At 44.7% G+C, this 72089-nt stretch overlaps 1 protein-coding gene and 1 pseudogene across 1 annotated transcript; both read left to right on the top strand.

Annotated features, from left to right (window-relative positions):
* The first annotated feature begins 46210 nt into the window (after positions 1-46210).
* On the top strand, positions 46211-47795 carry LOC143788728 (protein kinase C delta type-like). The gene has a single exon (XM_077278584.1). The coding sequence runs from the start codon at positions 46317-46319 to the stop codon at positions 47730-47732; it is 1416 nt and encodes a 471-aa protein (XP_077134699.1). The 5' UTR covers positions 46211-46316; the 3' UTR covers positions 47733-47795.
* Positions 47796-68739: 20944 nt separating this feature from the next.
* On the top strand, positions 68740-70298 carry LOC143788808 (hsp90 co-chaperone Cdc37 pseudogene; annotated as a pseudogene).
* The last annotated feature ends 1791 nt before the right edge of the window (positions 70299-72089 follow it).

Here is a 72089-nt window from a genome sequence, read left to right as displayed (position 1 = left end):
CATTTCTATCCCATTGTGTGTGTGTGTTTGTGTCATGCCGTCTGCTGACCAACCCCCTGGTGGGATCGTGACACATATCATAGCTACGAGCAATTCATCTCAATTTTGTAGGTGATGGATAACAAGCTCTAGGTGTTAGAATTCCTCAGAAGCAATCTTGTTTATCCATTATCACAACTAAGGCCTTTGCTTGTATCAGATCTAAAGTGATAACAGAGGTCATCATGGTGACATCCTGCTTTCATTGTTATAAGGGTAATACAATGAATAATATTCCATAGATACTGCTAAATCCTGCTGTCAAATACCCAGTTCTCATTATTATAATGAAATGTCATGTATTCTCTCAAGAGCTTGATCAAAACCTTGCAGAATGCATTTGTATCTGCCCTACGACACTACAAGACAGAGCACAGACTTTTTACAGAGCCAATCTGAATGTCTTGGGTTATGTTTTTGACTTGGATTTTGGCACAGAGTCTTCTTCTTTCCAAAAAACATTTTGATCCTGCTTCAACATACTTCCTTTTCATTTAATCTGGGCAACTTACCTATGGGGCACAATATGGAGAAGGGTTAGCACGGTGAGGGGAAAGTGTGGGGATATAGAGAGTATAAGGGAAAACTAGAGGAGGGACAGCCATGGTACACGCCATGGTTCATAAGGGCAGATGATGTAGCTGTTATAGCTGATAATGGCACACAGTGTGGTGGGCGTAGCTCATACTATAGGAGGTTTATTTAAGTCATAGTTAGAGATGAGCGAATATTTCAATGTTTGGTTCTGATTACGATTGCCGATTTTGCAATAATCGCCTATTAATTAATCTAATATTCTTCGAACATAGCCAAACGCCATTAAAGTCAATGGAAGGCAAAAACAAATGCATACACAACACCTTCAAACGGGCCCAAAAGCTGCCAAACATATCAAATTAGGGGCAGACACCAGTAAAGTGGTCTCAATTCACCCACAGTACTGCTATTAACGCATGTGCCAACATGACATCGCGCTAGCACATATAGAGCTAGCAGATGCTCTATCTGCGCTAGCAGTGACGGACCCAGAAAAGCTGCAGCCCGCGTCCCAAGGTCCATCACTCAATGACGGCACATTGCTAGCGCACAGCCATTGTGGGCGTGCGCTAGCGATGTGTCCGACATTGGACTTAATGGCGGCGTTAATGGACTGCGTTACACCGCGTTATGCCGCGGTGTAACGTAGTCCGTCTAACAGACACCTAAAACGCAGTATGAACCCAGCCATAGCATCAGAAAAAAATAGTTTTTTTTACTCTGCAACAGCTGTGCAGAAAGATGAATTTCACCACCACTAAATGACAAGGTGAGATATGGCATACTGAATCACGTTAGTAACTAATCGCTCTGCGAATCTGCTTCCAGAGCTTATTTTAAATGTTAGAAGGCTTTAGCAGTGTGAGACATGTAGATCAGGAGAACAGACTGTCAGTCATTACATGTCTCACACTGATAATGTCAAGCAGATTATCAGGGAGATAATAGTTTAAATAATAAATGAAAAAATAATTTACATATTTAAAAAAAAAATTCAGATTTAGCTGGAATAAGACATCTGATCTCAGAAATCAAGGTATTCAGCTTTCTATGACCTGCAATCCCACATAGACAGTTTAAGAGGGTTGATCCTACCTTAAACTATCAGTGCCTCGTGAGAAAGTCTCCGATGGGAGCCGGTGACTTTGAACAGTGGCACAGCAGCATTTAAATGGTTAACAATAGCTGTAAGGACTCACGCCTTTTTGGCAGAGTTGATTCAAGCTGGTGTGGAAATTCTCAAAAGTCGCAAATTGAAAATGGACAGTTGTGCAAAAATGTGATGGCCTCTCAAAGATTTTATGACAGTTTTCTGGTGTTAAAGGTTTGATTAATAATCCCCATAGACTTTCACTTGAGACAGTACACCGATCTTCAGTGCACATTAGACAAGTATTTTTTAATGTCATTGTTTGGGTCTCAGGACTGATATGCATTTCTGTGTTCACATAGACTTAAAAAACAGTGTATTTACTATTTACAATGGTCAATGCTGTTTCAACAAACTTTACATAAATCATGTTTCTGTGACGCCCGTCAGGGCTGTGGGGTACTTGGTATCGGGTCCGGTTGTTATTAAAGGGGTGGTCATGGTGGCAGCTACCCAGTCCGTGGCCCTGGGTGCCCAAGTAAAAGGGACAGTCTTTAAAGGGATTTATAAAGAAATAAAAGTTTGTGACGCCACCTGTGGTACTTGGTCAGGGGTGACCGACGCTGCTTAAAGGCGTCCTCTGGGGGTGTTGGTGCTGCAGCAAAGATGGTGTTGCTTCCCACAGGTTTGGCCACAGTGGTGAGGTGCCAGAATAAAAAGAGGACACAGGATTACAGTCTCTTTACCTGGTTTACTTGTTGTAGTTAGCCACAGTCCAGGGTACCAGCAACAGGTGGTGATGTCCAGTCGGCCTGGAGGCAATGGTGGGTCCCTCTCCGAGGTGAGGTTTGTAAGCCTTCCTGCTCGCACTCTTATGCGAGGTCCTTGCTGCCTGTGGCTCCCTTGCAAAGTCCCCTCTCTCCTGTCCTGGGACAGTACCCCGTATGGTGGGCAATGCAAGCCTTTTTACAGGTTCTCTATCACGACCCGGGCTCTCTGTGTACTGCTGCACCTTCAGGTGTGGGTGCGGACAGATGACATACAATCTTCTGTCCTTCCGGTTCTGCTGTGAGACTTGAAGTACGAAACAGCCTCAGACTCCTGGTGCCCGGTTTCTGCGGTCTAACTTAGAGGATGCCTGGTCACATTTCCCCTCCAAGCTCCTTTCTTCTCCCTTGCTTCTCCCCTCACGTGGTACTATCACTGCAACCCTTCTGGTTCTCTTCCGTGCTGGAACTGCAGCTTCACACATGGCTGCACGGCCCCACTCTCTGCTCACACTCCTCTCTCCTCCAACTCTTCTCCAGACTAACTAACTCGTCCTCCAGACCAGAATACATATATCTGGGGAAGCTCCCCTGAATCCGGGTTCAGAGCTCCACCTTCTGGCCTGGATCCAGAATGTGTTGCATGTAGGTGTATTACCTGTTAAAGGGAGTCCTCCTTGCCTCCAGGCATGACATCACCCTCCCCGAAAGGAAGGCAATATCACTGTAACAACCGGTTACCTGGGGTGTTACATTTCAACTAATGATGTCACTTTTGCCTGAAACACATCATCAGTAAATGCTGTGCGCATACCTGCTATGGATTTTATGTCTTATTAAAGACTGACCATTGTTATGCATTGTGGAGCTGGATCAGACGTTTGAGTTTTCTGCACTGCATTGTCTCCCTGGACTGACCTGTACACGGTTTGTGGAGCTGAGCTGGCATCTTGTTATGTCTCACCTCGTCAGGTAGAGCCTCAAATCCCTCAGTCTAGTAGAGCAGTTGGTATGAAACACTGACTGATGATGTGGGGACAGTAGGGTGGTCTGCTTTGAACGTCAGAGGTTGAAAGACTGAAAGACAACAGGAAGAGTAGATCAGTAGTGGCAGAGCAAAGGACATCAGGAGGCTCCCTGAAGTAAAGAAGCAGAGTTCAGTGATGTAGTAGAGTTAAGTAGGTCAGATGATTTTGAGCAGTGATGTAGCAGAGTGAAGAGATGTAGCAGAGTTAAGTATATCAAGAGTAATGCTGTAGCAAGGTAGCAGAGCTGGGTAAGTCTGAACACACAAAGAGACAAAAAGCAGAGCCCAGCAACGTAGCAGATTTGGGTATATCTAAGGGCCCACAGTGTCAATGTAATTGATCCCCATGATGTAGCAGAGTTGAGTATGTCATGATACACACTGTGACAGCATATCAGAGCTTAATATGTCTGGAGGCACAATGTAACGGAATGGTGCGGTGTGACGGACGCCAACTATATGAATTCTCTGGCAATCCCTGACTTGAGGAGCAGAGACAGACGACGGCTGCCCAGCTACAAGCAAATATAGGAAACTTTGTAATAAATCTTAGAAATATGCTTCTTTCTCCAGAGCTGCCCCTCCATCCTGAGCCTGAAGAGTCCTCTTTACAAGACGATAATTTGCCTGAATGCTTCGTACGAACATTCCTTTCCTAGTATGGGACTTGTTATGGTCAATTTATGAATCCTTATAAAAGGACCATAACTGTGCTTCTAGAATACTTCATAGACAGAACGGATTATGCATGAAAAAAGATGATGAAATAATCTGTACAAGAGTACTTCAAACAGATAGAAAAGTCGATTATGTGTACTAAATAAAAATGTATTAGAACTTTCCGAAGTGAAGATAGCTTGTTATTTATAGGATGTAATCTTCCATATTGTTCAGAAGGGAAGAACACAATTATCCCGTGGGACAGTCACGCAGGGTCATACTGGCCCATCAGAGAACCGGAGGATTTTCCGGTGGGCCCAGGCACTGACACCTGCTGGCATGTTGGCCAGAAGCTACCTAGGGCCCCCACTGTTCCAGGGGCCTCCAGACAGTGGCTATGGGGCCCCTGAGTCAAGGGGGCCCGCCCTGTGCCAGAGGAACAGCAGCGGAGCAGCAGCGGGTGACAGGAAGCCACGCCTGTCCCCGCTGCTAAAGAGAAATGAATATTCACGCTTCCCCAAGGGCGTGGAGAGGAGTGAATACCATTTCACTTTAGTAGCAGGCAGCGTTAGCCACAGGGTGAGGCCAACGCTGCCCACATGTAAAGTCCCACCACCATCGCACCACACGCACCACACGCATACTCACACACACAGCACCGCACCACGTACACGCATGCAGGCAGACACACAGCATACTCATCTCTCCACAAGTTCACCACAGCATATCCTAGCATCCTGCTTCCTGCCCAACACTTCCTGTCTGAAACAGCCCAGCTGGATGACGTCGTAATTCAGCGCGCTGTTTCAAACAGAAAGCTGCGGCGAGGAAGAGGCTGGGATGTGCTGTGGTGAACTTGTTGAGGTGAGTATGCTGTGTGTCTGCCTGCGTGCGTGTACGTGGTGCGGTGCTGTGTGTGTGTGTGCGTGTGGTGCTGTGTGTGTATGTAATGCGGTGCTGTGTGTGAGAGAGTGGTGCGGTGCTGTGTGTGTGTATTGAGATTATCAATGATGTAGGTGTTAAAATAGGCAATGATGGAAGTGGTGAAATGAGCAGTAATGGGGGAGAAAGCTATGATGGTTGTGGTGTAAGGGACAATGATGATTGTGGTGGAAAGGACAATGATGGTGGTGGGAGGAGGCAATGATTGAGGTGGTGGAATGGGCAATGATGGGGGTTGTGGGGGAGAAGTGCAATGATGGAGGTGGTGATGAGGACAATGATGGAGTGGAGGGGGAGAACAATAATGGAGGTGGAGAGGGGTTGCATTAAACTTTATGAGGGGACTACATTATATTCTGTGGGGGACTGCATTATCTCAGGGGACTACATTATATTCTGGGGGCTACATCATACTATATGAGGGGGCTACAGTATACTCTATGGGGGGTCTGCATCATATTCTGTGGTGGGGCTGCATTATTCTCTCAGGGGACTACGTTATATTCTGGGGGGCTACATCATACTATATGAGGGGGGCAATCATTATGCCCTATGAGGGGGCTACAGTATACTCTATGGGGGCTGCATTATATTCTGTGGTGGGGCTGCATTATACTATATGAGGGGGGCTGCATTATGCCCTATGAGGGTGCTACATTATATTTTATGGTGGGGACTGCATTATACTCAATGAGGGTGTTGCATTATATTTGGTGGGGTGCTGCATTATATTCTATGAGGTGGGCTGCATTATATTCTATGAGAGTGGGCTGCATTTTATTCTATGAGAGGGGGCTGCATTATATTCTATGAGGGGGCTACATTGTTTTATGAGGTGGACTGCATTATATTCTATGACAGGGGGCTGCATTATATTCTTTGAGAGGGGGCTGCATTATATTCTATGAGGGGGCTACATTATTTTATGAGGTGGGCTGCATTATATTCTATGAGAGTGGGCTGCATTATATTCTATGAGGGGGCTACATTATATTCTATGAGGGAGGCTACATTATATTCTATGAGGGGGCTACATTATATTCTATGAGGGGGCTACCCCAACCCCTGCTACATAATTAAGACATGTACACCTTATATTATACCTTGATATTAGCGTGTTTTACCACACAGTTGGTGGTCTTGTATTTATTGCTATGTAGCTACATAGTGGGCCACAAGGATGATTTTCTCTGGTGGGCCCAAGGTGCTCCAGTCCGACGCTGCAGTCATATATAAGGTTATGTTCACGTGTCCAGCAGTGATCCATTAGAACGGATCAAGCTTCAATCTGTTGGCAAAAAAGTTGTGTAAACAGAACTTTTTAGTCCGTTTTTAACCCCTTTACCCCCAAGGGTGGTTTGCACATTAATGACCAGGCCAATTTTTACAATTCTTACCACTGTCACTTTATGAGGCAATAACTCTGGAACGCTTCAACAAATCCCGGTGAGTCTGAGAAGTTTTTTTCATGACATATTGTACTTCATGATAGTGGTAAAATTTCTTCAATATGACTTGCACTTATTTTTGCAAAAACGGAAATTTGGCGAAAAGCTGGAAAATGTTGCAGTTTTCCAACTTTGAATTTTCATGCCTTTAAATCACAGAGGTATGTCACACAAAATAGTTAATAAATAACATTTCTCACATTTCTACTTTGCATCAGCACAATTTTTGAACCAACATCTTTTTTATTAGGAAGTTGTAAGGGTTAAAAGTTGACCAGCGATTTTTCATTTTTCCAGCAAAATTTACAAAAACATTTTTTAGGGACCACATACACATTTGAAGTCACTTTGAGGGATCTACAGTTGTGCTCAAAAGTTTACATACCCCTGCAACATTTTTGCTTTCTTAGTCTTTTTTTTTAGAGAATATGAATGATAACACCAAAACTTTTTCTCCACTCATGGTTAGTGGTTGGGTGAAGGAATTTATTGTCAAACTACTGTGTTTTCTCTTTTTAAATCATAATGAAAACCCAAAATATCCAAATGACCCTGATCAAAAGTTCACTTACTCTGGTGATTTTGGTCTGATAACAAGCACAGAAATTGACACAAGTAGGTTTGAATGGCTACTAAGGTAACATCCTCACCTTTGACCTGTTTGCTTGTAATCAGTGTGTGTGCATAAAAGCTGAGTGAGTTAAAGGGATCCAGACAGTCTTTTGCATCTTTCATCCAGCCACTGATGTTTCTGGATGGTGAGTCATGGGGAAAGCAAAAGAACTGTCAACGGATCTATGGGAAAAGGTAGTTGAACTGTATAAAACAGGAAAGGGATACAAACCCTTATCAGTATCAGTTGCGTTAGGGATAATGATGATTGTGTGGAGCACAAGATCTGAGATCCCAGGTGTCATCGGCCGAAAGAAATTGAGTTGTTGTCTAGCCAAAAGATTTTCTGTGGCAAATCTGCTTTTTCTTTGGTATGCTTGGTGGTAAAGTGGTGCTTGAAATTTTGTGAAAATTTCAGAATTTTCCCTATTGCTGCATAAATTTGACCTAAAACTACAAAACATTTTCAGAGAAATCCTTAAAGTTCATATAGAGAACCAAATGTGACAAAATTTAGACTGTCATTTTTAAAATCAGTAAAATGATCCAATAACACGTCTGCAAGTGGCAAAAGTAAGTGAACCTTTGTTTTTACTGAGACCCCTATGTGTAACAAAAGCTGCATCTCAAAATTTCCAGTAACTGTTGATTAGTACACCCTATAAAACAGTTTCCACTCGGTTATGTTGGTGGATTCTCTTCCATAAACTGTTCATTTCAGGTCCTTCCACAACATTTCTATAGAATTAAGGTCAGTTCATTGACTTTACCATTTCAAGATTTAAAATTTAATTTTCTTTAACCAATTTTTTGTAGAATGACTTGTGTGCTTTGGGTCATTCACTTGCTGTATGACAGACGTTATCTTGAGATTCAGCTCATGGACAGATGTCACGACATTTTCCTTTAGAATTTACTGGTATAACTAAAATTTCATTGTTCTATTAAAATTGTCAGCCGTCCTATCCCAGATACAGAAAAAAGGTTCAAAACCATGATACTACCACCATTGTGTTTCACAGAAGGTATAAGGCTTTTATGCTGTAATGCAGTGTTTTTCATTTAAAAAAAACAAGTGGGTGTATATGTGCTCTCTGTATATACGTGTGTATGTATGCACTCTGTGTATGTACCGTCATGGCCTAAAGTGTTGCCATCCTTAAAATTGACCCAGAAAATGAAGTATTTCTCCCAGAAAATTATTGGAATTACACGTTTTGATATACACATTTATTTCCTTTGTGTGTATTGGAACAGCACAAAGAAACAGAGAAAAAAAGGCTAATTGGACATCATTACACACAAAACCCCAAATAAAGGCAGGACAAAATTGCTGTCACCTTTCCAAAATTGTGAGCAAACAGTTTTGTTTCAAGCATGTTTCTCTCTTTGAAACTCAACTGTGGCAAGTAACAAGTGTAATATGGCAATATGTGGCAATATGAGAATCACACCTAAAACCAAATTAAAAAAACAGATAAAAAGTGTCCGTCTGTGTGCGCCACATAAATCATGGAGAACAGAAAGAGAAGAGAACTGGCTGAGGACTAGAGAACCAAAATTTTTGAACAATATCAACAACATTTGAAGTTTACAAATTTATCTCCAGAGATATTGATGTTCCTTTGTTCATGGTGCGCAACATATTCAAGAAGTTTACAACCCATGGCACTGTAGCTAATGCCCCGGGCCTTGGATGGCAGAAAAAAATTGATGAAAGATTGCAATGCAGAATAGTCCGGATGGTGGTGTCATGACTCAGCTGTCTGGTGACCCAGGTCCAGGGGCTCCTTCCCTGTCCCTAACACTAGGGGGTGCGCTAGCTTGTCCTATTCCCCAGGACACTTCTGAAGGTGAAGATGCAGGGGCCATCACCCTTGCCTTATCTCCTGAGTTAGCCCTCCATTTGTTCTCTTCCCCCACCCAGGGAAGAGGGTTGCTACTGTGTACCGCAGTACACCAACCCGACAAACAAGGCTACACAAACAAGGGTAAACTGAAAACATCAGGCATACAAATATTCACTCACATATAACAGAGGAATGCACTGGGGAGTGGAGGATGGGGAAAAAACAAAGTAGAGGGGGAAGGGAATTACCACACTTACAACGCACAGAGCAGTCACAGATAATTCCTCCAAAACTCCTTCTCATATGAACACCTCACGTCCTAAGTCATGCAGGAAATGCTAGCTCTGACATGGATTTGAATCAGGACCCAGATTGTAAAGGGGATAGGAGTGGCTAATTGAGCTCAGCTGAGAGCTCAGAGTTTCTAACATGGCCGATAAACCCCTGTTCTGCCAAAAAAATAAACACCATTAAAATGAAGAAGTGCTTCTTCTCAGGGCAGGAGTAGGAGCAATCAGATGCTGAGGTCTTCTGGCTCTTCTCTGTTGCGGTAACCTCAAGACACAGCCCCAATCAAGTCCCAAAGAAATTCAAGCTGTCCTCTAGGCTTTATGTGCATCAGTGTCAGCGTGAACTATCTGTCGACATATGAATGCCATGAAATGCCATGGCAGGAGACCCAGGAGGACCTTACTGCTGACACAGACATTAAAAAGCTAGACTGCAGTTTGCCAAAATGTACGAGAGTAAGCCAAAATACTTGTGGGAAAGTGTCTTGTGGACATATGAGACCAAGACAGAGCTTTTTGGTAAAGCATATCATTCTACGGTTTAGCTGAAACAGAATGAGGCCTACAAAGAAAAGAACATAGTATCTATAATCAAATATGGCGGAGATTCAAAGATGTTTTGAGGTTGTTTTGCTGCCTCTGTCACTGGGTGCTCTGACTGTGTGCAAGGCATCATGAGATCGGAAGATTACCAAAGGATTTTGGGTCGCAATGCAGTGCCCAGTGTCAGAAAGCTGGGTTTGTGTCCTAGGTCATGGGTATTCCAGCAGGACAATGACCCAAACATACTTCTGGAAGAATCCAGACATGGATGGAAACAAAGTGCTGGAGAGTTTTGTAGTGGCCAGCAATGAGACTGAGTCTAAATCCCCTTGAACACCTGTGGAGAGATCTTAAAATTGCTGTTAGGAGAAGGCACCCTCCAAATATTAAAGACCTGGATCAGTTTACAAAAGAAGATTGGTCCAAAATTCCAATTGAGAGGTGTAAGAAGCTTGCTGATGATTGATTGCAGTTATTTATTCCAAAGGAAGTGCAACCAATTATTAATTTGACAGTGCCAACAGTTTTGTTTGGACCATTTTGGGGGTTTTGTGTGAAATTATGTCAAATTTTCCTTTTTTGTGTGTTGTTCCAATACACACAAAGGAAACAAACATGTGTATAACAAAACATGTGTACATGTGTAATTGCAATAATTTTCTGGGACAATTTCAAGGGTTCCAACACTGGAGAGACCTGAAAATGGCTGTGCACCAACGTTCACCATCCAACCTGACGGAACTGGAGAGGATCTGCAAGGAAGAATGGCAGACGGTCCCCAAATCCAGGTGTGAAAAACTTGTTGCATCATTCCCAAGAAGACTCAGGGCTGTACTAGCTAAAAAGGTGCTTCTACTCAATAATGGGCAAAGGGTCTGAATAATTATGACCATGTGATAATTCAGTTTTTCTTTTTTATTAAATTTGCAAAAATGTCTACATTTCTGATTTTTTCAGTCAAGATGGGGTGCAGAGTGTACATTAATGAGAAAAAAATGAACTTTTTGAATTTACCAAATGGCTGCATCGAAACAAAGAGTGAAAAACATATAGGGGTCTGAATACTTTCCGTACCCACTGTACCTTTGGTCATTGTTGCCAAGAGTTCTATTTTAACCTCATCATTCACAGGACTTGTTCCAAAATGCACCAGGCTTGTTTAGATGTTCTTTTGCATACTTTTGACACTGAATTGTATGGTGAAGATGCAGGAGAGGTTTTCTTCTGATGACTCTTCTATGAAGGCCATATTTGTGCATGTGACTTTGAACAGTAGAACATTGTACCACATCTCCAGAGTCTGCTAAATCTTTCTAAAGGTTTTTTGCAGTCGAGTGGGGGCTCCAGTTTGAATCTCTAGCAATCATACGAGCAGCTCTCACTGAAATTTTGCTTCGTCTTCCAGACCTTGTCTTGACCTCCACTGTTCCAGTTAACTGCCATTTCTAAATTACATTTTAAACTGAGGAAAGAGCAACTTAGAAACACTTTGCTATTTTCTTATAGCCTTCTCCTCCTTTGTGGGCCTCCACCATTTTGAGAGTACTAGGCAGCTGCTTAGAAGAACCAATGGCTGCTGTTTGACCATCTCAAGTATGATTATGTGAGTAAATCCTGAAGAAGAAGTGGCATGTACTTCGAAACACATTAAAAACCACATTTACACAAACTACTGGCTTTAGATCTCCAATCTACTTATCAGCAGCGCTGAAAAATCCATGTTTTTTCTCCCAAGTCTATTATACCGGTCAGATGACTTGTGGATTTGCAGCAGCTGGAGTTTTTTCAGACCATTACATTATTGTGTGATCACAACTCTATCAGGTTAGCAAAACTTATTATTTAACTTAGTTTTATTCTGGGTAAGACCCTATTATGCTTTTCTCCTTCCCAGCTCCTGTATATATATACAGTGTGTACAAAACCTATAAGGCTATGTGCACACGATGCGTTTTCACTGCGTTTTTTACTCGTGGAAATGCTCCAAAAAGGCAATGGAATACTAAAGCAAAATAATGCAATGACAATCCTGAAGTGTTGTGCACATGATCCGTAAATTTCCGTCCGTATTGGCAGCGTTTTATTTTCTGCAGCATGTCAATTCTTTTTGCGTTTCTGCAGCATTTTTGACTCATTGACTTCAATTGAGTCAGTCAAATCTGCACCAAAAACGCAGGTTTGCTTATTTGCTGCAGATTTGGCTGCCAAAAACGCTGCGATTTGTCAAAGGGAAATGATGTCAGAAGGAGGAAGAGTGTGTGGGCGGAGAATATGTCATGGGTCGTTCTAAACTGATCTATGTCAAAGAGCCGGCCTCCTGCTCTTTGAACCCAGTGACAGGCGCTAAAATCTCTAAATGGCTGTCTCTGGGCATAAAATGTGTCACGACTATGTTGTCAGGTGTCCTGGGACCAGGGGCGCCTTCCCTGTTGCTAACGCTACGGGGCACTCTACCTCAACCTGTTCCTCAGATTACTTATAATGGTGAAAATGCTGGGGCCACGTACCTTGCCTTTGTTCCTGAATCCGCCCTGTCTGTACCCTTCCCCCACCCAGGGAAGAGGAGAGTAGTAGTGTATCATAATACACCAACAAGACTAACAAGGTAATACGAACAGGGGTAATGAAAAATACTAAACATACAAATATACTCACACATGTAACAGAGGAATGCACCAGGGAGTGGAGGATGGAATTAAACCAAAGTAGGAGAAGAAAGGAAATTATCACACATTCAAAACCTACCAATAGTCACAGATAAATCCACCAAGTGCCCTGTCCAAAAATAACCACTAACAACGTCCAGCCATGCAGCATAAGCTAGTTCTGACAATGAGTGCTAGCCAGGACCCAGATTACATACAAGATGGGAGTGGCTAACAGTGCACAGCTTAGAGCCTTAACCCCTTCACCCCCGGAGCTTTTTTAGTTTTTTCGTTTTCGTTTTTCGCTCCCCTTATTTCCAGAGCCATTACTTTTTTATTTTTCCGTCAATATGGCCATGTGAGGTCGTATTTTTTGCAGCACGCGTTGTTCTTTTGAAAGATACCATTGGTTTTACCATGACGTGTAACAGAAAACGGGAAAAAAATTCCAAGTGCGATGAAATTGCAAAAAAAGTGCAATCTCACACTTGTTTTTTGTTTGGCTTTTTTGCTAGGTTCACTACATGCTAAAACTAACCTGCCATTATGATTCTCCAGGTCATTACGAGTTCATAGACACCAAACATGTCTAGGTTCCCTTTTATCTAAGTGGTAAAAAAAAATTCCAAAGTTTGCAAGGAAAAAAAAAACAAAATTGCGCAATTTTCCTATAACGGTAGCATCTCCAATTTTCGTGATCTGGGGTCGGGTGAGAGCTTTTTTTTGCGTGCCGAGCTGACGTTTTTAATGATACCATTTTGGTGCAGATACGTTCTTTTGATCGCCCGTTATTGCATTCTAATACAATGTTGTGGAGACCAAAAAAACACGTAATTTTGGCGTTTTTATTTTTTGCCCGCTACGCCATTTAGCGAACAGGTTAATCCTTTGTTTTTATTGATAGATCGGGCGATTCTGAACGCGGCGATACCGTTTTATTTTGATTGGGGCGAAAGGGGGGTGATTTGAACTTTATATATATATATTATATATATATATCTATATATATATATATATATATATATATATATATATATATATATATATATATATATATTATATTATATTTTTAAACTTTTTTTTTTTTTTTTGGCATGCTTCAATAGCCTAGAAGCATGCACAATTCGATCGCCTGCGCTACATAGATGTGAAGCACAGATCACCTCTATGTAGCAGAAATGCAGGGTTGCTTTGAACGCCGACCACAGGATGGCGCTCAAAGCAATAAAAGGAGACCTCTGGTTGTTATGGCAATGCACCGATGACCTCCGATCATGTGATGGGGGTCAGCGGTGCGAGCACCTCCGGCAGCGCGGCCGGCAGCGCTAGTTAAATGCCGCTGTCAGCATTTGACAGCGGCATTTAACTAGTTAATGGGTGCGGGCGGATCGCGATTCCGCTCACGCTCATTGCGCGCACATGTCAGCTGTACAAAACAGCTGACATGTCGCGGCTTTGAGGTGGGCTCACCCCCGGAGCCCACCTCAAAGCAGGGGTTCTGCCAGCTGACGTACTATTCCATCAGCTGGCAGAAAGGGGTTAATGCAGGAAAGCTTCCAGGAGCTCTTAACAGAGCAGATTAACTCCTGCACTGCCAAAAGAAATTTACACCATTTAATAAAAAGGTGAAGTGCTTCTAATTAGTGCAGGAGTAGGAGAAATCAGACGCTGTGCTCTTCAGGCCCCTCTCTATTGCGGCAAACCCATGAGAAAATGACACTGTTTGGTGCCTGAAACCCTGCCCACCTGAACTAAAACCTGCCCACTAATCGATTTTATTGGCCAGCTGCAAGCAGGAGGGGTCTTGGCTGTAGGTAAGAGGTAAACTAATTTTAATTGAGAGTTCACCTGTGGTGAACCCATAAGTAATAAGGATCCATTAGGATCCAAAAGAGCTGCCACTTTCTGGTGAGCAGAGCCAAGTGATCCACACCTCCAAAAAGAGCCAGATTGTGCATCACTAGTAAAGGCCAGAATGTTATATCGATCAGTGCTGTAGAACATCACCTATGAAATGTGCCCTCCAAAAAAAGAGTCTTATATAATACAGATGTCATAGGGTGCAATCATAAAAATATATTTTCCATGTGCAGTGTGCAGAACCGAGAGAGAGAGAGAGAGAGAGAGAGAGAGAGAGAGGGAGAGAGCACATTGACTTGCATTGGGTTTCGTGTTCCGGGACCGGAACCCGACTTTACAGTAGAATCGTCCGATTTCACACGATCCGACTTTTGAGAAGGTCGGGTTTCACAAAACCCAACTCGATCCTAAAAAAGCAAAAGTCGCTCAACCCTAGTTCTCAGTACAACAAGGTTTTTACAAAGAAAAAAATGTTCAGGTTTTGTACAAACATTACCTAATCTACTACACTCCACGGCAATATGTTCATATTCCCTTACAAATTCCCAATCGATTTTGAAAGTCTGTTTATGGTACATGTGCACAAAATTGAGGTCAGCAGATGCAATCAGCTCTCATCCCGAGGAACAGACGTCGGCTCAGATCATAGAGCAAACACAGCTCTTCCAAAATGTATTGTACCAAAGGCGCTATTTATAGGCTACTTTCACACACAGCATATTTGCTGCGTATTTTTACGCGCGCGTATTTTGCTGCTGCTTTACCTGCGTTTTTTTACGCAGGCAGAAAACGCAGCTGCTTTCACACACAGCGTTTTTTGCTGCGTTTTTTGCAGCTGCGTTTTTTTCAGCATTGTGTACTGAAAATAAAGTTTGTTTGAAAAAAAAAAAAAGGGGAAAAAAAAAAAGAGTCATTGAGGTCATTTCCTGTCTTTATGACTCGGAATACAATACACACTGGAGTTAACATCATGTCGATTCTGCCAGCTGCAATGGCCTTGAGCCAAAGACGCCTCAGCAAGCGGAACAGACATCAGCTGGGGTTTACTAACCCCACTGTCACTAACCCCAGGTTACTAGGGCAGGCGTCAGTCAGACGCCCCCCCTCGTAACCCTGTACGGTAAGGGTATGTTCACACGATCCTGATTTCAATCCTTTTTTTTCAGGACAAAAACCGCAGCTCTTGGCAGAAAACGCAGGTGCGTTTTTGGTGCGTTTTTGATGCGGTTTTTGATGCGGTTTTTTATGCAGTTTTCTCTGCAGATTGTCTGTGTTTGACACAAATAAAGCTTTAACTGCAGTGGGGGAAAAAAAAAAGAAATGATGTCATTTCCTTGTCCAACCCTTTTCTTCTTCCATCCTCCATTTTGGGACTAAACACCAAAATGAGTGGACGTGTTTTGAATGACAGCGCTCCGCAGAGTGCTGAGCGTAGGCCAGATCACAGCCCGCGGATCCAGCTCTATCTAGCTATTTAAGTCTACGTTCACATTTGCGGTCTGCGCCGCAGCGTCGGGCGCCGCATGCGTCATGCGCCCCTATATTTAACATGGGGGCGCATGGACATGCGTCGCACTTGCGTTTTGCGCCGGCCGCATGCGTCACTGCAGCGCACGCATCCGGCCGCAGAGGACGCAGCAAGTTGCATTTTTGCTGCGTCCAAAATCAATCAAAAAAAGGACGCATGCGGCGCACAACGCAAATGTGAACATAGCCTAAGTGCCACGTATTTAAGTGCCACGTATTTCAGTGCCACGTATTTCAGTGCCACGTGCCACGTATTTCAGTGCCACGTGCCACGTATTTCAGTGCCACGTATTTCAGTGCCACGTATCAAAGTGCCACGTGCCACGTATCAAAGTGCCACGTATCAAAGTGCCACGTGCCACGTATTTAAGTGACACGTGCCACGTATCAAAGTGCCACGTGCCACATATTTCAGTGCCACATATTTCAGTGCCACGTATCAAAGTGCCACGTATCAAAGTGACTGAGCGCCGGCCCTAAAGTGAAAGTGAAAGCAGAGCGGTGACGTCACCGCTGTGCTGTTAAGGCCGGAGCTCAGTCAGTGTCAGGAAGCAGAGGCTGGGGGACGCGCAGGTGAGCATGTACTGTTTGTTTTTTTTACTTTTACGCTGGTAACCAGGGTAAACATCGGGTTACTAAGCGCGGCCCTGCGCTTAGTAACCCGATGTTTACTCTGGTTACCCGGGGGCCTCGGCATCCTTGGTCGCTGGAGAGCGGTCTGTGTGACAGCTCTCCAGCGATCAAACAGCGACGCTGCAGCGTCGACACACACACACACACACACACACACACACACACACACACACACACACACACACACACACACGCTGCTTCACTGGGGGGCGGGGGCTTCCCTCTTCCTGTCCTACGTCACGTCCGGTCCTGGGTGTCAACCCCTCCGTACAAAGACGCCGACACCCAGGACAAAGGCGCTGTGTGTGGACGGTAATATGGGGCCCTAGGGGGATACGCAGACACGCCGCTGCGTAAAGAATTGACATGTCAATTCTTTTTACGCCGGCATGTTTGCAGACAAAAGCGCCGCGTTTTTTTGCGGTGTGTCTGAACGGCAAAGTGAATTTCTCATTCACTTTGCCGGCAGACGAAAATGACATTGCGCATTTTTGAAAAGCGCCCGCAAAATAGCGCTCAAAAATGCGCTATGTCTGAAAGTAGCCATACAGCCAATGTCAAAACCTCTTCTCAGGATGACTAATTGTAGTGTTCGCAGACAGAGAACAAAACCTCTCCAGGTTGTCTGATGACACTGTTTACATTTACTATGCATAATGCAATTATTTTATTTACAATCTGACTCAAAAACTAGAGAGATGTATTCAGTATCTAAATGAAGTTATATCGTGCTTTTTAGAGCCATTAAGGTGACGCTATAATCGTAGAAATTAGTGATGAGGGAACGTGCTCAGATAAGGTGTTATCCGAACATGCTCAGGTGCTAACCGAGTGTCTTCACCGTGCTCAAATAATATGTTCGATTCCCCGCGACTGCATGTCTCACGGCTGTTCGACAGCTGCAACACATGGATGGATTGCCTAACAAATGTTCGCTCATCATCACTACTACAAATCCATTAGGATAAAATTTAGAGGAGTTGTCCAGCCTTAGGCTATAGGTCTGCAGTTACTCTATGTGACTGCGGATTTGTGAATCCTCACATCTCGCACAGTGCGAGTGAGAATTCTCTCATCTGAGAACAGGCAGTAATGTGACCATAAGGGTACCGTCACACATTGAAATTTCCATCGCTACGACGTTACGATTCGTGACGTTCTAGCGATATCGTTACGATATCGCTGTGTCTGACACGCTACTGCGATCAGACACCCTGCTGAGAATCGTACGTCGTAGCAGATCGTTTGGAACTTTCTTTCGTCGCTTGATCACCCGCTGACATCGCTGGATCGTTGTGTGTGACAGCGATCCAGCGATGTCTTCGCTTGTAACCAGGGTAAACATCGGGTAACTAAGCGCAGGGCCGCGCTTAGTAACCCGATGTTTACCCTGGTTACAAGCGTAAACGTAAAAAAACAAACCGTACATACTCACCCGTCGGTGTCCTTCAGGTCCCTTGCCGTCTGCTTCCTGCTCTGAGTGCCGGCCGGAAAGTGAGAGCAGAGCGCAGCAGTGCTGCGCTCTGCTCTCACTGTACGGCTGCACTCAGAGCAGGAAGCAGACGGCAAGGGACCTGAAGGACACCGACGGGTGAGTATGTACTGTTTGTTTTTTTACATTTACGCTGGTAACCAGGGTAAACATCGGGTTACTAAGCGCGGCCCTGCGCTTAGTTACCCGATGTTTACCCTGGTTACCCGGGGACTTCGGCATCGCTCCAGCGCCGTGATTGCAACGTGTGACCGCAGTCTACGACGCTGGAGCGATGATTATACGACGCTGCGACGTCACGAATCGTGCCGTCGCAGCGATGAAAATTTCAATGTGTGACGGTACCCTAAGTATATCTACATACGCCCGGTCACATTCTGACTAGACTGTATCCAGCCTCGCTCAATACACTTGCAATGATTGCGGCCGTGCACGTCTAGTCGGCATACGACCACATGTATGCAAATCACATACTTGCGGTCACATGCCAGCACCAGTGAATCCTCACAGCACACAGTGTGCGAGCAATTTTAAGATTCACAAGTCTTCAGTCACATAGAGTGACTGAAGACATGTAGCCTAAGGCCTGACAATCCCTCTAAGGTCAAGTAGATATCACAGTATCCAGAGGCGTAGCTAGGGTTTTGGTCCGGGGGGTGCGAAACTTCAAGGAGGGCCCCTAACCAGGTAACCTTAATTACAACTCAGTGACACACCCTAATAGTAGAGGAGAACCTCAGCAGATGACCGCACTGTAGCTGAAAATAATATCTATACAAAAACCAACATTGATATTGCTGTCATTCGGTCAGCGGTAAATACCAGTCCTACAGAACAAATAGTTCACTTTTCCCATCTTTCCCATCTGGCCCAGATCGACATAATAACTTCTCCAGCCAGGACTCAGATACAGAGAATACAACAAAGACACATTTCACTTCTCATATTCCAGTCCATTCACCATCTATTCCCAACCTGCACAAACTCCTCATCCTGCTGATATCCCAATATTGAGCCGCTGCTGCTGAATGTGTTCATATTACTGCACCTGCTGTGTGGTTCTCTGTGCCTTTTAAATTCTAAAGCAACCCTCTATAATATAGTAATGCTGGGTGCAAGTGCCCTAAAAAACAGTGCCCACATTTTGCATACTAGAAGCCTAGAAAGTAATAATGCCCTGTGTGCCCCTTTGACAGTCAGAGTAACTCGAGTTCACCTATAACAATAAGTGCCCACTTTACATTTAATAATATCCCGAGTCTCCCCCTGTACAGCTCCCCTATACACAGTATAATGCCCCCTCGCTGTATAGTACCACCCACGTAATATACTGACCCCTTAGCCACCAACACTGTATGATGGCCCCATCACTGTAATCTCCACACTGTATGATGACCCCCTAGATAGCCTTCATATAGTATAATACACCAGATAGTAAATATAGTATAATGCATTCCCCATAGACCTCTATAGTATAATGAACTCCCCATAGGCCTCTATAGTATAATGAATTCCCCATGGGTATACTCTATTTAGTATAAAGCACTCCCCATAGGTAGACTCTATAGGGTATAATGCATCCCCCATAAGCAGACTCTATAGTATTCTGCACTCCCCATAGGTAGACTATAGTAGAATGCACTCCCCATAGACAGACTCTATATTGTATAATGCACCCCCCAAAGGCAGGCTCTATATTGTGTAATGCACCCCCCATAGGCAGACTCTATATAGTATAATGCACCCCCCATAGGCAGACTCTATATTGTATAATGAACCCCATTAGGCAGACTCTATTTTGTATAATGCACTCCCCATAGGCAGACTCTACAGTATAATGCACCCTCAACCTAGGCAGAGTCTGTAGTATCATGCAACCCCCCTCACACACACACAGGCAGACTCTATAGTATAATGTTAATCGGGTAGTATAGCGGCGCTAATGAAAAGGAGGGGGAAGCATAAAAAAGCAGCTGGTATAGCCCCTAAACCACAAAGGGCGAAGAAATGATCTAATAATTACAGAAAATATATATTAAAAATATATATATATATATATACCTGCGCTAAGATATGCATATACAAAAAACCATAATTAATTACCTATCAAGAGGGGAGGCGATGTTGAAGATAATAAGATGATCCTTAGTAAAACTGTATAATAATCCGTATGTGAATCTACCAGGAACTTCCAACTCTAAGAACAAGAATAATTACATGGAATGGTGAACAAGAAGATTTGGAACTTAGTGCAACAGCTACACTTTGTACAGGATTGCGAAACTACATTTAAAATTGCGCATGATAGTAACCAAAAGGAAAAAGGTGTGTTACATACTGTTCAGCGTGCAGACCTTTGAAGCTGAAGAACGCCGGTAACGAAGACACTGGTGCCCTTATCCAAGTTGCGATAGATGATTTACTTTCCTTGTTGGTGAGCAACGATATGCAGAGGTAATGATCCCTTCGGCGTGCTGTCCCGGCCGGTGACAGCCGCCCGTGCAGGGAGAAATAGATATGAAGTGAGCGCTCGATAACGTTGCAGCTGACAGGACCTTCGGTGTATTCGGGTCACGTGACCAGTACGTCACGTGGTGCCCTAGTTTGAAGGTACGGAGCACTGTAGGAGCCAAAAAACCAACGCGTTTCGGAATAAACACGGATTCCTTCTTCAGGCTACCCTGAAGAAGGAATCCGTGTTTATTCCGAAACGCGTTGGTTTTTTGGCTCCTACAGTGCTCCGTACCTTCAAACTAGGGCACCACGTGATGTACTGGTCACGTGACCCGAATACACCGAAGGTCCTGTCAGCTGCAACGTTATCGAGCGCTCACTTCATATCTATTTCTCCCTGCACGGGCGGCTGTCACCGGCCGGGACAGCACGCCGAAGGGATCATTACCTCTGCATATCGTTGCTCACCAACAAGGAAAGTAAATCATCTATCGCAACTTGGATAAGGGCACCAGTGTCTTCGTTACCGGCATTCTTCAGCTTCAAAGGTCTGCACGCTGAACAGTATGTAACACACCTTTTTTCTTTTGGTTACTATCATGCGCAATTTTAAATGTAGTTTCGCAATCCTGTACAAAGTGTAGCTGTTGCACTAAGTTCCAAATCTTCTTGTTCACCATTCCATGTAATTATTCTTGTTCTTAGAGTTGGAAGTTCCTGGTAGATTCACATACGGATTATTATACAGTTTTACTAAGGATCATCTTATTATCTTCAACATCGCCTCCCCTCTTGATAGGTAATTAATTATGTTTTTTTGTATATGCATATCTTAGCGCAGGTACATATATATATATATTTTTAATATATACTTTCTGTAATCTATAGTATAATGCGTGCCGATACAGTAGAGTAGCATAGCTCCGGGTGGGCCCCCTCAGAGTGCAGGGCCCAGGGCGACCGCCCCCTCTGCCCCCCCCCCCCCCGTAGCTACGCTGCTGACAGTATCCAGTATTAGAACGGTCCTTCTAAGACAAAAGAACTGAACCAACTTTGCTCCTGTGAGCTCAAAGCTGTCGCTTCCTGTAGTCACGTGACATGGTAATATCATGTTACCACTGCAGTCTATCAGCGACTGCTGATCAGCTGCAGCATTTGGGTATTCTGTTAGAGTGAAGATAGAAGAGAAGGCTACAACTGATCACAGGCCACTGATTTGCTGCATCTGTCACATATAATAACAATGTCAAGTGAAAGCCGAGAGAGACAGCTTCAAGATTATGGGAGTGGCTCAATTTTTACCGACTGTCCTGAAATTTTTGGAAGGTTGGCAACCCTGGAGCAGCACCAGTACAGACAATAAGTATATCCTATTTTTCTTTCCTGTACCAGACTGTAGCCATTAGGGAGTGGTTATATCCTTTAATGGGGTTCTATCAGCATATAATGAGTGTTCAAACCACCACAGATGCTCAGTGCACCCTTAATGTGGCAAGATACTTCAGTGCATCTTCTCACATACTTATTTTCCACCTATCTTCGCCCCCTCTTACTTGATTGGCAGCGCTGGCTTTACATGTATCAGAAGAAGGAAGTGATAGATGGAAGACAACTATGTGGGAAGGTACACTGAACTGCTCAGCCACGCCAAGCGTGCTCCAAGTGCCTGTGCTTGGTGTGAACAATCAATTTGCACCGACAGACTTCCTTTTCTCGCGCTCACCAGGTCCAGCGTAGAGTTTCTGCTGCTGATCGTGGTGTCTCGTATTGTCTTCAGCACTAAAACACATTGACAGCTTGGCAGCCAATAACAGCTGTGAGCGTCTCTTGTCATCAACTGCTGACCGTAGATCTCAGTCATTGTCTGTAGAGCTGTCAACATGACATCAGCCCTGAAGACAATACCAGTAGCAGCAGTGGAAACTCGGTAATCCAGCTGGGGAAGTGAATAAAGCAGATTGGCTTTATTTTTAAAAAATGCAGTTGAGTGACAGAGGTTTTACCAAAACTGAAAAACTCCTTTAAGAATCTGTCCTTGACTTACCTAAACTTGGCAATAGAGGCAGTATCTTCCTTCTAGACCATGCATCCCCAGACTGTGGCTCGGGAAACATATGTGGCTCGAAGGCCCTTGGGCGGCTCACAGTGGTCTGCTAGATTGATGTGTCAGAACTAAGTTTAGCAAAGAAATAAGCAGAGAAGATCTTCAAATGGTGACTTCTGTGAGTAGCCCTGCCCAGAAAAGCATATATAAATACGTGTATTCTAGAACTGGAGAGGATACAGAGGGATGGTTAAAGCTTGTGCAATAGTGTGGAGAATGTGCTTGATGCAAAAATATTGAAAGAGAGTAAAGTGGGAACCTATGGAAGTATACTGACGATCATAAAGAGGATACAAGGTTTGTGTGGTTTCTGAGGGGAAGCTTCAGCTGTCATTATATGGGCACTGTGGGCTGTTGGTGGCACTATAGTGCTAGCAGTAGAGGTCCCGCTTAATGTGTCTCACCACCATTTATTGGGGTGAAATGTGGCCAAGGAAGTTTGGGCACCACTGTTCTAGACGACAACTGTTTTGCATTACATGTATGAAGATCTTTGTAATTTGTAAGTACACATAGGTTAATAGTCAGTAAGTGATTACTTTTTTGGTTCTGTAAAAAGACAGAATCTGAAATTAGCCAATTGACCTTCGGACAGAACAACATGATAAATATAGTGTTACATGGTTCCTATTAAAATCAAAAAGTAGTTTATGAATTACAGTGAAAAGTCCCTCAGAGCCATTGTTGTAACCACTTTCTGCTCTAACTCATAGATAAGGATCCTAAATCGAGAACCCTATTAAGTGATAATTCCCAATTACGGTAATGACAAGCACAGCGATGACGGCATGCAAGTTCAAATTGATAGTTAATGGTTGCACGACTTTGCTAATAGTTCTGTAGTTGTATCCCCATAACCACTTAGTTAATTAACCATTGCTTAAGGAACACTATGTTGTGTGGATAGGACTTCATCTTTGAAGGTCTAGGAGCTGCAGATGGAGGCTGGAGAAAAAGACTTCTGTCTATAGAGCGTGTGCAGTGTGTCATGTCAGGATCATCCAAGAGTCTAGCTCTAGTCAGTGGTACAAAGCAGTATATGCCAGGACACACATGCGAGGCTGTGAGTGGGCAGTGAGCTGCTACCATATGGCGCCCCCGACTGTTCATATGAAGGACCCACAGATATACAGAGCAGGCACCACAATCAATATCCAGCCAAGTGGTAATTATTGTAGAAAGATATGTATTCTGTAATAGTTTGCTGTAACAGAGCTTGACTACCAAGCTTTGTATGAGCCTTAACGATAAAAATAAAAGCTCCGACTCATTAAGGCTGACATTTTGTATGTCAGTTTCAATGAAATGTGCGCTGGACTAAAAAGTGCCAAATTCATAAAGAGGCATATGTCTCTTCAATCTTCATGAATTTTAGCGTTTCTTTCAACTGCCTCTGCCAGAAGTGTTACTTTTTTTTAACCAGGGGCTGGCGTACATTTGTGGCGTTATTAACGCCACTTTACGGCTGCAAATTTTAATGAATTTGATGGATAACCTGGCCGACACTAGGCCAAATGTGGCAAAATTTCTGCACAAATTAAAAATGTGCAAAAAATTTCATGACATTTCAAGAAATTTTATGCCAAAAAACTAGAGAAAATGCTTTGGTAACTTAGAGCCAAAAACTTATGTTTGAGCAATAAATATTGTGTCTCTGACACTTTTTTCTCAGGAGCACCACACACTTGTAATTCTCCCCCTCACATGCATGACCTATCATAGTACAGTCCTTGTACCACCCCACTCCCATCAGCATTACAGTACCCTGAGACGTGTAATGGTGGCCCCGTAATCCCGCACCTGTGCCCTACAATAACACGATTATTCGCACCTTATGCACCGTTCTATGGGCATTGGCTTCATTGTTCTTCTGTGAAGGCGCTGGCGAGTCACTGCGCAGTGACCAATACACTGTGCAGGGCTCTGTGACGCTGATGGGAGGTGGGTGGTACTGAAATGAAGACCGGAGGCAGAGTTTTCTTCCAGGCTCAGAGCCTCATTCCTTGCTCTAATACTCCCAAACTTTATAAAGTGCCATTTTTCTACCTTATGAGAAGTGCCTTTGCCGCCGGGTGTTGGTTTAGTCCATTCAGTCACGTTAATATTGCCAAAACTAATTAGTAAGACTTTCTAACCCTAGTACATCTTCAGAAAGTCATATCTCCTAACATAACAGATAATCCCATCACTTCTTGGCAAATTGTGTCTTACATTGACTTTCTTACAAGCATGCCTATTGGTTGTCCTGATAATAAAGGCGGATGAAATAGGGCCAGGATTCTTTCATGTGGTTTTTGGCTGTGTAGTCTCATCAGCTTTAAAAGTTGAATTGTTTTCAAACTGTGAATATGAAGAAAATTCCAGACTAAGGAGTCACAGGAGAATTGACCAGAAACATTACAGCAGAACTATACATGTCTGCACATAAAATCTGTGCTTGGTACATGCTGTTCCTTACAAAAATATGCTAGGTGATAACAGTTTCCAATTTGCTTTTCTCTCCTGGACTCTTTGTCCCATTTTTTTAATCACCAATGTACTTGTACAGCAAATACCTGAGGAAATGACAAGGCTCTCCTAATTGTCACTGCCCACGGCTTTGTGCAAACAGCTAATGAACACACTATCATCATTACCAGAGATGCTGAAGTTTCCCGGCACCCCGCCGTGAACCATTCTGCGGATCACTTCTGTTTAGCTGAACGTGCTGCTGCTCAGTTATTGTGAACTGGTTTGTTAAACTCATCACCGGTTTATAAGAAAATTCTTAGAAAAACAATACAGCAATCATAAAACACAGTGCAAACTCTCCAAAGTCTACTGGCCCAGTGTCACCACCCAATACGACAGTGTTTACCTGGGCCTGACCTTGGCCTACCCTTGGCAAAAAAATACAATTCTAAATTATTTTTTGTTAAAAGCATACTTTTATATTGTTCCCCCAGAATATAACAAAACCATGCTGTTGCTTACCTGTCCTGGCTCCAAGGAGACACTTGTAGCATTATTATTTGTTAAGGTGTAGGGACCTGAACTGACTTACCCTGCTCCTGGCTCTGAAGATAATAATTGCGCTATGTGTATAGTTTCATATGTGCTAGTGATGTGAGTCGTATGTAATGTATTATGGTAATGTACAGCATGTGAGTCATATAAAGTCTTAACCCCCTTAGTGACCGGGCAACATTTTTGAAATCTGACAAAAATCTCAATTTGCAGACACTGTTTCAGGGTACTGTCCCTCATCAGTGCAAAGTGTGACATCTGGTTTGGCTAGGTGAGAGGCATCTGACCGGGATTCAAGGGGCAACGTTTCTCCTTCCGGAGAGTGACATGCAAGCCTGACATGCCAAGGTGAGGAGACTTTTTAGCCTTGCAATGCTCATCTGGGAAATATCCAAATTGTCTTTTCAGAGAGGAAGAGGACTAGAACTCTAGTGCCACCTATTGGAAATAGTCATATGGCAAGGTTCGTTAGAAAGTTGATATTGATTTTTTGGGGTGCTACTTCCAAAAGGTGGCACTAAAGTTCTAGTCCTCTTCCTCTCTGAAGAGACAGTTTGCAGTTGTGAGATGGAAAAGGATGTAACCTGTGTATTAGTAAATGTAACTGCACTATAGCTTCATATACTGCAGAACTTATATTTCCCTCATGAATCCTCACTGTACGATGGTAATATAGAGGTTCTTTTAAAGTAATAGAACTGTCTGCTGCAGAGGTACCTTACTGCCCTGTCACCACATTCAATGACCATGTTGGTAAAGGAGAAATGGAGCCCAAGCAGAGCTAAGAGAATAGTTACCCATGACTCAGCTTTGTAGGGCAAGTAATGAGCTAATTAGCCAACATGCATGTGGTGGGTGGAATTAGTAGGGTCAAAAGTTTAGAGGGTGAAAATATTGGGGTGGCTGCTAGAAAGAGTGTGCATATACTGTATAAAGTGAGGGAGGGCTGGGAGACCCTCCATCAGTATGGGGTACCACAGTGTAAGACTCTGCCTGCCCAGCACTTTAATATTGTAAAAATAAAAGTCAAAGCTTCAATGGACACAAGTAGGTTTTGTTTTTGGTGTAATAGCTTGGCGCTGCGAGGGGGTTCTTGCAGTAGGTGGAAAATTGTGGTGGGCGGTGGTACATCAAGTAGATAGCTCCTTCCAATTGTGTTTGGAATTTGGTAATGGCCTGGCAGAGTTTTTAAGAGTCTTCAAGACAGGGTCCCTGGGGAGTCAGTGGCATGAAAAAGGCTTTCTGGTGAGGCGTTCCCGTGCTTGCAGTTGCGGCTGGGGGTAATGCCGGAAGATTACAGTATTCAGCTACCGACAGACTTTTAGAACTCCAAAAACCTACTACAACCTCAAGTTATTATTTATTATGTTTGTTATAATAATGAAAGACTTGACCAATTTAATCTAAAAGACAGATCTGTTATTGTTTTGGGGCAAAATTGGCACTCAAAAGCGGGGTATTTGATAGAAGGTGGTAGAAGGACAGCCTATAAAATACTGGAGTCATGACCGTTGGACAGGTGCCTTAGGTTCTTGGCTGTTTGAGTCCTGAAACTCCAGATGGTGGCCCTGTTAGCAATATACAGTTTTGTCTGTAATAATATATACTCATCATTCACAGTAACCGTGAGCCACAGTGCATTAGAACAATGCTGAGAAACATGCTGCAGACATACTAGCTCTACCAAAATCTGTTTTCTGTCACCTTTTGTTTAAGTAGTGATCTATCACTGAGCGCATTAGGAAACACTGACCATGAGAGCACAGAACCGTGAAGCTGAAATTTGTCATCACATTACAGTATGTGATCATGTGACTTTACGTTTGTGCACAATGACATCAACCGTACAGGAAAGGAAGTGCAATTTCCATTACAGTTTAAGGATATTATTTATGGAATCTTGTATTACACTAGAAAAATAGATATTATCCTGCCTAAAAAAACAGTCATTCAACTATTTGTTATATCTTTCTTTGAGGGACCCAATAAGAATAGAAAATACACCTGCAACAGCCCTTCCAGATATTCATTCATGTTGCCCTCCATTATGCAGACTCTTATTTGGGGTATATGCTAAAATAATTGGAAAAAATAATATTATTATGAGCTAGTGACTATAAACCACATGCCAAATTGTATATCCCTCTAGTATGTATCTTGTGAAGATCTTACACGTAAGATATGTTTTCATAATAAAAAAACATACTGTCTCTTTGTAAATTGTATATAATGCTGGAATACCACATGTAGCTGTTAGTAGATGTGCAATGTGTCATTTTCATTGGCACCTTATACTTTTATAACCGGTGTAACAGGCTAAATGAACCCCTGTCCAGATTAAACCCAATAGTTGATGAAAGTTGATCTTATAATACAATGTGACTGGTAATGGACAGCAGACATTATATCTGAGATTACACTGTTGCCCAGTAAGATAAGTGCTTTTACCTTAGAATTCAATTGTAACTTGATCTTATCACTTCATTGGTTTTCTAACCTTGTCTCTGATTGCTTGAAAGTGTGAAGATCTCTTTCTATCATACTCAGATACACAGCTGATTTTAATATGTAACTACTGAGAAGTGTGGCAGGATCCTTTACCACATTATTTGTTTGTGGAAGTCTAATTTTTTTTACTGATAGACTTTTACTGCTTGAACCAGATAAAGTTCAATGTGTTTAGAAGTTTAAGATATAAGTCAGTTATCTTCTCACATAACTTACCTGATGTACCCTCAATAAGATGTTAAAAAAGTAAGCAATTCTTGTGTTTATCACTCAATGCTACTGATATCGAGGGGGGTATAATCTGGCGTAAAGGGTTATGAAATGACCTTGTCATGATGGTGTCACGTCCCCCTGGTAGACCTGGAGTTAGACAGTCACGTCGGGTAATGAATCACACTCCTCTTTAGAGATGGTGTGATTCATGTCCTATTTTAAATAGCTTGCCTTTCCTTCGGTGCTGATAGGGTTAAGGACTCTTTCCATGCTGGCCGAGCCCATACAGCCTGGTTGTTCTCAGCTGCAACTGCTTACCATTTACTCCCTCTAAATAAACTGGCTCTGGGAGTTTAGTCCATGGCAGTGAAAGTTTTGTCTTCCTGTGCTGAGTGCTAAAGCTAAGTGGAGTGGAGTTGTTATAGTAGTTATCTGTAGTTTGCTGTCGTACATGTGTGTTTATCTCCTGGTCCCTATTCCCATTTAGTTTATTCCTCCCTGACCCTATCCTCCTCTCTATTGTTGGTTTGTGCTTTTGTATCAATGAGGTTTTCTGTTATTCCTTTTTTGTCTTTGTGTCTTGGTTACTTTACATTTCGTTCCCATGCCTCATGGGGTGGGGTAGGAGACAGATTAGGGTTTAACAGGAGCATAGCAAGTTTAGAGACCCAGGCCTCTCTACCTTCAAGAGTACCCCTGGGACAGGGATAGTTAGGGTCCCAGCTCTAAGGACAATTTGAGACCCCTCTCCTTTACCGAAGACCGCCACATCGTGACATGAATAGGCCAATTTAAAGCCCAGAGTATAAATTGGCCTAGGCCATAGTATACCTGGAGTATAATCAAGCCTAGGCCACTTTAACCCTTGCAATAGTCTGGACTCAAGGTATACTATTGCCTGTTACACTGGGGTGGTGGAAGGGACTGTAAGCAGGAAGTGCTCTGAGTTATTGCCCACTCCTTGATATTGAGTGCTTGCCACCATCGTGCTCAGCTTTCCTACCAGCTGGAGGTGTGGGCCTTTGGACCAGGCAGTTTGAGAGGACACCATGGCTGGACTTTCTGTCCTTGTTGGTCTCTTGCCATATGTAAGGGGGTGTGCAGGCGGCAGGTTTGAGCCCTGCATTCCTGTGCATGCCTACCTAATGAAACTGGGTATGTTTTGTGTTTGCTGTTGGCCCTGTGTAGTTTATGATAGTAAACACTGTTTGATATGATAATGGCTGACACTGATCTGATATCTCTGTGTTAGGGACAGGAATAGGGACAGTCAGTGGCAGTGGTAGGTCAGCATTGGTAAGGGTTGTGGCACAGCACACCACAAAATGGACATGATATTTCTGTAGCAGAGTGTTGGGGTGTGATGAGGAAGCAGCAGCAATCCCTCGGTACGGCTACCACCCTGGCCCCCGTTACACATGTATTCTGCCGAAAGCATGTACTGGAGTTTAACACATTGTGGGTGAACAGGCTGAGTGTTTGTTGACTATTTACTATGTAATGGACATATATACCACCAATAGAATTACCAAAGACCAAGCAGAAATGTAAAAACATGTACAAAATGAGGCAGCAAACAGTAAGGCTGAAGGTGGGAACACATGGACATCTATATGTATATTTCTCACAGTTCCACAAAATTTATCATATATCACATTTGAAGTATATAGTGACATCCAGCTGAATAATAAAAGGCGCAAAGAGCAATAATAGCAATAAGTATAAATGTGTCAGTGGGAATGATCAAATATAACACTAAACAGCAAGGATATCCATACCTAAAAGATGTACAAAAGACAAGGATATATAACTGTGGAAGAGACAACCATGAACCCACTGCTACCAAAGCACATTTTGCAATGAATACTTCCTCTAAGGGTCCGTTGACCAGGTGTTCCCACCTCCAGCCTCACAGTTTGCTGCCTCATTTTTTATTATTATTCATTTTTATAGCGCCATTTATTCATTGGCACTTTACACGTGGAAGGGGCAATTATAGATAAGTACAATAAACATGAGCAAAACAAGATGCACACAAGTACAGAGGGAGAGAGGACCTGCCCCCGAGGGCTCACAGTCCACAGGGATGGGTGAGGATACACTAGGAGAGGGTAGAGCTAGTTGTGTGGCGGTTCTGCAGATTTAGGCCGGGGTCACGCTAGTCTGTAATACGGACGAGTGCTATGCAATAAAAAATCGCATAGCACTCGGACCAATGTTAATCTATGGGGCAGCTCCTATCATCCGTTTTTTTCTCGTCCATATTACGCTTGTGAGTGAAATCGCAGCATGCTGCGATTGTTTGCGTATTTCAGTTGAGAAACGCCAATGTAAGTCTATGGGTGTGAGAAAAAATTGCACAGCACACGGACCATGCGTGTGACTTGTGAGAAATTCTCAGGCATTGGGCAGGTGACAGGAAAGGCTCAGCCATTATTTGCTCATTTTGCAAGTGTGTGAGAAAATCTCAACACATGGATGAGAAAAAAAAGCATTCTGGCATTGCACACGGATGAGATACGGATCACCATGCGGAAAACATTTGTGCAATTCTCAGCAGACAAAATCGGACAGTTGTAGGCTTGTCGGTTGTAGGCTTGTCCTATGTTCACACGCTGCATTTTTGCAGAGTTTTTTTAATGCCACGCTACAGCTACGTTTAAGCTGGTTACAATAAGCAGGTTTTGCTTAGTTATTGCTGCATTTTTTGCCTAGTTTTTCCTGCGGTTTTGTTAGGTTAGATTTGTTTCTTATATGCTAATAAAATTTACAGTATAAAAAAAAAAACTGATTCAACATTAATAGGTTTTAGAAACAAAGATGCAGCAAAACCTGATACTTGAGTTTTTTGCAGCGTTTTTGCAGCATTTTTTTCAGTCATTGCTTTCAATGGGTGAAAAACGCTGCAAAAACGTTGAAAGAAGTGACATGCTGCATTTTGCAAATACCAAGCTCTTTGACAAGGCAGTCAGGAAAAAACCCAAGATGTGTGTGTAAGAGGGTGGTGCTGTTATGGACAGTAAGGAACACGCTGTCACTTTAAGAGGCTGCACCCCCTTGTCTGGCGTGATGGAATGTTCTGCTTCTCCCCTGCAATAATCGTTGTAATGAACTAGTCTGTGCAGAGTGCAGGTGTGGAGCTGGAGCAGCGTGTGTGAGCTGAGGCTGGTGCAGAGAGGACTTTTTGTGCTGATAGCTGAAAGAGAGAAGAACTGTGTCCTGATATACTGTAGCTGCAAGAGAGGCCGCTCCATATCATAACGAACACTTGATTGCTGGGAGCACCATCCTACGTGCTGAATTCGAAGGAGTTCTAGTGGATTGCCTGATAGATACCGGGTCACAAGTGACAACGATGCCAGAAGCGTATTTCAAGCAGCATTTCCAGAACCTGGCCCAGCCAGAAAAAGAGACATTGATCCAGTTGTTTGCTACCAACCAACAACCGATCCCAGTCACAGGGGTCGTGTGAATGAATATTCGAATCTGTGGGCAAGAAGTTGGGAGAAAAGGGATCCTGCTAGTCCCTGAGCCTATCAAGGAGAATGTGCCTGTAGTACTGGGAATGAATATCCTACGTGAACTCGATCAGATTATGTTTACCAAACGGGGACCTGGATACTGGAAGAAGGCTACTACACATAAGCCTACCCAAGAAGCCCTTCAACGACTGATCCGCGTCTGTGGGACGCAGAAGAGTGTGCCATCTTATCAGACGGTAGGGGTCATCAGGGCTCCTGGTAAAGAACCTGTAATCCTACCTCCCGAGTGAGAAACTATAGTATACCTTCCAGTTGGGACTCACCGCAACCTTGACGGGTTGGAAGTGGTTGTTCAATCTGTGGTAGGTGGAGGAGTGGACCAAGAAGTCATGATAGCTCGTACGATAGCTGTGGTCCAGCGAGGACATGTCCCCATAAGAGCTTTGAATGTGGGCCGCGGGGAGGTCACCTTGCCATGAGGGACAGATCTGGCCCTGGTGTACCTACATAAGGGTAAAGTGGTGAGTCAGAAGGAGATGTCTTTATCACCGAAAGAAGGCGTGGGGTGGACCCTAGCAGTTACTGCGGGGGACGAAGAGATGCCATCCCCGGAGTGGAGTGGACGGGTCATCCTTGATCAAATGGAAATGGATGTGAAGGCTCTGGGCCCTGAGCGTGTGCAAGCAATAGAAACTATGCTGTGGGAAAATCAGGCTGCATTCGCCCGTCACGCCGAAGATTTCGGCTGTACTGAAGCCATCACGCATGAGATACCGACTGGGGAAGCTCGTCCAATTCGGGAACGATACCGGCAGATCCCGCCTAAGATGTATCAAGAGGTGAAAACATTACTGAGGCAGATGCTGGATTCAGGAGTGGTGCAGAGTAGTCAGAGTCCTTGGGCAGCCCCGGTGGTGCTCATCAAGAAAAAGGATGGGACCATCCGGTTCTGTGTAGATTACAGGAAACTCAATGCCTGCACTGTTTGAGACTCGTACCCGTTGCCCCGCATCGAGGAATCCTTGACAGCGTTGGGGAAAGCCAAGTACTTCTCCACCCTGGACCTAGCAAGCGGATACTGGCAAGTAGCCGTGGCAGAGAAAGACAAAGAGAAAACCTCCTTCATCCTCCCTATGGGGCTGTTCGAGTTTAACCGGATGCCCTTCGGGCTCTCCAATGCTCCAGGCACATTTCAACGGCTGATGGAAAAGTGTTTGGGAGACTTAAATTTTGAGGCTACCCTGATCTATCTGGATGACATCATTGTGTTTTCAGCCTCATTCGAAGAACACCTTGCCCGGCTTGGACAGGTACTTGGAAGACTGCGGGCTCATAACCTGAAGGTGAAACCAAAGAAGTGCCACCTCTTCAAGAGAGAGATCGAGTACCTGGGCCACATAGTGCCACAAAATGGATTTCTACCCTCACCAGAAAAAGTGGCTGCTATCCAGAATTGGCCAGTCCCTCAAACCGTGAGAGAACTCCAGGCCTTCCTGGGACTCGCTGGGTACTACGGCCGGTTTGTTAAAGACTTCGCAAAGGTGGCGGGTCCTCTTAATGAGTTGCTGAGGGGGACCGCTGGAGTGCCAAAGACCCAGCGCATCCCCTGGGCACAGGGACAAGACAAAGCCTTCCAGGCTATAAAGAATGCCCTTACCTCAGCCCCGATTTTGTCCTACGCAGACTTCGATCAACTGTTCCTGTTGTACACAGATGGTAGCCTTCATGGACTCGGTGCAGTACTTTCTCAGATACAGGATAGACATGAGAGAGTCATCGGGTATGCCAGCAGGTCCCTGAGAGACAGCGAAAGAAACCCTCACAATTACAGCTCCTTCCGGTTAGAGCTCCTGGCCCTGGTGTGGGCCATGACAGAAAAGTTTGCAGGCTTCCTGACAGGTACCAAGATTCAAGTTCGAACAGACAATAATCCCCTGGCCCAACTTGAGAGTGCTAAATTGGGGGCCTTGGAACAACGGTGGGTGGCTCGCCTAGCCAAGTTCGACTTTACCATCCGTTATCGCTCTGCTACCAAAAACGCAAATGCTGATGGGCTGTCAAGAGTGACTGTGGAGACTCCAGTGGGGGATCTTGATGAGCAACTTGAAGAGGAGGAAACCCCAGACTTTCGTAAGTTTAAGCCCCCAATGGTTGCGGCCCAGTCAAGAAGGGAGGCCTGTGCATTACCCCGGTCCATGGGGAGAACCAATGAGGAATGGGGACACATTCAGGATGAAGATGAAGGGCTGAGACAGATGAAATGGTGGGTAACTCAAAAGCGGAAGCCTGGCAAACAAGAGAGAGATGATCTGGACTCTGAAATGAGGAGTGTGTTACACCAGTGGGATAGACTGGAAGTGCAAGAGTCAGTGCTATATCGTAAGAGGCAACAGCCAAAAGATATGGAAGTAAGGTGGCAAGTGGTCATCCCAGGAAAAATGGCTCAAGAAGTAGCTAAAGAAGCCCACGAATTTGGAGCACACTTCGGCCCCACAAAGACCTACCAATGGTTACAGCGGTATGTCTATTGCCTCCGGTTGGAGTTTGTGGTGGAAGAGGTTTGCCGGCAATGTCGAGTATGTGACTTAATTAAGAGTACCGAACAGAGGGCACCCATCCAAACCATACAAACTAAGGAACCGCTAGAAGTCTTGATGATCGACTATCTCCTTGTGGGACACTCGGCTTGGGGGCTGCAATACTGTTTGGTGATGACCGATTATTTCTCTAAGTTCATAGTAGTCACTCTGACTAGAGATCAGACTGTGGAATTGGCGGCACGAGCCATTTGTCAAGACTTCATCCGGGTGTATGGGTGCCCAAAGCGCATCCACTCTGACCGAGGCGCATGTTTCCAAGGCAAGGTGATGGAAGAATTGTATTGTATCTATGGCATCGAGCGGTCCCGGACCACCCCTTACCACCCTCAAGGCAACGGAGCTTGTGAACGCTTCAACCGAACCTTACTTCAAATGCTGAGAATGTTGGAGGAGGATAAGAAGGCGTGTTGGCCAGACTATCTGCCGGAATTGGTCTGGACCTACAACAATCGGGTCCACTCCACCACGGGTTATACCCCCTATCTACTGTTGTTTGGAAGAGCTGGACGAGAGATCATTGAGCTGAATTTGGAACAGCCAGAGGAGCTGATGGAGTGAACTGTAACTTCATGGGTGAAAGAGCATCGGCAACAATTGCAAATTATACGGCTGTTGGCGGGTCAGCAGCTGCAAGAAAAAGAACATACAGGCCGTAAACCGACTCAAGAGTTACCGCTCCAACCTGGAGACCGAGTGTTAGTCAGAGAGAAACGCCCCAAGGGAAAACTAAGTGAGAGATGGGAAGTACAGCCGTACAAAGTTATCGAGCAAGTGTATGCTAACGGCCCTGTCTACAAGGTACAGATTGAGACTGGGGCATCCGCCCCTAGAGTACTTCACAGAAATATGCTGCTGCCTTGCCGGTCTGAGGTCTGTTCTACACCATTGTCGCCTGAAGGTGCTACTCCATTTCCTGAATCTGTCATGCCTGATGGTGAAATCAATAATGAGTGGTGGACCGTCCCTGACACAGTAAGGTGTCCTCAGCCGCACAGAGACGGTAATCCCATGGATGTACCAGTACCGCCATGCGAGGACGAGACCAGACAAAGCTCGCAATGTCTCCTGCAACAAGTGGTCCTCTGGAAGATAGTCAAGCCTTGCCTGACAGCCAAGAGCTTTGGAGATCCCAAAGGTCTAATGCAGGGGTTTCACCAGTCCGATATGTAGAACAGTGTGCTCTGTCTGTTTTTACACCTTTGTTGCCCCCTCTATAGGTGCTGTTTCCGCATTGAACGTTCCTCCATTACACTTTGACCCTGATGCTGTGATGGCCGAGGACGACCATCATTAAGAAGGGAGGCATGTAAGAGGGTGGTGCTGTTATGGACAGTAAGGAACACGCTGTCACTTTAAGAGGCTGCACCCCCTTGTCTGGCGTGATGGAATGTTCTGCTTCTCCCCTGCAATAATTGTTGTAATGAACTAGTCTGTGCAGAGTGCAGGTGTGGAGCTGGAGCAGCATGTGTGAGCTGAGGCTGGTGCAGAGAGGACTTTTTGTGCTGATAGCTGAAAGAGAGAAGAACTGTGGCCTGATATAGCTGCAAGAGAGCCACGAAGATACAGAGAAAGGGATTTACAGTTTCCAGGAGCATCCCTAGGATTCAGAAGCAAGGAGAAGACCACGCTTCACAGAGCTGACAGAAAGCCGTGCGCACCACCATATTAGCCTGCTGGGGGCCCCCTGGGACTGGATCTGATTCTCCAACATCACCGTGAGTTTGTTCCTGTTTGGTGCACCTGTTAGGGACTAGTGTAGGCTTCAATAGTCAGTACACGGGAGCCGTGTGGCCTACTTAGTAAAGGCCAGGGAGGTTATAGATAGAGTAGCATAATCACTCGTTTATTGTTTACATTTGCTTGTTAGACATATTTTGAGTCTGCAATAGTTGTAGCACCTTGCTGTTTTACGGAAAAGTTAAAGTTAATAACTCTTGTAAATTGTCTTTTACCATTGTTTACCCCTGTTTGCATCTTCCTCATTCACTTCACCCCTTGCCTTCCAATAAATCCACCCTTTGCTGTTTGCACCTTATCTTGTGTACAGTAGTCTTCCTGCACCGTGGTGGTCCCCCGGCCATCGCTTCATGTGCATGTGATTTCTGAAATCTCACAGACTTTGCAGGTACTGTGAAATGCAACTGAAAATTTGCATAAAAAAGCTGCAAAAACGCAACGTGTGAACATAGCCTTATTATGATCTGACTCTCTCTCATGCTATATTCGGATCACAGGTGCAGAGAACTCGGAAACGGGTGTGTGGAGTGGGCTCCGCCGCAATCCCACCCTATACCTCGCAGATGATGGCTGTCTATTAAAGCCAGGGCCTGCCACTAACAATCGTGGGTGGAGCAGTTCTCTGCCAGTGATTGTTAACTTGTTAAATCCCGCTGTCAATGGCATTTAATACGTACCGATATGCTTGCGCATCATTCTCTCTGCCCATTGGGGTGCCAGTGATGCGACCGCAGCTCGCCGATGGGTTGTCATATCAACTGATGACCCCCATGCCTGTCATTACGGCTCTCCTTTGAAACCCCTTGATCATGATTTATGCTACACGCAGCAATGCTGTATAAAGCACAAGTGATCAGACGATTGCATCTTCAAGTTTCCTAAGGGGGCCAACAATAAGGCCGGTGTCACACTTGCAACTGCAATGCGAAAAACTAACGTGGGTATCTCACCTCAATACCTGGCACTGCCGCCAGCGGTTCGGACCGGAACGTTCAGTTGCATAGAAATACATTTCTGCCCTGGACAGAAGGGACCATGTGACGGCTGGGGGCAGAGAGGAAGAGAGAGGGGTGTGGTCAGAAAAGAGCGGGAGAGCAGAGCGCGCGAGACAGAGGGGACAGCGCGCCAGAGAGAAAGCAGGCTGCAGCGCCGCGCTCCCCGAGAGAGAGTGCTCCCCGTGAGGGCACTGAGGCTGAGATACCAGCCGTAGTGGAGGCTGGATGTGAGAGTGTGGACTTGGAAGCCTCCATAATCAGAGAAGACGAATCCCCTTACCGTGACCTGAGCGCGCAGCCCCGGTGACCGCACTGACAAGCCAGGACCCCTGAGTGTGACAAAGTAAACTGCTCAGTGTGTGTGTAGCATTGCTGCTTCAGAGAGAGAGACTGCCAGCCTAATATACAGAGACTCGCAGCAGAATGGCTGTGTGACTTCCTGCTTCCAGCTTCACAGGGAGAAAAGGCTGCAAAGACTTAACCCCGGAGTCTCCAGTTCCCAGGAGACAGAGGAGAGACTTCAAGATCTTCAAGCGCTGCTGGTGACTGTACCCATGTTGGAATAAGGACCCTCCAGTCAGGACCTCCCTGGACTGATAAGTTACAAGAACATTCGTTAACCGTTGCAATTCCGCTTAACTGTTTACTGTTTGCTTTATCTCTATTAACCCCCTGTTTACTCCCTGCGAGGAGAATCTTACTCCTGTTAATAAATTCCCCTCAACAGTTGGTCTGTCTGTTCCATAGTGACATACTCAACCCTGCACCCTATTACACCTGGACCTCAAGGAACAAGGGTGACATCAAAGTCACGGGCCAACACGAGCTGCAGTGCAGAGGAGAAGTGCCATAGTCAGACCCAGTAGGGCAGAGCTGACGAGAGAAATGGGTGAAGGGGAATCCAGTGTCAGGGCTGTTAGCTGCATATTGCCAATTTGACAATTCGGGTGTAACTTATGTCTGTACTGTAACGTTTCATTCCATTGATTATCTCCTTTTATTCTTCTTCTCTCCAGTATGTTCTAGTCTTAATTATCACTGTTGGCCTCTTATCTTTTTTTCCTTCCTGTGCTGCCAGAATGCCCCGAGCATTAACACTAGAAAAGTAATTGAATTCATCTTTTCAATGCGCACTTACTCTTCACCAGACCTCTCGGATATATTTCTATTTAGAGGCTTTTCTCTATCCTATTTTATAGTTATCATTGACGGTCTTTCTATTGGAGTAAGGACAGAGATATAATAACTTGTCCAATAGCGGAGAATTCTGATAATGTTCTAAGAACGGCTGTATGGGAGGATAAGTACCGAAAACTAATCACAGTTGCATTTTCATGTTCATGTTTTTTTTGTTACATCTACGTTTGCCTTAGGGTTGTCCACCTTTTTAGGACAGTTTTGTTACCTAAATGTTAAAAATCATTCTTGCAATTCGGTTTCATAAATAATTTTGCACTCTTTTGCTTTTACAGGCTTTTTGTTTTCCTGCATATTTAACTTTAATGTGGTATACTGTCATAAATTAGCTAAGAGGAGCTCAAAAAAGGACATGTGAAAGTTGCAAACTTTCCCATTCGTGTTCATTCAGACGTCAGGTTTTTTTGCGTATGAGTTCTATACTTGTTTTTTACAGAACTTACATTATAGTCAGGGCCATATTTGGCATTTTGCTGCCTTTGGCACTTTAAGTGATCATGCCCCCGATTAGTAAGTCAGACAAAGGCCTCATGCAGCCGTCAGTGTCACATGTAGAGATTCTATCCGTATTATTCATGGCTACAACAGGTACCCATTATAGTCTATGAGGCAGTCTATGGGCTGGTGCAAAACTCATGGAGACATGTCCGTTATTTTACAGTACAACATATGAAAAGTGCTAATACAAGTCTACGGTCCGAAAAAACTCATATATCACACGGATAGTATCACTATACAGTCTGTGTGCGGACTGTGATTAACATTGCAAAGTGTAGGAGAAGCGTTGTCATCTATTTATCCATCTGTGAAAACCACTGACGATAACTGATGGTAAAAACAGACACACGCACTCTGCAACCCCTTTGCACCCCTCTCTCAGACACCCTGCACCCCCTTGCATACCTCTATTTCACACACCCTGCACCCCCTTGCACCCTTCTCTTACACACACTGCACCCCCTTACACCCCTCTCGCAAGTACCCTGTACCCCTCACACACCTTGCATTCCCTTGCATCCTTGTATCTGATGCACCCTGCACCCCCTTATCTCACACACCCTGCACCCCTCTAACACACCCTGCACACCCTTGAACTCCTCTATCTCACACACACTGTACGCCTCTATCTCACACAACCCTGAAACCCTCCACTTTCTACACTTATAGAAACATACATGCCATTAACACCCAGAAACTTATGCAGAGCTTGCAGTCCTCATTGGCCCCTATCTCCTCCACCTCATGTCCTGATTCTGCACTGAAGCATTACAATGGAACCCTCCAAAGTGCCCTGGATGAAATTGCACCTCCTATACATAGAACAACTCGGCACAGATGGCAACAACCGTGGCACACACTGCAAACACGTTTCCTGCTGCGGTGCTCCAGGTGCGCCGAACGTCTGTGGAGAAAATCTAATCTATCCGAAGATTTCATCCATTATAAGTTTATGCTTAAAACATACAACTCTGCCCTTCACCTCTCCAAACAAACCTATTTTAACACCCTCATCACCTCGCTGTCCAATAACCCTAAATGTCTCTTTGACACTTTCCAGTCCCTACTCAACCCAAGAGTGCAAACCCTAACCACGGATCTCCGCGCTGACGATCTGGCCAATTACTTCACAGAAAAAATTGACCACATTCGACAGGAAATTATCTCCCAATCCCTTCATACCATGCATTGTCCTCCCTCCCCCACTGCATCCAGTTCACTCTCTGACTTTGAACCAGTCACAGAAGAAGAAGTAATCAGGCTCCTTGCATCTTCTCGCCCGACCACTTGCACCAGTGACCCCATTCTGTCACATCTCCTCCAGTCCCTTTCCCCGGCTGTCACCTCTCACCTAATAAAAATATTCAACCTTTCTCTCTCTTCCGGTATTTTTCCCTCCTCATTTAAGCATGCCATCATACACCCATTACTTAAAAAACCATCCCTCGATCAAACCTGTGCCGCTAATTATAGACCTGTCTCTAATCTTCACTTCATCTCCAAACTCCTCGAAAGCCTGGTCCACTCCCATCTTATCCGCTATCTCTCATATAACTCTCTTCTCGACTGTCTTCAATCTGGTTTCCGCTCTTTACACTCTACTGAAACTGCCCTCACTAAAGTCTCTAATGATCTACTAACAGCTAAATCTAATGGTCACTACTCCATGCTAATTCTCTTGGATCTCTCTGCAGCATTCAATACTGTGGATCATCAGCTCCTCCTCACTATGTTCCGCTCCATCGGCCTCAAGGACACCATTCTCTCCTGGTTCTCCTCCTATCTCTCTGACCGCTCCTTCACTGTATCATTTGCTGGTTCCTCCTCCTCTCATCTTCCCCTTACAGTTGGGGTTCCTCAAGGATCAGTCCTAGGCCCCCTCCTCTTCTCTTGGTATACTGCCCCTATTGGACAAACAATCAGTAGATTTGGTTTCCAGTACCATCTCTATGCTGATGACACCCAATTATACACGTCTTCTCCTGATATCATGCTTGCCTTTTTAGAAAACACCAGTGATTGTCTTACTGCTGTCTCTAACATTATGTCATCCATCTATCTGAAACTGAACCTGTAAAAAAGTGAACTTCTCGTGTTCTCTCCCTCTACTAACCTACCTTTGCCTGACATTGCCATCTCTGTGTGTGTTTCCACCATTACTCCCAAGCAACATGCCTGCTGCCTTGGGGTCATCCTTGATTCTGAGCTTTCCTTCACCCCCTACATCCGATCATTGGCTCGCTCTTCTTATCTGCATCTCAAAAACATTTCTAGAATTTGCCCTTTTCTTACTTTCGACACTGTAAAAACTCTTACTGTTTCACTTATTCATTCTCGTCTGGACTATTGTAACTCTCTACTAATCGGCCTCCCTCTTACCAAACTCTCCCCGCTCCAATCTGTCCTGAATGCTGCTGCCAGGATTATATTCCTCACCAATCATTACACCGATGCCTCTACCCTGTGCCAGTCATTACACTGGTTACTAGTGTTGAGCGATACCGTCCGATACTTGAAAGTATCGGTATCGGAAAGTATCGGCCGATACCGTCACAGTATCGGAATCCAATCCGATACCGATACCCGATACCAATACAAGTCAATGGGACTCATGTATCGGACGGTATTCCTGATGGTTCCCAGGGTCTGAAGGAGAGGAAACTCTCCTTCAGGCCCTGGGAACCATATAAATGTGTAAAAGAAAGAATTAAAATAAAAAATATCGCTATACTCACCTGTCCGACGCAGCCGGGACTTCAGCGAGGGAACCGGCAGCGTTGTTTGTTTAAAAATCGCGCTATTACTTGGTTACGTGAATTCCCGGCTTGTGATTGGTCAGGTCGGCCATGTTGCCGGGACGCGGACCAATCACAGCAAGCCGTGACGAAATTACGTCACGGCTTGCTGTGATTGGTCCGCGTCCCGGCAATATGGCCGCCCTGACCAATCACAAGCCGGGACGTCACGGGAGGCTGGACACGCGCTCATTTTAAAATGGGCGCGTGTCCAGCCTCCCGTGACGTCACGGCTTGTGATTGGTTGCGCCGCGATCAACCAATCACAAGCCGGGAGGCTGGACGCGCTCATTTTGAAATGGGCGCGTGTCCAGCCTCCCGTGACGTCACGGCTTGTGATTGGTTGCGCCGCGATCAACCAATCACAAGCCGGGAGGCTGGACGCGCTCATTTTGAAATGGGCGCGTGTCCAGCCTCCCGGCTTGTGATTGGTTGACCGCGACGCAACCAATCACAAGCCGTGACGTCACGGGAGGCTGGACACGCGCCCTTTTTAAAATGAGCGCGTTTCCAGCCTCCCGTGACGTCACGGCTTGTGATTGGTTAATGGCGGCCATGTTGCCGGGACGCGGACCAATCACAGCAAGCCGTGACGTATTTTCGTCACGGCTTGCTGTGATTGGTCCGCGGCCCGGCAACATGGCCGCCCTGACCAATCACAAGCCGGGACTTCGCGTAACCATGTAAAAGCGGGAATTTTAAACAAACAACGCTGCCGGTTCCCTCGCTGAAGTCCCGGCTGCGTCGGACAGGTGAGTATAGCGATATTTTTTATTTTAATTCTCTATTTTACACATTTTAACATTAATGTTGTTCCGATACCCGATACCCGATACCACAAGAGTATCGGAATCCCGGTATCGGAATTCCGATACAGCAAGTATCGGCCGATACCCGATACTTGCAGCATCGGAATGCTCAACACTACTGGTTACCCATCCACTCAAGAATCCGGTACAAAACTATTACCCTCATCCACAAAGCACTACATGGCTCAGCACCACCCTACATCTCCTCCCTGGTCTAAGTCTACCACCCTACCCGTGCCCTCCGCTCCGCTAATGACCTCAGGTTAGCATCCTCAATAATCAGAACCTCCCACTCCCGTCTCCAAGACTTTTCACGAGCTTCGACAATTCTTTGGAATGCACTACCCAGGTTAATAAGATTAATCCCCAATCCCCACAGTTTTAAGCGTGCCCTAAAAACGCATTTGTTCTGGCTGGCCTACCGCCTCAACGCATTAACCTAACTATCCCTGTGTGCAGGGGTGAACCTAGCCTTTCTGCTGCCTGAGGTGAACTGCAAAATGCCCCCCCCACATAGTAAAATCAGCACAAATAAGTCTTAAGGTACCTTCACACTAAACGATATCGCTAGCGATCCGTGACGTTGCAGCGTCCTGGATAGCGATATCGTTGTGTTTGACACGCAGCAGCGATCAGGATCCTGCTGTGAGATCGCTGGTCGTTGCTGAAAGTCCAGAACTTTATTTCGTCGCTGGATCTCCCGCTGACATCGCTGAATTGGTGTGTGTGACACCGTTCCAGCAATGTCTTCATTGGTAACCAGGGTAAACATCGGGTTACTAAGCGCAGGGCCGCGCTTAGTAACCCTATGTTTACCCTGGTTACCAGCGTAAACGTAAAAAAAAAACCACATACTCACATTCCGGTGCCCGGCATCCGCTTCCCTGCACTCCTCCTGCATCCTGTGTAAGTGCCGGCCGTAAAGCAGAGCAGTGACGTCACCGCTCTGCTCTGTGGGAGATGCCGGAGATGTTCGGCGCTGACACAGGATGCAAGAGGAGTGCAGGGAAGCGGACGCCGGGCACCGGAATGTGAGTATGTGTTTTTTTTTTTACGTTTACGCTGGTAACCAGGGTAAACATCGGGTTACTAAGCGCGGCCCTGCGCTTAGTAACCCGATGTTTACCCTGGTTACCCGGGGACTTCGGCATCGTTGGTCGCTGGAGAGCCGTCTGTGTGACAGCTCTCCAGCGACCACACAACGACTAAACAGCGACGCTGCAGCGATCGGCATCGTTGTCTGTATCGCTGCAGCGTCGCTTAGTGTGAAGGTACCTTTAGCAGGACCATATCTGACAACCTCAGCTCATCCACATAGGGTAACACACACCAACTCCCACTTCCTTACTGCTTTCAGATCTGAAAACCCTAGCTGGTTCACATAGCTTATCTACTTCTGACAGTCTGATGGAGGGAAGCTGTGAACAGTGACAGAACTGTGCAGCAGCAGCAGCGTGTGGGGCCGGTGGGGAGACTGGGCACCGCCCTGCACCTCAGCCCGGGTAAGTAACAGTCACCTGCCCGGCACACCACATGTTAGGTTGTTGTGACACTGCCAGGGGCTGGCAAATTTTGGCCTGGGGGACAAGCACACAGCAGAGGCCCATGAGTAGCGGCCCATCCTTAAAGGGGTTGTCGGATCTTAAAGGGACTCTGTCACCCCCTCCAGCTGTTAGAAACTAAAAGAGCCACCTTGTGCAGCAGTAATGCTGCATTCTGACAAGGTGGCTCTTTTAGTTATTGGTGCAGTCAAAGCAGAAATAAAGCGTTTTATAATTTCACAAAAATACCTGTCTTTAGCCCTGGAGGCAGGTCTTAACCCCCCTGCTGCACACGCCACACTGCCGTCACTCAAGGCTTCTTCGGCGCCGGGCGGCGCCCCCTCCGCGCTGTTTTCAAATCAAATCCGGCGCCTGCGCTGTTTTGTTCTGCCTGGGGCAGGCGCAGTGAGCGCTGCCCGTCTGACCTCAGATGCAGTCTCGCAGACTGCGCCTGTGCGGCAACCCAGCTTGTAAATCCCAGCCCCACAGTGTGTTATGCATTATGCACAGTGCGGGGCTGGGATTCACAAGCTGGGTTGCCGCACAGGCGCAGTCTGCGAGACTGCATCTGAGGTCAGACGGGCAGCGCTCACTGCGCCTGCCCCAGGCAGAACAAAACAGCGCAGGTGCCAGATTTGATTTGAAAACAGCTTGGAGGGGGCGGCGCCTGGCGCCGAAGAAGCCTTGAGTGACGGCAGTGTGGCGTGTGCAACAGGGGGGTTAAGACCTGCCTCCAGGGCTAAAGACAGGTATTTTTGCGAAATTATAAAACGCTTTATTTCTGCTTTGACTGCACCAGTAACTAAAAGAGCCACCTTGTCAGAATGCAGCATTACTGCTGCACAAGGTGGCTCTTTTAGTTTCTAACGGCTGGAGGGGGTGACAGAGTCCCTTTAAGCTACAGTCACTATGTGTGAATTCTCATATCGTGCGCACTGAGCGCTGTGAACATTCTCTGGTGTTGGGAACAGGTGGTCTTGTGACTGCAAGCATGCGATATATATATTCCCAGCCACATTCCGACTAGACTGTTTTTGGCCTTGTTCAATACAGTTGCATTAGGCCATGCAAATCTAGTCAGCATGTGACCGCATGTATGCAAATCACAAACTTGCAGCCACACACCCGCCGAATAACCACAGAACTGCGAGCAATGTGAGACGCACAAGTCTGCAGCCACATAGAATGACACAGAGTGAATGCACCAATGACTGAAACACGTACAGCCCCACTGTATAATGACACACACTCGCACAGCCCCACTGTATAATGACACACACACACACAGCCCCACTGTATAATGACACACACAGCCCCACTGTATAATGACTCACACAGCCCCACTGTATGACACACACGCAGTTCACACACACGCAGCTCACCCACGCAGTTCAAACACACGGATCACACACATGCAGTTCACACACACGCAGCTCACACACACACGCAGCTCACACATGCATCTCACACACACATCACACACACACACACGCAGCTCACAAACACGCAGCAACACACATGCAGCTCACACACGTGCATCACACACGCAGCATCACACACATGCAGCATCGCACACATGCAGCATCACACACATGCAGCTCTCAAACACAGCTATCACACACATGCAGCTATCACACACACGCAGCTGTCACACACACGAAGCTCACACACACACGAAGCTCACACAGGCGCAGCATCACACACACAAGCATCACACACGCAGCATCACACACACACGTACACACAGCATCACACACATGTGCAGCAACACATGCACAAGCATCACACACGCAGCATCACACACACAGCTCTCACACACACACGCAGCATCACACACACAGCTCACACACACAAGCAGCATCACACACATCAGATACTTCATACACACATCACACACTCTCCTCTGTGGTTTCAAGTAAAATTAACAGAAATATTTTTAATACTTATATTTAATATACCTTTTTTTTACATTTTACGTAAAATAACTGAAAAAATATGTATAATCACTGCCCTATGCAAAATAACCTAACAAAAAATAAATTAAAACAAATTTAAAACTACTATTACTTATTCCTGGTGTCATTTATCACATGAAGCATCACCAATTTCCAGCTTCAGGTCATTAAATATTACCTACTCAACAGACTCAATTATAGTCAATGGTGACTAAGCCCCGCCCCTTCCCGCAACTTTCATTTTTCGCAGTGATGGAACACTCGCACACAGCTGCTGACATCACAGGAGGTGTGATGTCACCTGCATTGTGACATCACATTCTACAAAGTTTCATGGACAACTGACTGCAGCCATTGAGCTTCAGTTGTGGTTGGCTTTGACTACAATATACATTTCGATTGCATTTTGTTAATTTTACATACTTTTTTTGATAATTGCCCTGTTGTTGCCTGACGAAATATGGACTTCACAGGGAAAAAGAGAAAAAAAAAATTAAGTCTGGGAAGAACATCGACAACTCCAGATGAGCAAGACCTTGCAAAAAACAAGGAACTTCCAGCAAAGGTTTGGAAGAAGGACCCCAAGAAATCTGGGCAGACTGATCAGGTATTACCTGAAAATGAGGGAACTAAAAAAATTCCCTTCTTAAAAACTATACAAAAAACATCTGGCAAGCTTGTGTTATACATCAGAAATCAAGCTGATAACATTCTGAAAAGACTGATTACAAGAGAGAAGAAAAGCGCCAATGTGGGTCCTACCAGGACCATTAACACGAAAGGCAATGAGAGTATAGCGGAAGAGGAAGGAACTGGGAAAAAGAGGAAATGGGAAGATCCAGCCGCCATTCAAGAAGACATCTCCGGCGAATGTAGTGGTCCCAGTAACAAACAAATAAAGATCACTGTCCCTCTCACCAGGGATAAGTTTATCTTCCGTAGCATACTCGGAGAAGGGGGTTATGGAAAGGTTATGCTGGCCACTGATAAGATACGAAGAGAAAATGTGGCACTTAAAATCATAAAGAAGAAAAGCCTTATCTCCCACCCTGAATGCCTTGTGGAACACCATGTCCTGAAGATTACCCACAATAGCAGATTCCTAACACACTGCCATGCCGCATTTCAGACTGAACACCATGCCTATTTTGTCACCGAGCTGGCCAGTGGAGGGGATCTGCATGACTATATATATAGCACCATTCCTCTGAGGGACTCTATAGTATTTATGGCAGCAGAAATCGTTTGTGGCCTACAATTCCTGCACACCAACGGCATCATCCACCGGGATATAAAACCGGACAACATCCTGCTGACTGGCAACGGCCACATCAAAATTACAGACTTTGGACTATGTCTATGCGAGGAGAGATTTAATGCCAGTGTTTTCGGAGGAACACCTGGGTATGGCGCCCCAGAAATGATCATGGGAGACTTTTATGATGCCGGTGTAGACTGGTTCGCCTTCGGTGTTGTTTTATACAACATGATCCTCCAAGACTCACCATTTGAAGGAGACACCAGTGAAGAGATTGAGATTAATGTCATCTACCATGAACCATCATATGAAGACCTCACTGACTATGCTGCTGCTCACATTATATCCAGGCTTCTCTGCAAAGACCAATCTGTCCGGCTAGGGGTAAATGGGAAAATCAGAAATCACCCCTTCTTTTCAAGCCTAAACTGGACAGACATAGAGTCAGGAAAAGCCCCATCTCCTGTTATAACAGAAAATAACATGGATGTCATCATGGGACAGCGGATCCCAGCACCACGCAGTGCAGAACTGAATGAGAAAATTCCTGTAGAACAACAGAAGATATTTACTAATTTTCCGTTTGTGACTCCAGCATGGAGCACAACTTACTACTAAGCTGTGAAAGAGGAAAATAACATCTAAACCTCCTGTTTCTTAACTTAAAGTTATATTGTTATACTAATTAAAATGACACCTTGGTTGATGAAATCCGACTTGTGGTTGTTGCTTAATCTGTATTTGTAGTTTTCAGTTTATATGAGATTCTCGTACTTTGGGAGCAGCCTGTGGGGGGGGTCTTTATGTGGTGCTCTGCTTCAGGGGTGGGCTGGGCCCAGGGGCAGGGAGGAAAATGCCCCCTGGGCCACTCACCCAGCAGCTGTACAGGGCCGGCCGCCTGATGGCCGCTCACAAAAAACTGTGCATGGCCGTGTCTACTGTGCTGTACTGTACTGTGATGCGGCTGGCAGCAGGATTGCGTCTAGATCAGAGTTGTTTTTTTGTGATTCTCATTTTAGCCACTCTGATCTAGACGACAGGACTGAAGGCAGCTCCGCCCTTTCCGGTGACATCATTCCCTAAAAAATCAAATCCGATCTAGTCTCTACTGGATCTGGATGAGGTCAGTATAAACTTCATTACTTTTTTATATGACCTGACTGTGGGGCCCATCATACTATATATATGGGGGAACTAGGGCCATCATAATATATATGTGGAGGGAAACTTGGGCATTCTACTACTTATATGGGGGGAACTAGAGCCATCATAATATATATATTAGGGAACTGGGGCCAACATACTACATGGGGGGAAGTGGGGCCATCCTGCTGTATATATGGGGGGAACTTGGACCATCAAACTATATATATGGGGTAACTGGGGCAATCGTACTATATATGGGAAGGACTGGGGTCATCCTACTATATATATGGGGAAACTGGGACCATCCTACTATATATATGGAGACACTGAGGCCATCGTACTATATACAGCTCTGGCAGAAATTAAGAGACCACTGCAGAATTTTCAGTTTGTCTGATTTTTCTCTTTATAGGTATATTTTTGAGTAAAATGTAAATTGTCCTTTTATTCTAGAAACTACTGACAACATGTCTCCGAATTTCCAAGCAAAACATTTTGTATTTATTTTCTGAAAATGAGAAATGCTCAAAATAACAAAAGATGAATTGCATGCAGACCTAAAAAAATGCAAAAGAAAACACGTTCATAAACATTTAGAAACAACAATACTAATGTTTTAACTCAGGAAGAGTTCAGAAATCAATATTTAGTGAAATAACCATGATTTTTAATCACAACTTTAATGCGTCTTGGCAGGCTTTCCACCAGTCTGTCACACTGCTTTTGGTTGACCTTATGCCACTCCTGGTACAAAAATGTAAGCAGTTCTTCACTGTTTGATGGCTTGTGACTATCCATCTTCCTCTTGATTACATTCCAGAGGTTTTCAATGAGGTTCAGGTCTGGAGATTGGGCTGCCCATGACAGGGATTTGATGTGGTGGTCCTTCATCCACACCTTGATTGACCTAGCTGTGTGGCATGGCGCATTGTCCTGCTGGTAAAAACAGTCCTCAGAGTTGGGGAACATTGGCTGAACAGAAGGAATCAACTGTTTTTCCAGGATAACCTTGTATGCGGCTTGATTCATACGTCCTTTTCAAAGAACAATCTGCCCAATTCCAGCCTTGCTGAAGCATCCCCAGATCATCACCGATCCTCCACCAAATTTCACAGTGGATGCAAGACACTGTGGCTTGTACACCTCTCCAGGTCTCTGTCTAACCATTAGACGACCAGGTGTTGGGCAAAGCTGAAAATTAGACTCATCAGAGAAGATTACCTTCCTCCAGTCCTCTATGGTCCAATTCTTATGATCTTTGGCAAATTTCAGACTGGCTCTCCTTTGCTTCTCATTGATGAAAGGCTTTTTTCTAGCTTTACATGACTTGAGTCCTGCCTCTAGATGACGGTCATCCCAGTCATTGGAGAGTTGTTTTTGCCCGCTGCCGTCTGTAGCTTTGTTGTCCCCAATGTCTGCTGCTTGACCTTGTTGTAATGGACTGCCGTCTTAGAAATTTTAAGGATGGAGGCAACATGATGCTCACTGTGTCCCTCTGCTAGTAAAGCCAGAATTGAGCCCTTCTTTTTCTCACTCAAGACTTTTCAACTCTTTTGGCATGGTTAAAAGTTATTTTTTAATTCTTATTACTTTTGGGATATTACTAGCACTTGTTTTGCCATCCAGCTTGTCTTATTGCAAGAGGATTTCCTTCGTTAAATAAGATTTGGTTCAGATGATCACCTAATCAGAAGCACATTAAGTAAAATGAGGTGTCCTCTGGTTGGAATTCAACTGACACTGAAATGGAATGGCTGTCAGATATGTAGAGAAGCTGATTTTTATAAAATTGTGCAGTGGTCTCTTAATTTTTGCCAGAGCTATATATGTAAGTTCAGTTAGCTCCCATATATATTTAAAGGGAATCTGTCAGCAGCTTTTTGCTATGTAATCTGTGGACAGATGAGATAGGGGTTAAAACACTGAACTCAAAAATGTGTCACATGTTCGGATGTGATGTTGTTTACTTAGAGTGAAGGTTTTATCATCTTGTAATTATCATTGCTTAGACTACAGAAACGTGAGCCATAGTTCTACTCCGTCCCCTTAGCTCACTGTCTATAGCTATGTACACTGAGTGCCTGGTGGGGGCAGAGCTAGTTTTCTCAGCTCTGCAGCATTGCTAAATCTAAAAGCTCTGAGCCAGAATGGCTTCAACCAGGATTCTAAGTGACACATTGCTGGAATCAGGGTCTCGTTGCCTACATCAGGCTGCTCTCAGATGGGATAATAAAAACCTGCTAGCAGATTTCCTTTTGAGGCAAAGTGCTAGTGCACATTAAAGCAAAATGCCAGTGCATGTAGGGGGGCAAAAAAGTAAGTTATGGTGTCTGAGTATATTTCAAGTCTACCCATGACGTATATGATATGGGTTCCACCACAAACGCCCTGATGCCCTTTTCTAATACTGTATTGTCTAAAAAAAATATTTGAATTTTAATTATTGTGAGTTGTTTGTGAACACATTTGGTATTGATGGGGGGATCTATACTATTATTTCCCTAGCTGAAAGAGAAACATACAGCTCTGGAAAAAATTAAGAGACCACCACATCAAAACCCTGTCATGGGCAGCCCAATCTCCAGACCTGAACTCCATTGAAAACCTCTGTAATGCAGTCAAGAGGATGATGGATAGTCACAAGCCATCAAACAAAGAAGAACTGCTTATTTTTTTGCGCCAGAAGCAGTGTGACTGGTGGAAAGCCTGCCAAGACGCATGAAAGCTGTGATTAAAAATCAAGGTTATTCCACAAAATATTGATTTCTGAACTCTCCCTGAGTTAAAACATCAGTATTGTTGTTTCTAAATGATTATGAACTTGTTTTATGCATTATTTGTGGTCTGCAAGCAGTGAATTTTTTTGTTATTTTGACCATTTCTCATTTTCAGAAAATAAAGACAAAATTTATTGCTTGGAAATGCGGAGACATGTTGTCAGAAGTTTATAGAATAAAAGAACAATTTACATTTTACTCAAAAATATACCTATAAAGAGAAAAATCACACAAACTGAACATTTTGCAGTGGTCTCTTAATTTTTTCCAGAGCTGTATATATGCTTTATGAATATTTGTTTAAGCCATGCAACACTGTTAGCAGGAAAAAATATGCATCATTGACCCATTTTTAAGTGCATTTTATTGCATTTTTCCCCATTGCATTTCTTGCAATCCCATCCACTACGCTGTAACATCTGGTCACTGTGGGTTGGACACTGCACAAGAACGCAGCTTCCAACCTGCAGCGTCTACGATCAGCTAAATGCATAATTTATTCCACTTTTTACACCTTATATGCACTGGCATTATAGCACATTAGTAAATTCTTTTCTTTGTTTTTTTTTCTATTAATGTGAGCGCAGACGGAATGAGATATCATCAAATCATATATACATTCACCCATTCAAATAAATGGGAAAAAAATCCAAGAAAAATGCAGAAAAAATAGCACTTTAAAACAGCTAAAAATGCACGTATTTTCCTGACAACACTCTTGTTTTGGGTGCAGAAAAATCTGCTGCCAATAACTCAACGTCAACCCTTAGAGCACAGACTGAATGAAGTTTAATGAAAACATACATCCAGGGGTGAACCTAGCCTCTCTGCTGCCTGAGGCAAACTGCAAAATGGCGCCCCCCCCTTATGTAGTAAAATCAGCACAAATAAGTCTTAACAGGACCATATCTGACAACCTCAGCTCATCCACATAGGGTAACAAACACCAACTCCCACTTCCTTACGGCTTTCAGATCTAGCTGGTTCACATAGCTTATCTACTTCTGACAGTCTGATGGAGGGAAGCTGTGAACAGTGACAGAACTGTGCAGCAGCAGCATGTGGGGCCAGTAGGGAGACTGGGCACCGCCTCTGCACCTCAGTAAGTAACAGTCACCTGCCTGGCACGCCGCATATTAGGTTGTTGTGACACTGCCAGGGGCTTGCAAATTTTGGCCTGGGGGACAAGCACACAGCAGAGGCCCATGAGTAGTGGCCCATCCTTAAAGGGGTTGTCGGATCTTAAGCTACATGTCTACAGTCACTATGTCTGAATTCTCATATCGTGCGCACTGAGCGCTGTGAACATTCTCTGGTGTCGGGAACAGGTGGTCTTGTGACCGCAAGCATGTATATATATTATATATTATATATATATATTCCCAGCCACATTCCGACTAGACTGTTTTTGGCCTTGTTCAATACAGTTGCATTAGGCCATGCAAGTCTAGTCAGCATGTGACCGCATGTATGCAAATCACAAACTTGCAGCCACACACCCGCCAAATAACCACAGAACTGCGAGCAATGTGAGACGCACAAGTCTGCAGCCACATAGAATGACACAGAGTGAATGCTCCAATGACTGAAACACGTACAGCCCCACTGTATAATGACACACACATGCACAGCCCCACTGTATGACACACACAGCCCCACTGTATGACACACACGCAGCTCACACACAGCTTACACACGCATCACACACATGCAGTTCACACACACGCAGCTCACACACACACGCAGCTCACACATGCATCTCACACACACATCACACACACACACGCAGCAACACACATGCAGCTCACACTCGTGCATCACACACACGCAGCATCACACACATGCAGCATCACACACATGCAGCATCGCACACATGCAGCATCGCACACGTGCAGCATCGCACACATGCAGCTCTCACACACAGCTATCACGCACACACAGCTATCACACACACGCAGCTATCCCACACACGAAGCTCACACACACACGAAGCTCACACACGTGCAGCATCACACACACAAGCATCACACACGCAGAATCACACACACATGTGCAGCAACACACACAAGCATCACACATGCAGCATCACACACAGCTCACACACACAAGCAGCATCACACACATCAGATACTTCATACACACATCACACACTCTCCTCTGTGGTGCAGGGGTGGCTGATGTCCATGTGCAGCTCTTTGGTTTCTCCTGCTCACAGCTCTGCACTGTCCAGGCACCTCCCCCGGTCTCTCCTCTGCCAGGATAGCAGATAAGAGCAGGAGGAGCTAGGGCTTCTCTCTCCCTAGGAGCTCTGCGCGTACACACAGGCTGGTATGCTGACCTTTCATCTTGATTGCTGCTGGCTGCGCTGTCTGCCTCAGAGTGGCAGTGCCGCACAAGAGCCTGCTCATCACATACTGCTGCAGCCTGCATGTCGGGGAGGCTGGCGGGATGACGCGACCACACACTACAGGTGCGCTATATATTATAATCACTGCCAGTCCTCCAGCGGCCCTGTGCAGCTGCTTAGGCACGGGCCCAGGGGGCATATGCATTCCTGCCACCCGGCCCAGCCCGCCCCTGGACACTGCACTGTCAGCCAGTTTCAGAGCAGGGATTACAGGGAGAGTCGGCACCACGTGTCATGACTGCTGCTCTGCTGCCCCCTGTCTTTAAGGATGCTCCGCCGCCTGAGGCAAAGTATTCAACTTGCCTCATGATAGCAGTGCCACTGCCTGTGTGGCCCATATACAAATAAAAGCAAAAACAAACCTTAAACCTTAATCAGGTTCCTCACATCATGTTCTCATACATTTCATGTAGTTAATAGCCCTCTGTGTCTGTACTGTTACATACTTAGGCTGTTAACTGGTTCATGCAGCTTTACATGAACACCCGATCCTTACACTATGGCTGGTCCGAACAACGAAAGCAATTGTTACCATCCACCTCTCGTGTCTCCCTTTTTCCTATAGTTCATAAGCTTGAGAGCAGGGCCCTCACTCCTCTTGGTATCTATTTCAAACTGTGATTTTTGTTATGCTGTAATGTCTATTGTCTGTACAAATCCACTCTATAATTTGTAAAGCGCCGCGGAATATGTTGGCGCTATATAAATAAAATTATTATTATTATTATTATTATTATTATTATTATTATTATTATACCTCTTTGTTGGCTATAAAAGGGGCAAAATCTGGACACTGCTTTCTATGGGATTTGCACAGTGCATTAATATTTTCTAAGGGGCAAGTTTACCATATAAAAAGCACAGGAGGCATTATTGCTATATAAGGGGCACAGTGTCTGGCACTACTATGTGGGGCAGTAAGAGGAGCCCTGTTTTTGTGACAAACAGCAGGTGCAGTAACACAGATGGCAGCAGTGGTTCAGTAGTGGAGTATCAGCAGGATGAGGTGTTTGAACAAGTTTGGAATAGATGGGGACAGTGCTGAAAATGTCAGAAGTCAGGTGTACTCTCTGCAGACTAGTTGTGCCTGGAAGAAGTTGTCATGTCGGTCTGGGTCAGATGGAAAAGATGGGAAAAATTAACAACTCCATCAGAAACAATGTCATTTGTAAGTTATTATATATAACTGTACTGTAATCACTTGTATGCTCTGCTGGACTGATATCTACCACTATATGGTCACTGTGAAGAATATTGGAGACATTCCATGTCAATCATCTGTATACTATTGGACATGGAATTACAAAAAATCCTTCAGCACACGCTGTGGTAACATGATGCCTGACCAGCTTCAACAAAGGATTCACACTCCCCTAGCTAGCTAGTATGCAACTTTCTACAGGAAGACCCCCCTGTGAATCCAAGCCATGTGGCCTGAGTCCTTTGCTCAGCCAGCTAGGATTTCATAAAGGAGTTATGGAAATACTATATGTCCTTGCTGTATTTCGCATATATATTTCCGAGATCCCCAGACCAGGACAAGTGCCTGTCTGGATCTCGAGTCATTCTAACATGCACAGGAAGGGAAATACATAGAACAGCCACTAGCAGCTAGGTAGAAAAATTGTGTTTAGTCTCTATGAGTAGCAGAGGCCCAGGCGGATCCGATGGAGCCAGAACTGCTGCCCTAGGACCACCCATAAGGAGTTATGATCTTTCATAAATTTTGGGAGATTTATCTCCAAACCTCCAGGGGAGGAGATTTAGGTTTAGCCCAGAGGGCAGGAGGGGAGTGACCCAGAGGGTTAAGTCAGGGCCGTATTTAGAGTTTCTCCTGCCCTAGGCACTTTTAGTGCTGCCTCCCCCATTGGTGAGTATGACACTATCGGCAGTGACTTTGGCAAGAATCGCTGTTGTGAAAATAGCCTTTTGCAGCAGATCGGGCAGTTTTTTCGCATCTGCCGCGTAACGGATCACTTACAACGGATCACTTACGGCAACACTGCGTTTGGCTTCATTCATTCCCTATGGGATTTGTGGCACTTGCTGTGATCTGGCAAATGCGGTACCATACCTCCTGAAGGGAAAGAGGCATAAAGGTTGCGGCGCACGTAGTGCGCCGCGGCAAATTTTAGGCCACGCCTCTGACCACACCCATTTCACAACTAGTCACACCCATATCCAAGTCCCAACCACACCCATTTAGCACTGCTGATCACAACTGTTTCATATACAATAATTATAACCAAAAAAATATGGCCACACATGATGCTCCATACTGTATAATGGCCACACAGTGCTCCATACTGTATAATGACCGCACATGATGCTCCATACTGTATAATGACCGCACATGATGCTCCATACTGTATAATGACCGCACATGATGCTCCATACTGTATAATGACCGCACATGATGCTCCATACTGTATAATGACCGCACATGATGCTCCATACTGTATAATGACCGCACATGATGCTCCATAGTGTATAATGGCCACAAATGATGTTTAATACTGTATAATGACCACACATGATGCTCCATACTGTATAATGACCGCACATGATGCTCCATACTGTATAATGACCGCACATGATGCTCCATACTGTATAATGACCGCACATGATGCTCCATACTGTATAATGACCCCACATGATGCTCCATACTGTATAATGACCCCATATGATGCTCAATAGTGTATAATGCCCCCCTCCCATCTTGTATGCATGGCTCATCTTCCTCCCATCCCATATGCATGGCTCATATCCCCCCGCGTATGCATGGCTCATAATTCCCCCCCCATATGCATGGCTCATAATTCCCCCCCACCTCCTGTATGCATGGCTCATAATTCCCCCCCTGTATGCATGGCTCATATCCACCCCCCCGCCCCCTGTATGCATGGCTCATATCCCCCCCACCTCTTGTATGCATGACTCATATTCCCCCCTATGCATGGCTCATCTCTCCACCCCCCCTCCCCTGTATGCATGGCTCATATCCCCCTATGCATGGCTCATAATTCCCCCCCACCTCCTGTATGCATGGCTCATAATTCCTCCCTGTATGCATGGCTGATATCCACCCCCCCCCCCGTATGCATACCTCATATCCCCCTATGCATGGCTCATAATTCCCCCCCCTGTATGCATGGCTCATATCCGCCCCCCTGTATGCATGGCTCATATCCCCCTATGCATGGCTCATAATTCCCCCCCACCTCCTGTATGCATGGCTCATAATTCTCCCCCCCCTGTATGCATGGCTCATATCCGCCCCCCTGGCTGTATGCATGGCTCATAACCCCCCCACCTCTTGTATGCATGACTCATATTCCCCCTATGCATGGCTCATCTCTCCCCCCCCAAACCCCCCCCGTATGCATGGCTCAGCACTCCCCCCTCATGCATGGTTCATCACTCCCCCCTCCCCCCCCATGCATGGCTCATCACTCCCCCCTCCCCCCATGCATGGCTCATCATTCCCCCCCCCATGCATGGCTCATCACTCCCCCCTCACCCCCCCATGAATGGCTCATCACTCCCCCCTCCCCCCCATGAATGGCTCATCACTCCCCCCTCCCCCCCCATGAATGGCTCATCACTCCCCCCTCCCCCCCCATGCATGGCTCATCACTCCCCCCTCCCCCCCCATGCATGGCTCATCACTCCCCCCCATGCATGGCTCATCACTCCACCACCCCCCTCCGCTCCCCGCTCCTTCTCCCATGGCACGGGCGGCTTACCGTCCTCCTTCAATCCCCCCTGTCCTCTGTCCCTCATACTCACCTGTCAGCTGTCTCACACCAAGCGGGCGCGCCGACTGCGACATCCCTCCGGCTCTCTGTCCCGACTCCCGGCGCACAGGCGCAGGCTCGCAGCTCCTTCTTCCTGTGTGAGCGGTCACGTGATACCGCTCTCATTAAGGCTCATGAATATGCGCATATTCATGAGCCTTAATGAGCAGCACCACGTGACCGCTCACTCAGGACGCGCTACAGAAGCTGAGACCAGGCATCGCTGGAGCAAGGTGAGTATCGTCTTCAAGGAGGGCGGGGGGAGGCGGGGGGGCGGCGGTCGGAGGGTGGGTGGGAGGCTGGTCCCGGGGGGGGGCTGGGGGGGCGGGGGTTGGGGCGGTCGGGAGGTGGGGAAAAAAAAACAAAAACAAAAACACCTTGCTCGCTTGCTCAGGTGCCGCCCCCCGCATCGTCCCCGCCCTAGGCACGTGCCCTCGAGTGCCTAGTGGCAAATATGGCCCTGGGTTAAGTGTTTGTGTACAGCATTTCCTGTTGCTTTTTGTATGGGAGGTTGCAATGACACATCGTGTGAAGGCAAGTCACACCCAGAGGGGACCTCAAGCCTCCCATGAGGCAGTCCCTTCCCACAATCCAGGTCTTTCATCTAACTGGTAACTGACTATATGATCAACTTATACCTTTTGTCCTACCATTATTGTATTTGCATATCTGGCCATTGTATATGTATAACCATTGTGTATATATAGTGTATTGCATAGTGTGCCCTTAGGGTGATTAAATATATAATTTAACCTTGGGCTGTTCTTTTACCTCGATCCACAAATCTACATGTCCAATTATCGGCGCAATCTCACATGATACTGGGGCGGGTTTCTGGCCCGATAAAGCCCTGTTAACAGACCAGGCATATATCGAAGGAGGAACCGATGGCACTCCTACCGGGCTGATAAGGTTCTGTTTCACTAATGCTAGTGAAAGGAGCCTCTCAGCCTGTCAGGGTTTGACAGCTGCATTTAACTAGTTAACAGCCGCAGGTGGATCGCAATTCCACCCACGGCTCTTAGAAGCACATGGCAGCTGTCCAAAAGAGAGCCCACATCAAAGGGAGGGAGTCCGACATCGGCGTACTATTATGCCTGATGTCAGAAAGGGGTTAATGATTCTATATCTAACTTGGAAATTGCACTCCCTTTTAAGACTGATGACTAAAATTCACCACTTTTTCTATTTTTGCTGGTATTCCTTGGTGAAAAAGATAACAATTCTAGTGAAAGTGGTTAGAAGGGTGTTAGAGGTCCTGTTACATAAATCTCAAACCCATTCCTGTGTTTTGGGCAGGGGTGCACTATTGGCTTCTTCTGCCTAGGGCACTAACATGCCTTGTCCTGGCCGATTGGCTGTACACTCTAAAAGACTAATAATTATTCTCACAATTATCTATACAAGTTTTTCCAGCTTCCAAAAAATCAAGGTAACATCAATTTTTATTTTAATAGGGAAAAAATGCCTTATTTTTAAGTACTGTCCAGGAATTTGTGGATGGTTGGCAACCCTGTTCACGGGCTGGAACAGTTGGGCATCATTTTAGCTCTTTAGTATATCATAAAGTAATAGTATGGGTTACCTAGGTATTCTGGAATTTGAAGGTCTAGATTGGGGAAACATCACTGACCTTTGCTAATTGTATTCGCACATTTGGAATAATTAATATGCAATGATATGAAGTTATGGTTACACAGTATCAGGCCTAACCTTGAAAATGTTTAATCATATGAAAAAAAAACAATATTGAATATTGAGGCCTCGCTTCTAGGGAACGGAAACATTTCTCAAGTGTGTCACCTGCACTCTGCTGGAGGTTCAAAAATGTACCAGAGTCTAAACATTTTGTGTTTGTCCTGTGTTAAGTCACCATCTAGTGGAATAATTTGGGTACTGCATGTCTATTCTGTATAATGTACATTAATGTCTGAAGGAGTTGTATACCATATTATTATTATTATTATTATTTATTTATATAGCACCATTGATTCCATGGTGCTGTACATGAGAAGGGGTTACATCAAAATACAAATATCACTTACAGTAAACAAAACTAACAATGACAGCCTGGTACAGAGGGAAGAGGACCCTGCTATATGCAAATTGTCTCTTCAGAGAGGAAGAGGACTTGAACTCTTGTGCCACATATTAGAAGTAGCAATCCTAAAAGTCAATGTTGACCCCACAACGAGCCTATCCATAAGACTTAGGGTAAAAGTCAAACAAGAATTTCAATTTATAGACATGTGTTTCGAGGTGTTGCCCCTCCTCAGTGCAAAGCATGAGGAATAATTTGAATATATGAGAGGCCTCTGACTGGGATCTAAGGGGTAATTTTTCTCCTAGTGGAGAGTGACATGCCTGACATGCTAGTGTAAGTAGGCTTATAGGACATGCAATGACCCTCTGGGAAATTAAATATGCTATTGCCTCTTCAGAGAGGAAGAGGACTTGATCTTTTGTGCCACTTTTTGGAAGTAGCAATTCTAAAAGTCAATATCAACCCTTTAACAAGCCTTACCACATGACTTAGGATAAAAGTCAAACCAGAAGCTCAATTTGCAGACATCTGTTTCTGGGTGTTGCCCCACCTCAGTGCCAAGCATGGAAGCTGAACTCCAATAAGAATTTTATTAAGTAACTCTACATACTAAGCCAAGTTATACTTAAGCAGGTGTTATGAAGACACTGTTGCTGAATACAATCTACAATAGATGGTATAATGTGTGCAGTATGGCAATGGGCGAAAAGAAATATTTGTCTTTGTTCTCATAGTTTGGAAAGAGACATTTATTATGAGATGCAAGCACAAATGTTATTATTGTATGGCATAAAGGAATCACTGTGTTGAGGGTTCACTGTGAATATATATATGGAAGTCCTGTATGTGGTGCAATCTGACCAGGCTTGGTTTACCTGCCCTAAAACACTTTCAAATGCACTGTGGCAGTGAGCTTAGGTGGAATGAAAGATAATCGGCAAGGTGAGTATAATTTTATTCAATAACTTTTCGCTGCATAGGAATCCAGCAAAATGGCATCCAACTAAAAGTTTTCCGGTTTTGCCCAAGCAAATCACAAAAAAAATAGATTGGGCGTGATGCCAGTGGAGGTGGATCCACTGTGCCAGTGGCCGGGCTTACCCTGGAGGTGCGTGACTAAGTGTCTATCTGGTCTTCACTATGACCTGTGATGGTGAGGTTAGGCTTGGGCCGTTAGGGTAGTCACCAGGTGCCACTCCAGGGCAGTGCCTGGACATGCAGCAGCTGACAAATGGTTCAAGGCAGGGATACAAGTTACAGAGGACACAGGCAGAGACCTAGTCAGACAGTCCAAAGTTGAGGAGGCAACACAGGATCAGAATTCAAACTCAGGATCAGAAGCAGAGAGGTCAAGCAAAATGAAGAAACTAGCCAGGTTGGTAACAGGAGAGTCAACACTATAATGCACTTAACAGAATTCTAGGAGACAAACTGCACTAGGGACCTAAGTTCAGGCACGTAGTTGAGGGCGGAGCTGCCTAATATATCCCCTGGTGACAAGGAACAGACCAGGAAGTTAAACTCTGGAGGACACACAGGGGTTAAAATCCTGCAAGGTCTGGCCGCACCTCCACATAGACAGTTGGAGATTCTCAGTAAGACAAGGATTCATCATGCTGAGAATTTTTCAAGAGGGAGTTCAGACTGATGGCCTGAGACTGAAAGGGGAAGAGATGTAAGCGTAGTGAGTAGAAAGGTGTTAAGAAGGTGTGCGAGTTACCAGCATGACAGTACCCCCACCCTCACACCCTTACGTTCCCTCATTTTTTGGCCAGACCAACGGAGAAACGTTTCTGAGATGATAGGGGTGCAAATGTTCTCCACAGGCTCCCAAGACCTCTCCTCAGGACCAAAATCCTACCAATCAGCCAAATAGAATGTATTTTATTAGAATTCAGATTGTCCTTAACTTTGAACATATCCAAGGTACCCTTTGGGAGAAAAGTAGAGGCAGGAGTAAGAGATTTAGAATAAAATTCAGGACCACCGGTTTCAGGAGTGAGACGTGGAATTAATTTGGAATCCTTCGATTCACTGAGACCTGAAAACAGTATTAATTTGCCTGAGGATTTTCAATGGCCCAAAGTACCAGGTTGCAAATTTATAGGAGGGTACATTCAGGCAGATGTTCCGGGAAGATAACCAGACTTTGTCTCAAGGTTGGTAATGAGGTGGCAAAGTTCTCTTCTTGTCTGCATTCAACTTCACACAAGACACGACCTTAAGGAGAAAGCCCCGAGTTTGCTGCAAGATCTGTTAGAACTTGCCATATGAGGAATCCACTGCTGGTGCCTCAGAGGATGCAGACATAGGAGAGGGCACTTGAGGATGCTGAGAGCATGCAACAAAAAATGGAGATGCTCTGGAAGACTCCCCAATGTGGTTGTTGTAGGAAAATTCCAGCTAGGAAAGTAACTGCACCCAATTACCCTGACAGACAGAGATAAACTGGAGTAGGTAGTACAGTACTCAAGAACGTGGTTGACCTGTTCCAATTGCCCATTGGGGTGAGGATGCTAAATGGAGGAGAAATCCAGCTGAACATTCAGCAGCTTGCAAAGAATTCTCCAAAATTTAGATGGTAACTAAACTTCTCAATCCGAGACAATGTGGAGAGGAAGACCATGGAAACTAAACACTTTGTGGTTATCTTGGGAGCTAAGGGAAGAAAGACCAACCAGAGGAATAAATTGAGCCGTCCTGGAGAATCGGTCCACCATGACCCAGATGGTGTTGTAACACTCAGAGTGAGGAAGGTCTGATTTTATGGATAGGTGATAAGCGTCTCATTTGTTCCTAGTATCCAGAAGCAGGATTGCTATTCATATTCCATATATTTGACATGCTTAAGCACTACAAGAGTGCAACTTCTTTTGTTTATTGTATATGGAGGTAGCTGCTCCTAGTTTGCACCTGTTCACACTAGCTTGGAAGTGCCAGTCAGTCTTTTGTCAAAAGATTGAGACAAAGCATCTGCTTTAACATTTTTTTTCACAGGACGGAAGTGCAACTCAAAGTCAAAACAGGCGAACAAGAGTGCCAACCTGGCTTGACCAGGATTTAACCATTGGTTGGTCTGAAGAAAGGTCAAATTGTTATGGTTTGGGCATATTATTACAGGAGTGCTGCGCCTTCCAGTAGATGTCACCATTCTTCAAGCGTCATCTTAACGGCCGGTAGTTTGCTGCAAATTTCACCCATACTAATGAGTGGAGAAAAATTTACAACAAAAAAGCAAGCAAAAACATAGCTAAAATGCACGTTCTTCCTCCCAAGAGATGCAGAAATGGTGCAGAAGCTTCTGCACCAAACTCTTAATGTGTGCACATGCCCTAAGGCTAAATAAACCCCCACAATGAGTATTTAGTGAGTTTTTGATGTTGCAGTTTTTCTGCACCATTTTTGCACCCTAACACATAGCTTTTTTTTCTGCAGACAAAACCTGATCTTTTGGTACTGAAAAAAAAAGCTAAAGCCAAAACATTGGTTTTGCTGTTTTTCATTTCTTGCTGTGTTTTTATGCTGTGTTTTTCTGGATATCAAAGTTTAGCTTTCCTTCCACCTTGCAAGCATGAACAAACAAACAAACAAGGTGTTAGGCCACCAATGCAAGATGTATGAGAAACCATAAAACATTTTTTTATATAAAAACTGCGTTGGGAAGTTGAATTGGTAGGGCATTGCTTACTTAACACATTGGTAGGGCTTTGAGTTGATACGGCTATAGCGTGGTGCAGACGAGGCACTGGTCTTCTCCTGTCTCGCCCCGGCGCACTACATGTAACAGTGGGTACTCGCTGGGTGTTGGCACTGTGAGAGCCTTGTGGCTGTGCAGGCCGCCTGTGGCCAATGCTGTTGGCCGGCCAGGACCATACGTTTTAGAGTTCAATAAAGGAGACTCCCATTCTAAAACATAGTCTCTACTGCAGGTATAAGGTTTTATGGATGTTTGCTTCACACGCATTGTTTCCTTCCAAGTAGTCTACTCCAGGGCTGGTCAAGCACACTGTTTCACCCTGCTTCATCACAGCCCAGCTTGTCACCCAATCCTGATCAGCAGGTCGCTCTACCTGCTCAGTGGTTCCACGTCCTATTTCTTCCACTACTGGTGCCCTGGATCTACCGCTCGGGACCCTCACTAGTCCTGCAAACACAGTCCTGTTTAAGTCCGTTACCTTTGGCATTTAGCAAGCTCAGAGTTTCTCATGACATGTTGTCCTGTCCAAGACCCCCTTTTAGGTGGAAGGCCACTCTGTCACTTCAGTCATTTCCAGGTTGCGCTACTCCCTCTCCCCCTTAGTTTAGTTATTAGAAATTCACCCAATGGCAGCACTGATCACAGACTCTTCCTACGGCAACTTGAATTTTCCCTATCTATCTACAGGAATAAGTCACTTGCCCTAACACTAATCCCCTCCCAGTATTGTCTAGTCCCAAACATTAACATTATCTTATCCTATTTTCACTATCTAACTACAGTCACTATATTAACTAAATATCTTATGTCATAAGACCTAAACTATGACTTATCCTGTGCTATATACTTGTGCATTACCTCTACATTGTACATTATAACACAATTCACATGACGCAATATATATAAAGATGCAAGACTAGTGTTGAGCATTCCGATACCGCAAGTATCGGGTATCGGCCGATATTTTGCTGTATCGGAATTCCAATACCGAGATCCGATACTTTTGTGATATCGGGAATCGGTATCGGGATCGATATTAATGTGTAAAATAAAGAATAAAAATAAAAAATATTGAAATACTCACCTCTCCGACGCAGCCTGGACCTTACCGATGTAACCGCCAGCTTCCGTTCCTAAGAATGAGCGCTTGAAAGTCCTTAGATGACGTCGCGGCCTGTGATTGGTCGCGTGAGCATTGACATTCCTGCAATGTCCGGAGTCTAAAGCTCGAAAAAGGTGTTATGGAGAACACCTTAACCCCTTCCATACAGTGAAGAATGTGTGGCACCCCAGGAGTCCGGTTGCCACAATGGCATTGCCCTCCTCACGGGGGGGTGATGTCATGCCTGGAGGTAAGAAGGGATCCACTTGGCAGGTAATACAACATACAAACACCTTCCTAACTCCAGACCAGAAGGGGGAGCTCTAAACCCAGTTTCAGGGTAGCTTCCCCATAAATTCTGGTCTGGAGAAGGGGTTAGTGAGTTGAGTGTGAGACACTGAAGTTAAAGGAAGGACGTGAGGAGAGAGACTGGGGTCTGGAGCTGCGATTGGGCTCACCCCAAAATAAAGCGCAATGAGACCGGAGTCCGTGGTGGTGAGAGGATTGCATACCCAGCCACCGAATCCGGAGGGCAGGAGATTCCAAGTCTCCTGACCCCAACTAACACCCGGCAACACAGCAGATCAGGAGCCTGGGGCTGCCAATGAGAAGGCAGTGCCCATGACAGGCTCAGGCTGTCAGCCATACGGTTTGGGAGTACAGACACTGAGAGGACTTATGCAGAGCTTCAGGCAGCAAGGGTCAGAGTACAAAGCGCAGAAGGAAGGCCTCCGAACCCACCTGGCTAAATGGATCCCAAGCTGTTTCCAGGCTGCCTGGACCTCAACACCACCTGCTACCTGTACCCTGGACTGCACTTGTATTCCATTAGTAATTAGTAAAAGGTAAAGGAAACTGCTACCCTTGTGTTCCTCAATCATTACCTGCACTCTCAGTCCTGCATCCCATTGTTTACCATCCCTTACCAACTGTACCAGGTAGCCCTGGGGCCCCGCTCTACCTGAGGAGAGCCAAACCATCTAAGCTGCATTAACATCAGCCACAGTGGTCCCTTTAAGCAGCGTCGGCCATCCCGGACGAACACCACAGGTGGCCTCACGAATCATCCGTTAAAGACTTTATTTCCACTTTCATCCACTTCTGCTTTAACTGGACACCCAGGGCCACCATAACAATTATGTAACAGCAATGTATAAACACAGGAGAATTTTTACTTAATCGATCCCATTTGGAACATTTTTCTGTTTTGTGTGGAAAAAAACTAATATTTACTTGTGTGACAAACCCTTTAGAACACACAGCTTACACCATGAGGCCCATAGTGATAGGAGATTAACAAATAGTTGTCTAGATATACCTACTATGATTGGTATGAGAGCAGTAATGTATATTTGTTAATACCGCAAATTCCTTCTAATATGAGACATAATCAATATTTATATATTTGATTACAAACATTATAGAACGCTCCCTTTAGCCTCCCCAGGCAGTTTCTATATTTCAGACATCTGACATGGATATTGATAAAAACCTGAAAATCTTGTAGGAGCCCTGATAAAGTAAGCTTCTGAGCGATTTATCTTCTGTGCTGCGCTCCCATCGATTGCCAGTAAAGAAATCAGGCTGTAAAAGTAGTAGACTCTAACTTTGTAGAATTAACAACTGAGAAATTGTGAGACGTGATATACTTTGCAGGGTATGAAGCATGCAGAGGAAATTATTTCAAATACAAAGAATAGCTCCAACTTAAAGGGGTTGTATCATCTTACTTAATAAGTAAAATTGCCATTTTAAAAAATCCTCTTCGTTTTCAAGAATTAAAGTATTATTAATTCAATAGTTTACAGCTCATTGCAAAAGGTTACTGGCAGTCTATGAAAGATGGTCTGTTCCATAGGCAAATTCCTAGTCAAAATTGGGCATTTGCAAGCTCTTTGCTATATAGCTTGAAAGTACTGCTCTGAAGCTGGCAAGACCCTTTGTCAGTCGCCTTTGCTGGGGAATGCTGGGGAGCATAATCAGGAGCAGCAGGAGTATATTATATAGTAGTACTGAGTAGTGTAGCTGTGAATCCGGCTTTTAAATTAAATAAGTTACTTGATGAAGTTAAGTATAAGGGTATGTTTCCACATTCAGGAAACGCTGCTTGTTTGACGCTGCATTGAGCCGCAGCGTCAAACACTCAGGGTCCAGATGTTACAGCATAGTGGAGGGGATTTCATGAAATCCCGTCTCCACTATGCATTAAAAGACGCATGCGGCAGACCCGCGAAAACTGACATGCAGCGCGTCTTTTAAGAACGCAGCATGTCCTTACATTGCAGAAACAACGCAAGGACAACGCAGGTGACCTGCCAGTGACCTCAGGTGCAGATTTGGTCAGGATTTTACCTACATAAAATCCTGACCAAATCCTGATGCAATCCCTAAGGGTATGTGCACAGGTTGCTGATTTTCATGCATTACCTCAGCGTTTTTGGATGCGCAGAATTGCCTCAAATGTGCAGTACAGAGTGCACACAATGTTAATGAATGAAAAATGCAAAAACACTGTGCACACGCTGAGGAAAATTCTGTGTGGAATCGCAGCGTTTTATTTTCCGCAGCATGTCAATTCTTTTTGCGGTTCCGCAGTAGTGGTTTCCATTCTGGCATATGAAAAAAAATCTCCCTCGCCCTCTCTCTCCTTCAGAAGCACAAGAGACAAAGATCACAACAAATCCGCACAGCAAAACCGCAGTAGAATCCGCAGAAAAAACGCAAGAAATTCACATCAATTCCGCTGGACATCCGCAAGTGTTTTACCCTGCGTTTTCTGCCAAGAGATGCGGATTCTCTGCAGAAAAATCCACAGGCTAATCCGCAACGTGTGCACATACCCTAAATCTGTTTTTCTTCCGGTGTCAATTCCTCTTTACACTTAGGGTACCGTCTCACATAACGATTTACCAACGATCACGACCAGCGATACGACCTGGCCGTGATCGTTGGTAAGTGGTTGTGTGGTCGCTGGAGAGCTGTCACACAGACCGCTCTCCAGTGACCAACGATGCCGAAGTCCCCGGGTAACCAGGGTAAACATTGGGTTACTAAGTGCAGGGCCGCGCTTAGTAACCCGATGTTTACCGTAGTTACCAGCGTAAAAGTAAAAAAAACCAAACAGTACATATTTACATTCCGGTGTCTGTCCCCCGGCGTTCTGCTTCTCTGCACTGTGTAAGCACCATAGCCGGAAAGCAGAGCGGTGACGTCACCGCGTCACCGCTGTGCTCGCTTTCCGGCCGGCCGGCGCTCACAGTGCAGGGACGCAGAACGCCGGGGGACAGACACCGGAATGTAAATATGTACTGTTTGTTTTTTTTTACTTTTACGCTGGTAACTACGGTAAACATCGGGTTACTAAGCGCGGCCCTGCGCTTAGTTACCCGATGTTTACCCTGGTTACAAGCGAACGCATCGCTGGATCGCTGTCACACACAACGATCCAGCGATGACAGCGGGAGATCTAGCGACGAAAGAAAGTTCCAAACGATCTGCTACGACGTACGATTCTCAGCGGGGTCCCTGATCGCAGTAGCGTGTCAGACACTGCGATATCGTATGGATATCGCTGGAACATCACGGATTGTACCGTCGTAGCGACAAAAGTGCCACTGTGAGACGGTACCCTTAGACTCCATACAGAGTGAACCCTCTAAACACAGACGCAAATCATGCTCATTAAAAATAGAACCACTAAATGAATACAGACTGGAGATCAGACTCTGTGAATAAACACTGACACCAAAACCGTCTAAACTTATACAGACCGACCCCGGAATCTGCATGAGTATACCTCCCCTTGTGACTGCATTTTGAAGACTTTTTTGACTCCTAAAGACCATGTCTTGATATGTCTTGAGACTAGATACCTCTTTTGGGAGTCCACAATGTCTCCTTTTCTATAGCGTGTTCCTAGTGGTTTGTCCAGATTAAAATTTTCAACAAATAAAAGCCTCTTTTCTTTTAAGTGCAGAATGACCTTCACATCAGAAAACTATAGAAAATAAGCTACAATGCATTTCATGTTGAAGTTGAGGCGTCAAGAAGCAGTCAGTCTTCAATCAAAGGGAAAAAATATTCTCTTTTCATCTTCATAATGACAGGCACAAAGTTCAGTCTCTGAAGTAAGCCATGTATGATGGGCCGGGTGACAACGCGATGATATTCGCTCCATGTTTGGCATACATGCAATATGGACAAAAGATTGACAAATTTCATTTACACATAGTTGTAAATTTTAGAAAAGAGTGAATCATCTTTTTTTCGACAATCAGTTACAAAAACTCCTGTTTGAACAGGCTATCCTTTTACGACAAGTACAATGTTTTTAATTCAAGACATATTTTATGATTTCTTGTTTCAGTATATGTTTTCTTCCTCTCATATGCAATCTCTTCACAAATAAAATATTGATGAGCCTGATACAGAAAATAGTCAATAAAGCTATTATAATCCATAATTTGCCAATATTCTTTATTACTTGGCTTTGACCCACAATTTTGATTGAAATTCTTCACGCTCTGTAACAAGGTAGATCCCCCTCTCATATTCATAGGGGTCCCATATACGCATTTTATATCTTTTCTTTATCTATTCTAAATGTAGCTTTTATTCTGCCTACATTTTTCTTTTACTCAAATCACCTGTGAAGATGGATATTTTGCTTGGAATATGGATTTCCATGCCAGTTGGTGAAGATGCCGGGGAGAGTGAGGGCAATGGGTGAGTGCCAAAACTTTCCAGGAAAGACCCATGTAGAAAACCCCAGTGAGAGACAAAATGATATATTACAGTGTGTGGGAACACATTGAAGTATCTGATGATGAAGATGACACTCATCTCAATAACGATACATCCAGTTTTGATAGAACATCCAATGGCGACACCAGGCCTACGAAGAAAAGATGGAGCAGTTTGAGAAAAGAGAAGGAAGAACTTTAGAAAGGGATGGATGAATACAAAAAGAAGCTTACCAAATATCAGAAGAAACTGAAAGAATTTCAGAATCAGGATAATTCGAAGGGGGACTCCAAGAAACTGAAGAAGGATGTTGAGCTACTGAAGAAAGAGGAAAATAACTTGATGAAGAAGGAAGACATACTGAAGAAGAAAGAGAAGTCTATGCAATGGAACATGGACACATTGTTTTCAACATTAAAGGGAACTTGTCACCAAAAAAAGCATGCTATTAACCTGTAGATATGGGGTTAATCTCCATGTTAATAGCATTATTAACCTGCCCGGCGCCTGTACCTAGCCGAACGAAATGAACTTTATTCTTCCCCCGGCAGCATTCAGGTTCATCCATCACTCTAAGTATACAGAGCGGCTGCAATAGGTCTGTCAGTCAGGGCCAGGGGCATGGTTACTGAATCTGCTCCGGCACCGCCCCTGTGACTAAACACCGAACGCTTCCAAAGGTTATAAAGTTAATTTTATCCCGGCAGCGTTTGGCTAAGTGTGAGCACTGGGCAGGTTCACAATGATGTTAACCTGCAGATTAACCCCATATCTGCAGGTTAAAAACGTTTTTTTCTGGTGACAGGTTCCCTTTAAATCATAAGTAAATGTGGAAATAGAGATGCAAAAGGAACAAAAGCACCACATCTTTGTAGCAAAGAATCTCAAACAAAACAAACATTTTAGCATGCTGTACCTCTGGGACAACAGTCAGTAGTACATGTCTGATAACCAACACCTGGTGTAAGAGGAGATCATCAATTTATCGGTAATCTGGAACATTGACCTGGATGTGGAATAAAAACAAGCCCTGATGGGAACAAGTCGCCCACCAGGTTGTCGTCATGCTGCTTATTCTGGAGCTGGACAAAAGACTAATGGTGGATCCCAGAGTGTGCTCCATCCAGTTCTTTACCAAGATAAAGACCGCCGACCGGCAGTATCAGGACACTTTAAATAATGATTAGGAAGCTTTTGAGAGAGAGCCAAAATCCAAAGAGAAAAAGTTTTAAAAGAATTCGAGGAAGATGAGCAGAAGAGACTGGGACACAGGTGGCTAGATCCAGTCGAGGTTTATTAGACTCTTCCATCTCAGTTACAGAAATACTTTGATACAAAAGACATTCAGACACTGCAGGACATAATCAGCAAAATGGACCCAAATGAAGACAAGATTTATATGAAGCAGTGCATAAACTCTGGAGCGTGGTTCCCAAACTCTAAAGGAGATGCTCATGGCGCCAAAGAGTAGTAGGATCTCTTCTGGGGTACCTTACCAATTTGACCCAAAAGAGATGCAGCAAATGCTATTAATCTTTGTGCAAAGTATAAAATCAATGAAGGCAGCAAATTATGGATTATAATAACTGTATTGATTATTTGGTTTATCAAGCCCAAGTGTCCTCACTGACTATAATGAGCTCCATGAACTTTGATTCTCTTCATATTTCACACCTAATTTCTTGTCCACAGTCATGTTGTCTCCTTACGCTTCTCTCTACCCTCCAATTGTCTCCTCTGCTATCAAGCAGATTGAACATTTTGAAACTGAAATTTGCCAGTTTCGAGGAATTTTTTACAAAAAAAGAATTGTAGTAAACTGGCAAGGGGGTGAGGATTTGGGTGGATGCGAAGGTTGGGGAGAGAGGAGAGAGATGTGAGAGAGAGGACATGTTAGAAATGTGAGAGAGGAGAGAGAGGAGATAGAGGAGAGGAAGAGAGATGTGTGAGAGAGAGGTGAAAAAGAGAGAAGAGAGAGAGAAACATCCATGTTAATGCATAGAACTGAGTGCCATATGATAGTCCCTCCGGGTTGGGAGCACTATAACATATAATGTGATAGCTGCAAGCCTTTGCAGACTGTACTTCAAGCAATGTTCTGCTATATGTAAAATTATGACATCTGTTTTTTGATGATTCACCCAAATTGAATCACTCATTGAATTCACTGTGATCTGAGGATTTCAGGAAATTTGAGTCAAATTCAATATGAAACGAATCGATTCGATTACACTGTTCTTCAGCAAAATTAGTTTAGAGACGAAAACAGTTGAACTTAACTAATTTTGTGGTGCTGAAAACTAATATGATGCTTAAATTTGCTGATTGGCTCTAATTTTTCAAGATCCAGAGGAGGTTGTAATTACTTATGACACTTTTCATGCAGGCTTATAGAAAAGTTGCTTCTTTATTATTTCATCATTATTGCATTGTTAGTAACAGGTCTACTACATCATCTATTTAGTCTATTGAGCCTTCAGTATTCTATCATAGTGTGACCAATCAAAAAACGCCAACTCGGCTCCAATGATGAAGTCCTAATTAAAGTTCCATCACCTACTTTTATAATGCTCCGTGTGTAAGGTACATCATTTTAGAATTTCTTAGCTTAGTTACTTATCATATTGACATGTTTCTATATGTTTTTTCAGATATGTCTCGTTCTTGTAATAACAAAGTGGATAGTTTTTGCTACATATGCAGAAAAGTCACTTTTGCGTCACAAAGGAAAGACTTGACTACTATGATAAAGAAATCCTACAACCTGTATTTTGGCTGCAGAATAGGCAATCAGGGACAAGAGTTGGGCTCCTCAGATATGCTGTAATAGCTGTGCATTACATCTTGCACGGTGGTTGTATGGGAAGATGCAATGCATGCCTTTTGCAGTCCCACTGATCTGGAGAGCCAGTCGATCACACTACCAATTGCTATTTCTGCATGTTCTGCACTAGGAAAGGAGTTTCAAGGAAGATGTGGACTTTACTGTATCCAAACATTCCATCTGTAGTATGCCCAGTACCACATACAGAAGAACTGCCCATTCCAAAAGCACCAGAAACATTTTCAGTCAAGTGAGGAAGAAGAGAGCACTTGGTGTCATGAATCATCTTCCTCTCATGACCCAGACTTTCTGTCAGCAACCTCAACTGGACCACACCTTATAACACAAAGTGAACTGAACGATCCAGTTAGAGATTTAGATTTGCCCACGAGTAAGACCTCTTTCACATTTCCATCTTTTGCTGTCCGCCGCAATGCG

Source organism: Ranitomeya variabilis, chromosome 8 (assembly GCF_051348905.1).
Source record: "Ranitomeya variabilis isolate aRanVar5 chromosome 8, aRanVar5.hap1, whole genome shotgun sequence".
Taxonomy (NCBI): Eukaryota; Metazoa; Chordata; class Amphibia; order Anura; family Dendrobatidae; genus Ranitomeya; species Ranitomeya variabilis.
This window is presented reverse-complemented; position numbering and strand designations above follow the sequence as displayed.

Coding starts and splice junctions, on each gene's coding strand:
- LOC143788728 (XM_077278584.1), top strand. CDS start 46,317: ATGGACTTCACAGGGAAAAAGAGAAAAAAAAAATTAAGTCTGGGAAGA.